Source organism: Eptesicus fuscus, chromosome 15 (assembly GCF_027574615.1).
Source record: "Eptesicus fuscus isolate TK198812 chromosome 15, DD_ASM_mEF_20220401, whole genome shotgun sequence".
NCBI lineage: Eukaryota > Metazoa > Chordata > Mammalia > Chiroptera > Vespertilionidae > Eptesicus > Eptesicus fuscus.
Genome location: NC_072487.1, coordinates 4,708,014 through 4,768,961, shown reverse-complemented (window position 1 = coordinate 4,768,961; position 60,948 = coordinate 4,708,014). Strand labels below are relative to the sequence as shown.

Below are 60,948 nucleotides of genomic sequence, written 5' to 3'. Positions count from 1 at the left end.
AGAACAAAAATTCCCAAGCATTCCCCCAAGCAGACACCCCCACTTAGTGTAATACTAACAGTGTCTCGAGGAACTCAAGGGGGCACAGCTGATACCTCTTTGGTGCTGCCAGTTCGCTAAGGGGTTTATATGCCCTAGGAAGGACACGGTGATGCTCAGGATCCTGGCACATGGATGTGAGGTCTGTGCCAAGTCTGTGGGGCAGTGGGAGTCTGTTTCCTGTCTCTACAGGAAGTCTCTCTGTGAGGTCTCTCTGTGAGGTATCTCTGAGGCCACATGTGGCCCCTGTGTATTGTCTCTGGGTGAGGTCTGTGTTGGAGGGATCTTTGGGAAGTCTCTGAGACATTTGTGTGGGGTTTTAGTATGAGGTCTCTGTGGAGGGTGTCTGAGAGAGGTGTCTGTTGGGAGATATCTCTGTTAGGTCTCTGTGGAGACTATCTGCCAGTCATCTTGTGGGGAGGTCTCTGTTGGGCGGTATCTCTGAGGTCTCTGTGTGTTGCCTTTGGAGAGGTGTCTCTGAGGTCTTTGTTGTTTCTGTTGGGCAGTGTCTCTGAAGAGAATCTCTGTATTATCTTGTGAGAGAGGTCCCTGTGGAGAGAGTCTCTGTGATGACTCTGTCTCTCTCTGTTGGACAGTGTCTCTGAGGTCTCTGTGTGTCTTTCTGTTGGGAGGTGTCTCTGCATGTCATCTCCGTGAGAGAGGTCTCTGTGGAGAGGTCTCTCTGTGAGGTCTCTTTCTCTCTCTGCTGGGAGGTGTCTCTGTGTGAGGGTCCCTGTGTGGGCCTCTTCATAGTTGGCCTCCTGCACCTTATGGAAGACTGAGCAGCAGCAGATGGACAGAGGGACTTGCTCCTTCCTGTTTCTCATTTCACCAGCGTCCCAGTCTGTGGCACTTCTGACAGGAACGTGGGGTCCACGTCCAGCTTCTCCCACCCCAAGAACTCACCTCTCTGTGCTCCTGGGAGCACCCAGCAGCAGCCAGGCTCAAGGTCCTGAGCTCCTGAGGGTGCAAGGCACTCTCTGCCCTGGGTCTCACCCTTCCCACAGGGCCTGGCTGAACTGTCACTGCTGCGCCCATCCTCACAGTCACTGCAGAGAAATTGCTGTCTTCCTGCTTCAGGTATGGTTGGGGGCAGGGAGGGGCAGCTGCACTAGGAGCAGAGCATAAAGGAACCCCACCCCTCCTGGGCTGCAGCCCCCATTCTGGGCAGGTCACTTCCACCTTCCCGTGTGCCAAGTCCTGTCTGATGTCCTCTCTGCCTGGCTCTGGGGTGAGCGAGACTGGAGCCAGGTAAGACTTATGTGATGGCAGTTAGTCTCAGCCTTCTGAGTCCCCATCTCTCACCCGGAGCAGGCTTGGTTCATGTGTTTCTGTGGTTACCATCCTGGGAGTGACATCCGAATTCCCTCGTCCTGGCTTTCCACGTGTCGTTAATCATCCTTTATAGAATTCAGGAGGTGAGGGTGTGTGAGCTTATTAACAATTGTGAGGACATTAACCCTCCGTTTCACTTTTACGAGTTTGGCCCTAGAGGTGGCTTCTTTAGGTCTGCGGTCTGGGAGCTGGAGCAGGTGAAGACCTGGGGTGCAGCCCTTCCCACCCCCCCCCCCCCAGGCTGATAGATGGCGGTGGGACCTCAGGGCTCCTCGGTCACTGCACATTTATGAACCCTCTGCCACTTTGCCTTCTTCCTTGGATCCAACCTTTTCCATTCTTTACCCACATTCTGCCCGAGGTTCCTCGTATCCGACTGTCAGATAGGGACCTCACAGTCACGCTCCATGCCATCCAGCAGAACGCCTTCCCTAGGATTTACATAGAGGGAAGCGGGTGACCTGTGGCCATGGCCATTCCCTCATCTGGGGCAGAGGTGAACTCAGCCCTCAGCAGACGCCCTGCCGCTGCCACCTATCCACACCGAGTGAAGTGTGCCTTCCTCACTGGGCTCTAAGTGTGGGGAAGGCAGGGGTGGGGGAGGGTGAGCTGTATTTTATCCAAGCTAAGAGGGGTTCACAGGGCCATCTCCACGCCAGCCTTCATCAGGGAGAGAAGGGGTCTTAAGGGCAGATGCTATCAATTTCCCACCAGGAGCTTGCTTCTGAACTCAGGGCCCAGCAACCTCCACACCACTACACCCACCCCCCAAACTTCCATCCACTTTGCTCTGACACTTTCTGGAGCCTGAGTGGGGATGTCCAGCCCTGTGATGTCCCTGCAACCCTGTCCCCTACAGCTGCATAAAGTTCAAAGCAGAGCGGAAGCAGGAGAAAGATGGGTTGAACCAGATCCTGGGGTGGGGTCTTCATGGGTTTTACTCTTCTTGTTTTAGAGTTTTTGCTTTGTAATGACATATTGTGAAAACACACGGTGCAATGAAAGAACTTGAGATAAACTTACAATGCCAGTCAGTCTCCCTCTATGCCCCTCCCTTCTAGAAGCCAAAGTGCACCCTGAGCACACCTCAGACAGAAGCCACTGCACCAACTCTTAGGAGGAAACAAACATATATTGAGGAAAATTAAATATTTTGAATGTGCTGAGAAAAGTGACTGATTTTTTTCATGGAGACATGTTTATGGTCAACCAGACAAGACACCCACCCGAAAAAGACAGTGCCTCGGGCAGTGTTGATGGTGGCCTAGGGCACCTGGCCCCTTTGGCCCATGCTGGCAGGATCTGACTGAAGACAAAGACGTCTTGGAGGCCAGGAAGGTGAGGCGACTCAGACTCAAGGGCTCATCATTGAATTTGATGCTTTTCAAGGACTCTGTCTGTCTGACTTGCCCTTCCCTAGTGGAACAACTCTGATTGGAGTTGGCCTGGTGACTGCAGGCTGTATGACTCATCACTCTTCCTTTCTCGGGATAGACAGGAAGCCTGTGGTAGCAAAAATACCCACACACTGGGGTTTGGGGTTCCTGTTTGTGCTCATTTAACGCTGTGGTACGAAGTCCCTGGTGAATTTTCTCCTCTAGAATCTGTCCTACAGTTGTTATGAGTGTCTGAGCCTCAGGGATCTTGCTGCCCATAATTGATATGCCTTTGACTGGTCCTTGGCTCTGGGCAGTGACTGAATTGAGCTTGTAGTCTAGCAGAGCATCCTGACCTTTGAGTTTTTTATTGGGGAAAATCCCCTGAAAAAAGAGCCTCATTCTTTGTCTGAAGAAACTTTCTGGAGGACCCTGTTTCTTCTCAGGCCCCAGATGGGGGTATTGCCTCTCAACAGAGTCTACTGTTTCACTAGCCTTGGCAGAGGGGCTCATTTGAATGGCTTGAGAGGTCCCCAATTTTTCTGGCCCTTCTGCATGCTTTCCTGGAATGTCCTCTCTCTTGTAGGTAGGGACGAACATTTGTCTTTGATTCTTCCATGAGTCCTGCATATATGATATCCTGGGTTCCTGCTTCCCTTGGCTGCTCCTTTGGGGTGTCTTAAGGCCACATAACACATGGGACGCTAGTCTGACTCCAGGAGGCACTCTCTGGGAGTGGTGATGGTGCACCTGAGAAGCCAAGTTGTCTGTAGCAAGGGGCATGTGTGTGGCACAGTCTTGAGGTTGGTTCTCTGACGGTACCTGCACTTCGGACTTAAGTTCATTAATGACCTCTTTGTTAAGGCATGGCTCTCCTGGTTCTTGGAGAAAAGATGTTCTAGGGACTAGGGAGTCGTTATTGGTCCCTGGAGATTCTACACTCTTCAAATGTGCATTGATGTTTTGGGATGTTGTCTGTACATTGGTTCCCAACTCTGGTTGAAGAGCAGGGGACACATTGGCTTCCATTGTCTCCTTGACCTCTTTGGTCCTCAAAGATTGGGATATTAAGTTCATCACCGTCATTGCTACCCCATTGAAGGGCTCTTGTGAGGCTCCACCCCTACCCTTCCCTCTTGGCTCATTCCTGGCCATGGCTGAACTTGGACTGAGATCTAGACTATCCCTCTCAGCCCACTCCGCAGTCTTACTCTTCCAGGTGAGTGTGAGAGACTGAGAAGGTGGCCTACCCTCCTGTCTAGTCAGAGAGGCCTTTGAAGGACCATGGTCAACACCGGGTGGGGTCCCTCCCAGAGCACCCTGCATTTCCTCACACACACGTGAGGGGGCAAGGAGAGACCTTGCCAGGGTGGGAACTGAGTCTTCTGTTTTCACTTTCTCTCCCGGACAGGCCTGAGATGGTTTTCCCGGGAACTCAACAAACTTGACTATCGAGTAGGCCCCAGATACACAGGTGGATGAGGGGGGCAAGGGGAACTGCAGAATGGGTGAGGCTTGAGCCCTTTTCAACTTAATGAGACTCATGGGCTTGAGGACCTTGAGGGGCAGGCCCCACCGGTGCTTCACCCAAAACTTTGTAATATGTGCTTCTAGCACCTTTTGAATGTCAGTATCGAGAAAGAAGACCCTGTGAGAGGCGTTCATGCAGGGTTCCCAATCCTTTAAAATTCCCAGATTTTTGGTTTCCATGTGAGTGTCAGCCTTGGCAGAAGAGTGGCTGACAGCAAGCCAGGGTCCATGCACACTCATCAGGCTCTTGCTCATCTGTCCCAACTTGCTGCCCAAGTGGCCTTTTAGCGTGTTTTCTAGATTTCTGTCTAAGTTCCTCAGTAAATCACTTCCGGAGTCCCTTCTCAAAAGCATCACGTCACTTTCTGACTCTTCAGAGTCTACCCTCTGAAACGTCACTAGGGAGCTTTCTGAGCCCCTGGAGGGATCTTTTGGGACCTTCCCTGTATCGTGGCTTAGCCGGAGCCCCAAATTCTGTGCGTCGTTGCTGCTTTCACCTGTGAGTGAAGAGGGCTGTGAGGGCTCATGCTTGTCCTTTGCCTGACATGGCCCTGGTAATTCGCTCTGATGTTGCCCTAGTTTGGGAGGTTCTTGGATCTTGGGGGACAGCTCCCAGCACTGTTGCATATGCCAGTTTTGGAGATGTGACTCCAGTTGCTTCCGGGGCTCAGGAATGATTGGAAAATTCTCAGGAAGGATGCTGTCCTTGGGAAGGTTGGAAGTGAAGACACTGAAGACTTCCTGAGATCTTCTGACTACAGAGGATAAATCCCACCCACTTTCTACTTGCTTCTGCAACAAGGGCCTTTCTGGATGTTGAATCTCAATTGGGATTAAAAATTGTGGCTCATTCTGGGCTGTCGGGCATGATACTCCACAGCTTCTAATCTGAGGTGGAGAAGAAGGTGGTGGGGTTGGTAGAGAGGATCGGGTCTGGACCTGAGCCAGAGGTGGGGGCTGTAATTGAAGCATGGTTGGAAGCAAGGGTGGAGATGGGAACTCCAGGTGAGACATGGGCTGGGAATGGGAAAGCAGTGGAGGGGCTGTAGCCTGCAGTTGAACTGGGCAGGTATTCGAGATGCCATTGAATAAGAAAGGTGGAGGCTGTAGTGTAGAAGAGCCCTTAGATGTCCTGGCGGTTGCCTCCAGGGATTCGCTGTGCAGCGAGGGGAGACCCCAAAAAAGCTGGCTATAGAGCTGCAGAGGACTATGCAGTTGTTCTTGTTCGTCCTTCATGCTCCAGAGGGGTTGAGGGGTTGTGGTGTCCTGCTCAGCACCCAGTGATTTCCACGTATTCCCCAAAGAGTGCAGGTGGTAGTTTGGATTCATTTGTTTTGGATATAATGCATCTTTTTCATTTTTTTTCAAAATCTTTACATTGATTATCTTTGTGATATGTATCTCCAGGAGATTCTGCTCATCAGCCTCTGCCTGTCTGTCTGTGGGGTCTTCCTGGAACGAGGCCTCTGGTGGGTGGTGGGACAGGTGCTCTTGCTGGGACTTGTACTGTGATGAGGCTGAGAGGCACAAGGTTTTGGTAGCCGCCTGCCACCAAGACAGGGCTGAAATGGGACTTCTTGAGTGGCCAAGGCCTGAGACGGCTGGGGTGGGAGAAGCCGACTGAGGTGTGTGTGGACATGAGCTCTGTGGGATGGGGCCCAGTGTCAGTGCCACTGAGTCACACTGGGGAAGAGTCAGAGTGGAGGCTGGTGGTGGTGAGGCAGAGGAGGCTGTGGGAGGTGGAGGGTGGGCCCCTGAATCAGGGGGAAGTGAGGAGGAACGAGAAAGTGCAAGTGGCTGGGGTGAAAGGTCATCCAGGGGAAGGAAAGGCTCTGGTAGCTGAGAGGCACTCCAAGATGAGTGGGAATGAAGGGAGACCGAGGTGGTGGTTGGTCCTGGTGACAAGGTGGAGGCCAGAGGTAACGGGCACTCAGTCACAGGAGCCAGAGAAGCCAAGGGGGACATGGTGGGAGCAGCATCTTCCACAGGCTCCCCACAGGGCCTGTTGGCTCCAGCAGGCGCTGCTTTGCAGACCTCACCAGAGGGGTCTTGACAGGAGCGCTGACGAAAGCCGCACTGTTCAGGGGGCCTCCCCAGGTGGCTGCAGGAGATGGAGGCACAGGCTGCAGCCAGGAGCAGGTAGGCACCTCCATGGTTCTTCATGGTCCTGACACTGACTTCCTAGTGCTCCTGCTGTCCCTCACCCCAGGGCCATCGCCACACCCTGTCCCATGGCCCCTCCCAGGTCAGTGCCAGGCGGCCTAAGGTGACATCATACGTTCGGGAGGGAAGAGGACCCTGGAGAGAAGGGGAAGATTCTTTACCTTCCAAGAAGATGAATTAGGCCCCGAGCCTTTTCCAGGTCTTGCAGGCACTCTCTGCAGGCTGGAAATCAGGAGACCAAGTCACATGGTGGAGCAGGGCCAGGGGGTCTTACAGGAGGCAGAGTGCCATGGCCCTTTAAGAATGAGACCTGGGAGAGCTGACTCAGGAGCCCAAGCATCAGGGTCAAGGCCACATGACCCCTGACAGCGATGGCAAGGCTCAGGACAGGTAGTGCTTTGACATTTACAAAGTGTTTCCTATCCACTACCCCCTGCGGCCCTCCCTATGTCCCTGTGGGGAGAAAGGACAGGGGCACCTGGGAGGGATCAGAGCAAAGGTAAACAGCACGCCCACAGCTGCACCTGGGGGTCCCAGATCCCAGTCCGGCACTACTGGTCCACAACAGCCCAATGTCCCTCCTGGGACCCCCTGCTAGAGAAGCACCCAATTCCAGGCCCCGAGGCTGCGTTCCCAGCACAGGACCTGGGAAGCATCTGCCTTCTGCCTCCTTCCAGGAGCCTCCCGAGGCTCTGCTTCCTGAGAGACAGCTCTGCTGCTGGCACCCTGGGGATCGCCTGGCCTCAGGGACAGTGCAGATGGAGGCAAAGCCTCAGGCAGGGCTGAGTGAGGGCAGAAGCTCACCTTTCAAAGCTCCATTTTTCTTCCTGCAACTTCTCCTCCTTGGCTCCACTGAGTGCTGAGAGACAAGAAAAAGGAGGGGCTGGGACTCCATTCTTACTCTCCTCTCTATACAAGTGGTGGATGCTCAGGGCTGGTGAACAATATGACTTTCTACATTATCTCTGTTTCTTCCTTTTTTACTTATTATTTTGTAGTATCAGAGTTTCTTTAATACTAAAATATTATGTGGATTCTTAGCTTTATTGTTTCTTCTCCAAAAGTATTCAAAAATTCATGGTACAGTGAGTATTTTATGATAGAAATAAAAACATGTTGATTTAAAAGCTGGTTTTTTACTTATTTTTAAATTGTATTTACAGGGGTGACATTAGACCACATGATCATATAGGTTTCAGGTGTGGGTTTCTATGTTACAAGATCTGTATATTGCACTGTGTGCCACCACCTAGTCAAATCTTCTCCTGTTACTTTATGTTAGGACCCCCTTCTCCCCCAAGCCCCTTCCCTCTGGCAACCACCACACTGCTGTTTGTGTTCACGGGTTTCAGTTTTATCTCCCACATATGAGTGAAATCATACAGTTCTTAGCATTTTATGACTGACTTATTTCACTTAGCATAATATTCTCAAGGCCCATCTATGTTGCTGCAAATTGCTCTATTTCATCCTTTCTTATGGCTGAGTATGTTCCACTGTGTATATGTACCACATCTTCTTTTCCCAGTCTTCTATCGCAGGACACTTTGTTTCCATGGCTTATCTACTATGAATAATGCTGCAATGAACATAGGGGTGTATATATCTTTGCAAATACATGATTTTGAGTTTTTGGGTATATACCCAGGAGTGGGATTGCTGGGTCATATGGTAGCTATATTCTTAATTTTTTGAGGAATTGCCAGACTGCATAGTGGTTATACCAGTCTACATTCCCACCAGCAGTGAATGAGGGTTCCCTTTTTCCCCACAACCTCTCCAACACTTGTTATTGCTTGCCTTATTGCTAATGGCCACTCTAACAGGTGTAAGGTGGTATCTCATTGTAATTTTGATTTGCATTTCCCTAATTGCCAGTGAGGTTGCATATCTTTTCATATATCTATTGGCTGTTTTTAAGTCTTCTTGGGAGAGGTGTATTTTCAGGTCCTCTGCTCACTTTTGATTGTTTGTTTGGTGTTGAGTTCTATGAGTTCTTTTATATATTTTGGAAATTAAACCTTTGTTGGTGCTACTGTTTCCAAAGATCATGTCCGATCTGATTGGCTGCCTCTTTATTTTGTTGTCCATTTCTTTTGCTGTACAGAAGCTTTTTTAAATTTATATTTTATTGATTTTGTACAGAGAGGAAGAGAGAGGGATAGAGAGTTAGAAACATCAATGAGAGAAAATCATCGATCAGCTGCCTCTTGCACACCCCCTACTGGGGATGTGCCGGCAACCAAGGTACATGCCCTCGACCGGAATCGAACCTGGGACCTTTCAGTCCGCAGGCCGACACTCTATCCACCAAGCCAAACCGGTTTCAGCTGTGCAGAAGCTTTTTAGTTTGATATAGTCCCATTCATTTATTTTTGCCTTTACTTCCCCTGCCTTTGGAATGAAGTTAATAAATGTTCTTTACAACCAAGGTCCATAAGTTTGGTGCCTAAATTTTCTTCTAGGTAACTTACTGTTTCAGGTTTATGTTTAGGTCTTTGATCCATTTTTAATTAATTTTTGTACATGGGTACAAACTGTAGTCCAGTTTCATTTGCTTGCATGTGGCTTTCCAGTTTTCCCAGCACCATTTATTGAAGAGACTATCTTTACTCCATTGTGTGTTTATGGTTTCTTTGTAGAAAAACTATCTGTCCATATACATGTGATTTTATAGCTGGGCTCTCTATTCTGTTCCATTGATCTGTGTGTCTATTTCTCTTCCAATACCAAGCTGTTTTGATGATCTGTAGTATAATTTGAAGTCAGGTAGTGTGATACCTCCAGCTTTGTTCTTTTTTCTCAGGATTGCCTTGACTTTTTGGGGTCCTTTTTAGCTCCCTACAAATCTGATGCTTTTTTTGTTCTATTTCTTTGAAAAATGACATTGGGACTTTGAAGGGGATTGCATCACTACTGTATATTGCTTTGGGTAATATAACCATTTTAACTATGTTGATTCTTCTAATCCATGCGATTATTTTTCCATTTTGTAGGAACACAAAACATGCGATATTATTTATTTATTTATTTTTATTTTTTTGGACTTTTTTTAAAATAAATCTTTATTGTTCAGATTATTACAATTGTTTCTCCTTTTCCCCCCCATATCTCCCCATCACCAGGTTCCCTCCCCGCTGTTGTCCTTATCCATAAGTGTATGATTTTTGTCCAGTCTCTTCTCATACCCCCCACACAGACACCCCTTTCCCCCTGAGAATTATCAATCCACTCCCACTCTATGCCTCTGATTCTATTATGTTCACCAGTTTATTCTGTTCCTCAGATTTTGAATTCACTTGATTTTTAGAATCACTTGTTGATAAGATATTTGTTCATACTTTTTATCTTTACCTTTTTCTTCTTTTTCCTCTTTTTAAAGAATACCTTTCAGCATTTCATATAATACTGGTTTGGTGGTGATGAACTCCTTTAGCTTTTTCTTATCTGTGAAGCTCTTTATCTGCCCTTCAATTCTGAATGATAACTTTGCTGGGTAGAGTAGTCTTGGTTGTAGGTTCTTGCTCTTCATCACTTTGAATATTTCTTGCCATTCCCGTCTGGCCTGCATAGTTTCTGTTGAGAAATCAGCTGACAGTCGTATGGGTGCTCCCTTGTAGGTAACTAACTGTTTTTCTCTTGCTGCTTGTAAGATTCTCTCTTTGTCTTTTGCTCCTGGCATTTTAATTATGATGTGTCTTGGTGTGGTCCTCTTTGGATTCCTCTTGTTTGGGGTTCTGTGAGCTTCCTGAACTTGTAAGTCTATTTCTTTCACCAGGTGGGGGAAGTTTTCTGTCATCTCTTCAAATAGGTTTTCAGTATCTTGCTCTCTCTCTTCTGGCACCCCAAAAAATTGGATATTGGTACGCTTAAAGCCATCCAGGAGGCTCCTTATGCTATCCTCACACTTTTGGATTCTTCTTTCTTTCCACCTCTCTGGTTGGGTGTTTTTTTCTTCCTCATATTCCAGATCTTTGGTTTGACTCTTCGGGTGCAGTGGTCTACTCTGTATATTCTTTATTTCAGACAGTGTATGCATAATTTCTGACTGGTCCTTTTCCATTTTTTTGGTATTCTCATTAAGGTCCTTGAAGGTCTCTTCAAGTTTCTCAGCGGTTTTTAGAAGATTCTTGAGTAACCTTATAAATATGGTTCTGAACACTGTGTTGTCCATTAGTTTGCTTTCATCTATCTCTTCTACTTGTGACATACTTCGATGTCTCCACATTTTGGCTGCCTCCCTGTGTTGATGGAGTGGCTTTGTGTGGTCGGTGACCTATAGGGGCTGGTAGTTCAGCTTCCCCAATCACCCTAGGTGGTCGCTCTTGGTACTCCCCTTTGTGGGCTGAGTGGAAAGTCTTGGTGTAGTTAAAAGCCCTGATTGCTGTTGGTACACTGGGAGGAATTGACCTCCGGTCCAATTCGTTGTGAGGGCCTGCTATGTCTATAATGGAAGAATTGCTGTGCTGGAGACACAGTAGGGCTTTGGTGCTCACTGAGTCTGCCTCTTGAATGTGTCCCTTATGAGAATGGTTGAAATCTGGTGTCGTCCACACTGACAGAAAAGTCACTCTCACTCTCCGACTGATGGCCGAGAGTCCCGTAGGCGTCTGGATCCCCCATGTGTCCCTAGAAACTGGAGTTCAGAGTCGTTGGGATTGTTGGTATCACTGGCGGGAATTGATCTCCAAGCCAGTTGGCTGTGAGGATCAGCAGTGTCTCTGCTGGGAGAGCTTCTGTGCTCAGCTTGGACAGGGTGGAGTCTCAGGGTGGTGCAGACAAGCTTTGGTTTCCCGTCTGCTCCGCCCTAAGAGGGGCGGTTTCTCCGTGCCCGAATTAATGGCTGTACGCCTCTGAGAGAAGGCAGCTTTCGAGCCTCTCCCACTGCCTAACAGACCAGTTTCTCCCCAGCTGGGGCTGGATTTCAGTGCAGACCGGAGGTTTTGTTTTTCTCCCGAACGAGAAATCCAGTCACTGGGAGGGCTGTGCTCAGCTTGGATGGGGTGGAGTCTCAGAATGGCGCAGACAAACTTGGTTTCCGTCTGAGCTGCCCTAAGAGGTCGGTTTCTCCGTGCCCTAATCAATGGCTGCGCGCCTCTGAGAGAAGACAGCTTTCGAGCCTCGTCCACTGCCAAACAGACCAGTTTCTCCCTGACCGCAGCTGGATTTCAGTGCAGTCGGGAGGTTTTGTTTTTCTCCCAAACGAGAAAGCTAGCCACGCAGCGTCTGCTGCCCTCCCTCTCCGCACACTGCGAGCAAGCCTGCTGTATATTCAGCCGCCCACCCTTTCCGTGCTCACGGATCTCCGCACCTCCACAGCTCCTGAGGCTCAGCGTCCCCCTTTTTTTCTCTAGTTGTAGGTTTTCCACTCTGCCAGAATTCCGGTGGTTCTGGACGGTGTGCGCTCTGTTTTCCAGTTTTAGTTTCAAAATTGTTGTGGTAGGCAACAGTTAGGTGTTTACCTTATGCCACCATCTTGGTTTCCCTCAAAACATGCGATATTTTTCCGTTTTGTTGGAAAACAAAACATGCGATATTTTTCCATTTTGTTGCGTCTTTTTTCAATCTCTTTTAATAATGCTCTGTAATTTTCAGTATATAGGCCTTTCACATATTTTGTTAAGTTTATTCTTAGGTACTTTATTATTTTGGTTGTATTTGCAAAAGAAATTGTTTCATTTCTTTTCTGAAGTTTTGTTGTTAGTATACAGCAAGGCAATGGATTTTGCACATTGATTTGTATCCTGTAACTTGACTGTATTTGTTTATAGTTTCTAATATTTTTTGGTGGAGTCTTTAGGGTTTTATATATACAGAATGATGTTGTTTACAAAAAGTGACAGTTTTTCTTCCTTCCCTATTTGGATACCTTTTATTTTGTTCTCTTGCCTTTTTGCTTTGGCTGGGACTTCTAGCGCTATGCTGAATAAGAGTAGTAAGAGTGGACATCCTTATCTTGTTCCTGATCTTAGAGGAAAAGCTTTCAGTTTTTCACCATTGAGTGTTTATTAGCTGAGGCCTGGTGCATGGATTCGTGCACTGGTGGGGTCCCTCAACCTGGCCTGTGCCCTCTCGCAATCCAGGACCCCTTAGGTAAGGTGACCAGACATCCCGCATTTTTGGAAAGAATGCACGAGAAGCTAGGGAACGGCAGGAGAACAGGAAGGGAATATACGGTTTTCAGGGGCCACGTGGCTATTTAGCCAGGATATGAGTTTTATATTATTTTTGTTAATTTTATAATGTTAAACTTTAATAATAACAAATAATTGTTGAGAACTGATTATCGAGAACTGCTTATCAAAGTTTGCATTGTTGATCAGTTGTTAGAATTCGACCACCATTGTTTGGACTTAATGAACAATGGCATTTTTTGGGATTGGCAATGATGAAAACATTTTGTAACTGTCTCTCAGATGATACACATTGTACTGCGTGCTAGTAATCTAGTTAAACAAGTGATGTCATTACAAATCAGCTATTCAGATAATTTAGGTAATTTATTTCATAAATACATAAATCTTGAATTTAGCAGACAGTACTCATATTATTTATATTTTATAGTGGCGGCAAAAAGTCTAGCGCCAGCCTTGAAAGTGACACGACTTATGTTACGGCAAATTCATGACCTTTTAAACAACGACAGCGATCTACTAAAAAAAATTCACTCAAATGAGAAATATGCCAAAGAATAAAATAATACTATACATAATTTTTATTTATTATATTTGTAAATTGTACTTATGTTGAAATTTAAAAAAATATATTACAATACTATTTTTGCGTTCTATGAAAATTTTTGTTGGTCCATATAGACCAAATTTTTAATCAAGAACCACCCCCCCCCCCCCCCCCCGGTCAATGGTGTCCCACTTTACCAGTGTTAAAATCTGATCACCTTACCCTTGGGGGATGTAGAACTGCCGGTTTCAGACAAAACCGGCAGTCCCATATCCCCAGAGAGATGTAGTAGTGCACAAAGTGGCAGGTGGCCAGGGAGGAGCCCAAGCCCCAGCTGGTTGCCGTGCTGCTCCCACTCATCCCAGCCCCACTGCGCCTGCCACCACCGCTGGTGCTTGTTAGTGTTGCTGCAGAGGCAGGAGAGGCTCTGGATGAGTGGCGCTCTTGCTGTGGGAGCGCACTGACCACCAGGGGGCAGCTCCTGCATTAAGCATCTGCCCCCTGGTGGTCAGTGCACATCATAGCTACCAGTTGAGTGGTCAAGCAGTCGATCGGTTGCCAGGCTTTCATATATATAGGTGGGCTTTATTATGTTGATGTACTTTCCTTCTATTCCTATTAAATTTTTTTTTATTGATTTCAGAGAGGAAGGGAGAGGGAAAGAGAAATAGAAACATCAATGATAATTGAGAATCATTGATCAGCTCCCTCCTGTATGCCCCACACTAGGGATAGAGCCCACAACCCAGGCTTGTGCCCCAACTGGGAATCAAACAGTTACCTTCTGGTTCATAGGTTGACACTCAACCACTAAGCCACGCCAGCTGGCCTCTATTCCTATTTTATTGAGTGTTTTAATCATAAATGGATGTTGTATCTCATCAAATGCTTTTTTCTGCATCTACTAATAAGATCATGTGATTTTTATCCTTCCTTTTATTAACGTGGTATATTATGTTGATTCATTTTTGTATACTGAAATATCCTTGTGCCCCTGGAATGAACCACTCTTGATCATGTTGGTTTTTTTTAAATGTATTGTAGTATTATGTTTCCTAGTATTTTGTTTAGGATTTTTGCATCTGTATTCATAAGAGGTATTGATCTGTAGTTTACTTTTTTTTTTGTATGACTTTTGTCAGGTTTTGGTATCAGGGTTATATTGGCCTCATAAAATATGTTAGGAAGTATTGCCTCTTCAATTTTTTTCAAGAGTTTGAGGATAAGTTTTAAATCTTCTTTGAATGTTTGGTACAATTCGCTGGTGGAATCATCTGGTCCTGGACTTTTATTTTGGGGGAGGTTTTTGATGGTTGTTCAATTTCAGTCTATTTAGATTTTCTAATGCTTCATGATTTAGTCTAGGAAAGCATACATTTCTAGGAACTTATCCATTTATTGTAGGTTATTAAATTTGGTGGCATGTAGTCTTTCATAATATTCTAGTTTGATACTTTGTATAACTGTTATGTGTGTAGTAACTTCTCTCTCATTTCTGATTTTGTTTATATGAGTCTTTCCCCTTTTTCCTTAGTGAGTCTAGCCAGGGATTTGTCAATTTTATCAATATTTTCAAAGAACTACCTCTTGTTTTATTAATTTTTTGGTATAATCTTTTTGTTTTCTATTTCATTCAATTCTGCTCTAATTTTTATTATTTTCTTCTTCTGACTTTTGCTTTTGTTCTTTTCTTTCTAGTACCTTAAAATGTGATCTCCCAGTCTTGACCTTCACAGCTTTGGTAAGATAGCACAGCCATGCTGCTTGGCAGTGAGGTTTGTTTTGATCTCACCATAATCATAACTCCTGACCTTGGTGTGGTCCCATTCCAAGCACCCTAGCCGAGGATCAGTCACAAGGAAATAGCAGTTCTACTGAAATAGCTCTTAGTTTACAGATAATTTACTTCTTGTCCCAAGGGCAATGGGAAGCAAGTTTTGGGAGTACAAGTAATGGCAGAGTTTTGTGGTTCCATTTCTTTGTCTGAATCACCACTGCCTGACCTGACAGTGGAGAGTCACATAGCAGAACCCTGTGTTCTGTCAGGCATCAGCTGGCTCAGTCACTGTTCGCTCCACTAGCCACTCACCATGCTGAATTGCTCCCTGCTGTTCTCTGTTCCTCCTGGCAGAAGGTAGAGTCTGCTACTGCTGGCTTCCTCCCCTCTCCAGGCAGAACCACGAGGTCCCAGCTGCAGGACTGCTTCTCATCTCCCCATTTATACCTGGTTGCTTACCTTTAGATGTGTCAATGTGCAGGTCTCTCAGGCATATCTATGTATGGAGCAGGGGATTCAGTGATGAGAATCATTGATCAGCTACCTCCTGGGCACCGCCTACCAGGGATCAAGCCTACAACTGAGGCATGTGCCCTGACTCAGAGTCAAACTGTGACCTCCTTATTCATGGGTCATGCTCAACCACTGAGCTACACCAGCCAGGCTGTGATTATGTTTTGATTTGTTTCTCCCTTTAGTCCTGTAATTGTTTTATATATATTGCTGTTCCTTGGTTGGGTGCATATATATTAAGAAGTGTTATGTTTTCTTGATGTAGTGTCCCCTTTATCATTATAAAATGTCCATCTTTGTCCCTTGTTATCTTTACATCTATTTTGTCAGACACCCACTTCTCTGTGGATGTTATTTGCTTGGAGAATCATTTTCCACACTTTTACTTTGAATCTTCCTTTGTCTTTGCAACTTAGATGCGTCTCTTGTAGGCAGAATGTGGTGGTTGTTTTTTTAATCCACTCTGCTACTCTGTGCCTCTTTAATGATAATTAAGACCATTTACATCTTCAGTAATTACTGATGTATGAGGCTTTCCTATAGCCATTTTTATCTTTTGTGCCTCTACTGTTCTGTGCCTCTATTGCTTCTTTTCCTTTGTGTTCCTATTTGTTGTTTTTGTTTGGTGGTACTTCTTGCCTTTGTTACTTCTTTTTTTAACTTATGGTTTGAGGATTTTTGTGTGTGATTACCATTAGGTTTATAAAAAAATAAAGTTGTATATACACAGATTATTTTCTTTTGAGTGCATCTGATCTTCATCCTACTTTGAAGTTCAGAGCTATATCCTCTACCCCTTTATGTTTTGTTGCCACAAATTATCCCTGTTATGCTCTAAGTTTTTTGATGATCTGACTTGTAGTGTTGTGACCTTATGTTCTTTGTGTCAGGTCAAATTACTCCCTTGAGTATTTCCTACAATAGAGGTTTTCTGGTGATAAAATCCCTCAGCTTTTGTATGTCAGGGAATGTCTTTATTTCTCCTTCATTTTTTAAAGGATAATTTGGCTGGATGTATTATTTGTGTCTGGTAATTTCTTTCAGACATTTGAATATCTGGTTCCACTCTCTTTTGGCTTATAGAGTTTCTTTTGAGAAGTCGTTTGAAATTCTGATGGGTTTTCCTTTGTAGGTTACTTCTTTCTTTACCCTGGTTGCTTTGGGAATGTTTTCTTTGTCATTAATTTTTGACAGTTTTAATACAAAGTGCCTTGGAGAGGGCATCTTTGGATTGATGTAACAAGGTGTTCTGTTTGCTTCTTGTATTTAAGGATCTAATTCTTTCCATAGGTTTGGGAAGTTCTCATCCCCTATTTGTTTCAATAGACTCTCCATTCCCTGTTCCCTCTTTTCCTCCTCCACAATGTCTATTATTCTAATATTGCTTTTTCTGATGGAGTCCGATAGTTCTCATAGTCCGGCTGGCATGGCTTGGTGGCTGAATGTCGACCTATGAACCAGGAGATTGGGATTTGATTCCCGGTCAGGGTATATGCCCGGGTCACGGGCTCGATTCCCAGTGGGGAGCATGCAGGAGGCAGCTGACCAATGATTCTCTCTCATTATTGATGTTTCTACTTCTCTCTTCCTCTCTGAAATAAATTAAAAATATATACTTTAAAAAATGATAGTTCTTGTAGAGCTCTTTCATTTTTCTTTATGCCCAGGTCTCTCTCTTCTTCCCTCTGTCATTTCTAGATTCCTAACTTTGATATCACTAATTCTTCCTCTATCTGGTTGGTTCTGTTTTCTATGCTCAGTAGTTTACTCTTAATCTCCTTAATTGCATGCTTCTTTTTCAGGATTTCTGTTGGTTCTTTTTTTTTAAATTTAAATCTACTTGGTAAAGTCCTTGTTTTGTTCATTGATTTGTTTTCTGAATGCATTGGATTGCCTATTTGTATTTTCTCACATTTCACTGAGTATTTCAAAATTGTAATCTTGAAATTTCTTGTCATTTATAGCACATATTTTCATGTGTTCCAGCTCGCTTTCTGGGGATTTTTAAATTTTCTTTCTGATCACCCTCATTATCTTAGTTATTCATGGTTTTTGCTGTTCTCCTTTGCCTAGGCATGCATACCTGTCTATATTAATGGCTGATAGCAGCTTTCTTTGAAGAGGCCTTTCTACTACTTTCCTGTAGATGGTGCTGAATCATAAGACGTTTTACCTCTGTGATCTCCCAGTCTTGAACTTCAAGGCTTCTGTAAGATAGTATAGCCATGCTGCTTGGCGGTGAGGTTTATTTTGACCTCACCATAATCATGACCCTTGACCTTAGTGGGATCCCACCCCAAGCACCCTAGCTTAGGATCAGTCACAGGGAAATAGCAGTTCTACTGCAATAGCTCTTGGTTTACAGATAATTTTGGGAGTACAAGTGATGGCAGAGCTTTGTGGTTCTGTTACTTTGTCTGCATCACCACCACCCAACCTGAGAGTGGTGAGTCACATTGCAGAATCCTGTGCTCTGTCAGACATCTGCTGGCTCAGTCACTGTTCACTCCACTAGCCACTCACCCTGCTGTTCTCTGTTCCTCCTGGCAGAAGGTAGAGTCTGCTACTGCTGGCTTCCTCCCCTCTCCAGGCAGAGCCACGAGGTTCCAGCTGCAGGGCTGCTTCTTCAGGTCACCTGCCCTTTTGTCCCTTCTCATCTCCCCGTTTATTGCTGGTTGCTCACCTTTAGATGTTTCAATGTGCAGGTCTCTCAGGCATGCCTCTGTATTGAGCAGTAAATTCTTTGTTCAGTTATAGATGGTTAACATGTTGAAATTCCAGGGTGAGAGGCTAAGTTGCTCTCTTTTGCCACCATTCCACTAACTAGAATCCTTTTCACTTGTTTTTAAAGTGTATAAAATATTTTGTTTTTCTTCTTTGAAGAAAGCAAAAAAGAATTTTCTGAGTGAGACCCACCATTGATTTCTTCCATCTCTGTTTCTCTGCTCAAGAAACACATCCTCAGATTTGCAGGCCCATCTGAGCTCCCTCAGGTAGGACTCGACTTCTTAAGACCACAGTCTTACCTCAGCCTCTCCCTCAAATTACTGCTCTCAGATCAGTATCAACAGAGGAGAAGCTCGCCTAAGACACTTGCCATGGGAAGTGTTAACTTATCAAGTTAACAGGGCTCTGGGCCTGTCCTTCACAGAGATCCAGCCCTTAGAATCCAGTTCTTAGCCACTGGTCACTGTGTTTAGGGCTGTGCCCTAGAGCCCTCTACCACACCTGGACTCCTGGTCAGAGATCTTTGCATTGAAATCCTTGTGCCTGCTATAAACCCTGCCTCACCCGGCTGGTTCCTAGAGGGATGAAGTTCTATTCTTCCCTGAGAACAGTCATTCTTTTTATGTTTATATATTTTTTATTTAAAATATTACATATAGTAGTACATATATCTTTTTTTCCCCATTGACCTTCTCCCAGCCTCCCCTAACCCCTGTCACATGCCCTCATCGCACCGCCCCAGTGTCTTGTGTCCATTGGTGTGCTTATATACATGCATACAAGTCCTTTTGTGGATCTCTTTCCCTCTGTCCCCAACATTCCCCAGGCTTCCCGCTATAATATGACAGTCTGTTCGGTGCTTTACTGCCTCTGTATCTATTTTTTTGTTCATCAGGTTATAATGTTCTTTATTTTCCATAAATGAGTGAGATCATGTGGTATTTATCTTTCATTGCTGTGCTTATTTCATTCAACATAATGCTCTCCAGGTCCACCCATGCTGCTGCAAATGGTAAGAATTCCTTTTTTATAGCAGTGTAGTATTCCATTGTGTAGATGTACTATAGTTTTCTAATCCACTCATCTGCTGATGGGCATTTAGGCTGTTTCCAAATCTTAGCTATGGTGAATTGTGCTGCTATGAACATAGGGGTGCATATATACTTTCTGATTCGTGTTTCTAGTTTCTTGGGATATATTCCTAGAAGTGGGATTACTGGGTCAAATGGGAGCTCCATTTTTAGCTTTTTGAGGAAACTCCATACTGTTCTCCACAGTGGCTGCACCAGTCTGCATCGCCACCAGCAGTGCACGAGGGTTTCTTTTTCTCCGCATCCTCGCCAGCACTTGTTTGCTGATTTGTTGATGATTGCCATTCTGACAGGTGTGAGATGGTACTGCATTGTCGTTTTGACTTGCATATCTAGGATAATTAGTGACTTTGAGCATGTTTTCATATGTCGCTTGGCCTTCCTTCTGTCTTCTTTCAAAAAGATTCTATTTAGGTCTGTTGCCCATTTTTTTGGGATCATTTATCTTCCTTTTATTAAGTTGTATAAGTTCCCTGTAGATGTTGGAGATTAAACCTTTATCAGTGATAACATTTGCAAATATGTTCTCCCATAGAGTGGACTTTCTTGTTGTTTTGTTGATGGTTTCTTTTGCTGTGAAAAAGCTTTTTATTTTGATGTAGTGCCATTTGTTTATTTTCTGTTTAGTTTCCATTGCCCTCGGAGCGGTATCAGTGAAGAAATTGCTTCGGCATATGTCCGAGATTTTGCTGCCTCTGGATTCCTCTAGTATTTTTATGGTTTCCCATCTTATGTTTAAGTCCTTTATCCATTTTGAGTTTATTTTTGTGTATGGTGTAAGTTGATGGTGTAGTTTCATTTTTTTGCATGTATCTGTCCAATTTTCCCAACATCATTTATTGAAGAGACTGTCTTGACTCCATTGTATGTTCATGCCTCCTTTGTCAAATATTAATTGAGCATAGTGGTTTGAGTTGATATCTGGGTTCTATATTCTATTCCATTGGTCTATATATCTGTTCTTGTGCCAGTACCAGGCTGTTTTGAGAACAGTGGCTTTGTATTACAACTTGAAATCTGGTATTGAGATCCCATCTACTTTGTTTTTCTTTATCAGGATACATGTGGGTATTCGGGGTCTTTTTTTATTCCAGATGAATTTTTGGAGAGTTCTTTCTAGGTCTGTGTAATATGCCGTTGGTATTTTTTAAGAAATATATTTTATGGATTTTTTACAGAGAGGAAGGAAGAGGGATAGAGAGCTAGAAACATCAATCAGCTGCCTCCTGCACACCCCCTACCGGGGATGTGCCCGCAACAAAGATACATGCCCTTGACCGGAATTGAACCTGGGACCCTTCAGTCTACAGGCCGACGCTCTGTCCACTGAGCCAAACAAGTTTGGGCTGCCGTTGGTATTTTAATGGGGAGTGCATTGAATCTATAGATTGCTTTGGGTAGTATGGACATTTTAATGATGATTCTACCAATCCATGAACATGGTATGTTCTTCCATCTGTTTATGTCTTCCACTATCTCATTTATCAGTGTCCTGTAGTTTTCCGCATATAGGTCTTTTACCTCCTTAGTTAAATTTATTCCTAGGTATCTTAATTTTTGGGGGGCGATGGTAAATGGGATTGCTTTTTAGTCTCTCTTTCTGTAAGTTCACTATTGGTGTATAGAAATGCCATAGATTTCTTGGCATTAATTTTGTATCCTGCTACATTGCCGAATTCATTTATTAAGTCTTAATAGTTTTTTTATGGAGTCTTTTGGTTTTTTTATGTACAATATCATGTCATCTGCAAATAAGGACAGCTTTATTTCTTTTCCAATTTGGATGCTTTTTATTTCTTCTTCTTGTCTAATTGCAATGGCTAATACTTCAAGTACTATGTCGAACAGGAGTGGTGAGAGTGGGCATCCCTGTCTTGTACCTGTTATTAGGGGAAATGGTTTTAGTTTTTGCCCATTGAGTATTATGTTGGCTGTGGGTTTATTATATATGGCTTTTATTATGTTGAGGTATGATCCTTCTATTCCCATCTTGCTGAGAGTTTTTATCAAGAAAGGGTGTTGGATTTTGTCAAATGCTTTTTCTAATCAATTGATATGACTATGTGATTTTTATCTCTCAATTTGTTTATGTGATGTATCACGTTTATTGATTTGCGAATATTGTACCATCCTTTCATCCCTGGGATAAATCCTACTTGGTCATGGTGTATAATCTTTCTGATGTATTGCTGGATCCGATTTGCTAGAATTTTGTTGAGGATTTTGTCATCTATGTTCATGAGGGATATTGGCCTGTAATTTTCTTTCATTGTGTTGTCTTTATCTGGTTTTGGTATTAGGGTGATGCTGGCTTCATAGAATGAACTTGGAAGTGTTCCTCTTGAATTTTTTGGAATAGTCTGAGGAGGATAGGTTTTAGTTCTTTAAATGTTTGGTAAAACTCCCCTGTGAAGCCGTCTGGCCCCGGGCTTTTGTTTGCTAGAAGCTTTTTGATGACTGCTTCAACTTCTTCCATAGTTTTTGGCCTATTGAGGTGTTTAGATTCTTCCTGATTGAGTTTTGGAAGGTTGTATTTTTCTAGGAATATGTCCATATCCTCCAGGTGTTCAGTTTGTTGGAACAGAGTTGTTCATAGTATTTTGTAACAATCCTTTGTATTTTGGTGGGGTCTGTTGTTATTTCTCCTCTTTCATTTCTGATTTTGTTCATTTGAGTCCTCTCTCTTTGCTTCTTGGTGAGCCTGGCTAGAGGTTCATCAATCTTGTTTATCCTTTCAGAGAACCAGCTCTTGGTTTTGTTGATCTTTTGTATTGTCTTTTTGGTATCTATGTTGTTTATCTCCACTCTGATCTTTATTATTTCCTTCCTTCTGCTTACGCTGGGACTTTCTTGTTGCTCTCTTTCTAACTCTTTGAGTTGTAGGGTTAGGTAATTACCACTGTTTCTTGTTTTTTGCAGTAGGCTTGTAGAGCTATGAACTTCCCTCTCATGATGCTTTTGCTGTGTCCCATATATTTTGGATTGTTGTGTTTTCATTGTTGTTTGTTGCCATGATGCTTTTTATTTCTTCTTTGATCTCTCTGATAACCCAGTCATTGTTTAATAGCATGCTATTTAGTCTCCATGTGTTTGATATTTTTGGATTGTTTTTATTGTAGTTGATTTCCAGTTTTATGCCACTGTGATCTGAGAAGATGCTTGATATGATTTCTATCTTCTTAAATTTGAAGAGACTTTGCCTGTGACCCAATATATATCATCTATCTTTGAAAATGATCCCACGTGCACTTGAAAAGAATGTATATTCTGTGGCTTTGGGGTGAAATGTTCTGAAGATGTCAATTAATTCCATCTGTTCTAGTGATTCATTTAAGATTGATATTTCTTTGCTGATTTTTTTTTGTTTAGAGGATTTAGCCAATGATGATAGTGGGGTATTAAAGTCTCCTACTATGATTGTATTGCTGTCAATCTCTCCCTTGATATCCTCCAGGAGATTTTTTTGTATTTCGGTGCTCCTGTGTTGGGTGTGTATATGTTTACCAGAGTTATTTCTTCTTGTTGAATTGCTCCCTTTAGTAATATGAAGTGGCCTTTCTTATCTCTTTTTTATGTCCTTCATTTTGAGGTCTAATTTGACAGATAGAAGTATTGCTAACCCAGCTTTTTTTTTTCATTTCCATTCACCTGAAAAACCTTTTATCATCCCTTCACCCTCAGTCTGTGTGCATCTTTTTTTCTGAGGTGGGTTGCCTGTAGACAGCAGATATATGGGTCATGTTTTTTTTTATCCAATCCGTTACCATATGTCTTTTGATTGGGGCATTTAATCCATTTACATTTAAAGTTATTGATAGGTACTTGTTGTTGCCATTTTTTTTTTACCCGTCTTCCTTTGTTGCTTCCTATTTCTGTTTTTTGTTTGTTTGTTTGTTTTGTTTTTACAGCAGACCGTTTAGCATTTCTTGCATTGCTGGTTTGGTGGTAATAAACTCCCTTAGTCCTTTTTTGTCTGTGAAGCTCTTGATTTCACCTTCAATTTTGATCGATAGCCTTGCTGGGTACAGTATTCTTGGATTCAGACCCATCCTTTGCATGACTTTGTATATTTCATTCCATTCCCTTCCTGGCCTGATGTGTTTCTGTTGAGAAATCAGTCGCTAGCCTGATGGGGGATCCTTTGTAGGTAACTTTCTGTCTCTCTCTGGTCACTTTTAATATTCTTACTTTGTCGTTGGTATTTGCCAATTTAATTATAATGTGCCTTGGCATCAGTCTTTTGGGGTTCATTTTGTTTGGGACTCTGTGAGCTTCTTGAGTTTGTGTGGATTTTTTCTTCCCTATAGCAGGGAAGTTTTCTCTCATTATTTTTTCAAACAGGTTTTCTTTTCCTTGCTCAGTTTCCTCTCCTTCTGTCCCCCCTATTATGCAGATGTTGTTTTGTTCCATGTTGTCCGAAAGTTCCCTTCAGCTCTCCTCCTGCTTTTTAATTTTTTTTCTAGATGCTGCTCTGCTTGGGTATTTTTTCCTACCTTGTCTTCTAGCTCACTGATGCAGTCCTCTGCTTCTTCTAGTCTACTCTTGATGCTTTCTATTGAGTTCTTTACAGCAGCGATGTCATTTTCATTTCTTCTTGGTTCTTCATTTCCTCTTGGTTCTTACACATATTGTCGAATTTGTCTCCCATTCTTTTCATCCACCTTATGACCATTTCTCTGAATTCATTCTCTGACAGGTTTCTTGCCTCCATTTTGTTTACTTCCTTTTCTGGTGATGCCTTCTTTTCTTTCATATGCGGGCTGTTTCTTTGTCTCCTCATGATCTCTCTTCTCTGGGTGTCTGGTTATGTAGTTCTCTCTCTCCTTTCCATGGTGGAGTGTAGATCTCCTCTGAATCTGCGTGCTTGCGCCACTCGGGGACCCATGTTCTCGGGTTCGCAGCTGTTCGATGGGTGCTGTGGTTGTAGATTCCCCAGGCTTTTCAGGCTCCTGATAACATCCACTTTTTCTTCAAGATGGCGCGGTCTCCGCGTCTGAGCCAGTCACTCCAAGAAGGAACCCAGCAGCAGTGGGGGCTGCCTGGTCAGGAGAGCCCCATCCAACAGTCCCCCACTGTCTCCTGGAGTATAGCTGTCCCTCAACTCACCAACAAACACTCCCTGTGCGACCACACACTCTCCCTTTGTTTTCTCATTCACACACTATCTTGCAGTCTGCCTTCCGGTCGGCATCCATCTTCTTTCCTGAGAACAGTCATTCTATTCTTTCCCAATTCAAGAGTCTCTCTAGGTGATTCAGAAAGTGGGAATAAGAATAGAAAATGATAATCTCTGTTGGGTCTGGGGCAAGGGATCCTTACCTTCCTGGTGTTTCTATGTTCCCTAGGTAGTGGTAAGGATTGATCTCTATCCAATAACAGGACTAACACAAGGAAGAGCAGTGCTCCACACACGATGCCAAAGATGGTATCAATCACCCAGCGAAGACTGGAGCTCTGCCAGGTAGCAATAGCGCTTTTCAGAGGACAGAGAAAGTCCTCCATGATCTGAATCATACTGCTGCCCTCAGGCACTCGAGCACTGCCAGTTCACTTGGGGGCAGAAACCCAGGCCTGCATCACAGAGCTATGACCTTGTCACAAAGGCTCCTGAGGGTGGGGGAGGGACAATAAGAAGAGGAGGATGCCCATCCCCCACAACCCAGCCCCACATCTCCCTGTACCCTTCTGGACCTTCTAGATCTCTCCTTCCAGCTCTTCTCTCATCCTGCCAGAGAGACCTTAGCCAATTTCCTATTAATTTCATCTGGAACCTAGATGTCACCCAGTTCCCTTTGTCCCTACAAGATCTTGACTTGAGGCCCACCAGTTTAATAAACCTTGGAAATTAGAAGTTAATCCTATAATTGTGGCTATTTCCCAGGGATTTTTTTTTCCCCAGGGATTTTTATTTTATTTCTTCTGTCCTCAACTCCAGCTTCTGCACACAATGTTTTTGTCTTATAAAAACCCAGGCACAGAACTTTTACACTTACTTATTTTTATGTATTTTGAGTAGTTTTGTCACATTTTCAATCAGAGTGACTTACAAAGTTAAAAGAATTTATTATTCAAAAGGTATAAATCTAAGTATAAAAGAATTATATGTATTTAAACCTTTAAATAATAACCTTACAAATTTACAGCGTTTATAATTCTGGAGTTAGTAAAGCTTCAAACTGCACAAAGACGTTTGGGACATGTACACACACACACACACACACACACACACACACACACACACACACAAACTCATCCTTTCACAAACCAATCCATATTTTCAAATCTAAGAATCCATAATTTTCTACTTAAAATTTTTTCAAACGTGTGTTGGCCCAGTCTTCACTCTCTATATGTGTTTTTAAACATGTTGTCCTAGTCCCTTAGGGCTGCTAGAACAAAATATCACAAACTGGATAGATTAAAAACAATAGAAATTTACTTCTCACAGTTCTAGAGGCTGGTAAGTCCAAGGTCAAGGCATGAGGTCACCTTCTGGTGATGGCCCCTTTCCTGGTTCACAGCTATACCCTTCTCGCTGAGTTCTCACATGGTGGAGAGAGGCTAGGGACCTCTGGAGCCTTTTTTATCAAACACCAATCCCATTAATAAGGGCTTATAAGTACCACTCAATGGCCCTATCATCTTTAGGAGTTAGGATTTCAACATATAAATTTGGGGACAATGCATAAACATTCAGACATGTGCATATGTGCTACACCCAGAAACCAGGAATGGGTCACGGTGAGCTGAGGTACTGACCCTTCAGGTTTGTAGGATGGAAGGTGAGATAAGGGGTCAAAGCCTGGGGCTGATTCAGGTCTTAAGCAGCCTCTTCAGATATCACTAGTGTGTTCTGTACATATTCTCTTTTCTGACTGTGCCCTCCCCTCCAGACGTCTGGAGCCTCAAGTCCAACCTGAACCATCTAGAGAGAGCTTATGGTACCATACAGACTTCCCTTATGGTACCCTTCTGCATCCCTTCAGCAGCAGTATTCGGGATCCACATGGAAAATTTGTCTTAACACTCCAGGTGCACTTAAAAGAAATGCGTGTCCCCTCCTCGCTGGTCATATTTTTAGACAGCTTTATGGGAACCAGGGCATTTGAGTTTATTTGGCTGCATTGTCATGAACAAGCACATTTTGCTACATCTACTATTGCTTCTATGGTTCCCAGTCTTTTCCTCCTCTACGCCATTGTTACCTTGAATTCAACCTTTTATCAATATTTGGGCTTAGGTCATCCTTGTATTCATATTTGCTGTCTTTTTTCAATTATTTTCAGTATGTTTAAAATATCTTTAAAATATACTTTTATTGATTTCAGAGAGGGAGAGGGAGAAAGAGACTGAAACATCAATGATGAGAGAGAATCATAGATTGGCTGCCTCCTATACACCCTCTACTGGGGATCAAGCCTACAACCTGAGCATGTGCCCTTGACCGGAATCGAACCTGGGACCCCTCAGTCCGCAGGCCGACCCTCTAGTCACTGAGCCAAACCGGCTAGGGCTATTTAAAATTGTTTTACATTTAAAAATCTTATCTGAACGTCTTTACCTTGATTCATTTAATTATTGTTGTATTATTATTTCTGCCATCTTAGTTTATACTTTATTTTCCATACTTTGTTTCTTTCCCCCCTCCTTTTGCATCTTCCACTTTATAGATCACGTGTGTTTCTTTGTTTTGTTTGGTTTGGTTTACTTGGAATTTGGAAATTTTTTATTTGTAATGGTTTTATGTCATTAATTGTTAATTTCCTCTTCAATTTCTTATGTGTGTCAATATTAATATCATCTCAGCAAAGCACTCTTGCCTCCTCTCATCTTCTCTGATGTTGCTTTCTCCATCATGGCAGTCTTTATTTCAAGGGGACATTTTCTGGAGCTTTAATGCTGGGTTATTTGAATATGCTACACTTTCATCTACATTTTAGGATACAATAAAGGTCATTAGTATCAATCATTTCAAAAATCTAATAGCATGTTTGCAGTTATTTTTCTTCCTACTAGAGTATTTTCTCTAAAAATATTTTCGAACAGATTTGAAATACAACTTTTGAGTCCTTATTTTCTGATAACATATTTTTTTTGTGACTCTGTATTTAAAAGACCTTAGCTGCAAATAATCCAAGGTTTAAATTTATTTCTTTTCAATCCTTTAAAATATTACTCCCCTGTATTCTTGTCTCCAACATTACTGATGTCAATCAAAGTCAATTTTTCTTTAAAGGATGATCTGACTTTCCATCATTTTGACAAGATGTTACAAAACAAAGAGTATAAATCATAAAATGTTAATGCAATATGAAAGAAATTAAAACCTTCTTGGGACATTCAAGTACACAGGAAAATTAACTATCATGCACCAATTCAGGGGGAAAAATGAGAAAGAAACTTGATGAAAGAGACAGCAATTAGATCCAAGAATAGTTGGATGTACTTGAAATGAACAACCAAGAAATAAAAGCTGACACCTGGCAGCAGGCCTAGCAAACAGTAATTTATCAAAGAGAATAATAAGATTAGGTTATCTTGGTGATGTGCTGCAAGAGATGTAATGTTTCTTTCTAGTCTTTCACAATAAAGGTAAATCAAACTCCTGGAAAACAAGAAATAATGATGTACCACAAATGTACAACATTTGAGTAAAATGGCCATATTTTTATGTATTTAAAATAAAATCTATTGTAGATTGCATCTCTTTTCAGAAATTAATTTAGAATTGATGGCATATAATTTTTAAAATTGACATTTCAAACAATGAAGAGAAGATAGTTTATCTTCTTTTAAAAAATGTTTTTTAATGATTTCAGAGAGAGAAAGGGAGGATAGATAGGAACATCAATGACAGAGAATCACTGATCAGCTGCCTCCTGCACACTCCCTACTGGGGATCAAGCCTGCAACCTGGGCATGTGCCCTGACTGCGAATTGAACTGTGACTTCCTGGTTCATGGTCGACACCCAAACACTGAGCAACCCTGGCTGGGCAATAGTTTTACCTTTTTGATTCTTGGAAGCTGGAGGTTTTTGGAGGCTTAGGTGTTCATATAATTTCATTTCCTTCACAAAAAGACTAGTGTAACCATTATGTGAAATAGATTTCTGCCAAGAAATAACTCCCATCATTTTACAAAATGCTAACAAAAATTAATATCCTCTACACAGCTGGACTTGGGTAAGAGTTTAATGAAATCCACTATTAGAAAGGACACAATGAACTGAACAAGCAGGTATCAACACTGTGCAGGTTTGTTGTTGTATGTTGTTAAAAGCCAATTTTCTTATTATTAGAATTTACTTTCAACACACTATTAATGTAGTAAGAAACCTTGAAGGGCCTTAAAGGCCTTGAGACTTGAGTGTTTTTCCAGAGCTATAAAAATAACTTTTATTTTACACATGATTAGATATGTATCATTAGCCTATTACCCTTCTGAATTAGTGGTTCTATCTCAAATGAGGCAATGATTCTTCCAATATCTTACATAGTTTTTAAATATGTTAATATGTACAAATATATACTGTAGACTGTAATGTGCTACGGGGCCATGTCTAAGAATACACCGATGTTCAAGGCTGCTCTAAGCATGGGCCTAATCGGGGTACTCAAGGCCAAGATACTTTTAAGTAGGTGCAAGGCCACAGTGATTTCATGGTATACTGCACATGTGTGCCCTTCTATAGCCAAAATGATTGATGTAACTATTGGCATGAAGCCTTCTTTGTCTCTGGAGTAATATACAAGTTACTGACCAGCTTGTCTGAAGGAGTGTGAAGACGACAAAGACAGAGAGACAGAGCTGAGAGCTAGTACTGCTATGATGTAAGGCTAAAAGCTCATAGCTCAGATACAGTTACCATGTTAACCAGCTAGAGGGTGCTGGGCAGGAGAGACAGGAAAAGCTGCTGAGCCAGGGAAGCTACTGAAGCTGTAGCTCTAAGGGAGAGCTCAGGCTTTCTATGTAAAGCTTTAGGTTTAGAGGCAGCGTGTGGCTGCTCAGATAATAGCTGTGGGTACAGAGATTAATGCTGCTTTGTAGGAAAGATATGTATTTACCAGCCAGTATATGGCTGCCTGCGATTGGGACACTGTTATGAAAGACTGTGTTGTCTGATTACTATAAGGCCACTGGCTTCTGCAATAAAGACTTATACACCCACAACTTTTCATGGCTTCACCCTATAAGATGCGGCATACAAGGAGATCCAGCCCCAGGTAGAGGGGCTTGGACCCAACACCTGTAACTAGTGAGCAGAAGATAAAGGAAGAACTTGGAATAAGTTCCCAATAGTTAGTACAGTCAACAGGGTTCAAGAAGGAACCTGCTCAGGTGTAGTCAGGAAGAATTTTGGAGAATATATGGACTCAGAGCAGCAGTGCTCATGCAGAGCTCGGGTTGTGTTCTGACATGTGCTATACAGACAAAAGCTACAAATCTATACATATAAAGAGGTAATATGCTAATTGCTGTTACAGAGTCCCCATAACGACCAATTTGCATATTGATGTGCAGGCAGCCAGGGGCTGGCAGCTGGAGCCAAGTTCCCAGGGGTTCGAGGAGACTGCCTGACAGGAGCCCGGACTGCAAAGAAGGAAGAGGAAGCGGTCACAGGGAACTCTTCCAATCCCCCTGCACGGACACCCTACCCCAGGCCCTGCACCCCTAGGGGGATGGGGAGAAGACCCAGCCTCGGGGGTAGCTGCAGCCCGAACCTCCAACTCCTGATCTCTTCCCCCACCACCCCTGCCAGGGGCGCCCACAACAATAGCACACTGGTGACCAACCATCAGCGTCCCCAAGGCACCTGGGGTCCACGGCCCACCACTACCAGGCCCCCTCCACTGGGGCTGGGCATGCCTCTCCTCCCTACAACTTCAGATCCAGGTGGAGGCAAGCCTGAGTGGCCTCCCACGGTCAGACCCTTCCCCCCCACCCACCCCCCGACACACACACACACACACACACACACACACACACACACACACACACACACACACAGCAGCAACAGCAGCACTGTCTCTGCAGCGGAAGCGCTAAACCTGCCCTCCTAGCCCGCCTGGCTCCGCCCTGGCCCAGCCCCCACCTGGCTCCAGGAGATTGGAGCCCCGCCCTGAGCAGGTACAGCTGTGAAACAGCCAGGTACAATATAAAGCATGGTGCCAAGCGGGAAGGTTTGACAGTTACTCCCCCTTCGGCTTCGCTGCCCCGCTAGCATCCCCCTAACTCCCTGCTCCCCGCCAGCGCCTCCAGGGAGACCACCACTACAGGGCTGCTGGCCAGAGCCCTCCCCTCCCAGGCCAGTGGAACCCTCTACAAAGCTTCCATAGCTACAGTCCCAGGAAACAATCATGCCCTCCTCTCCTAATCAGCACCTGCTACCTCTGAGGGTACTCTTGGGCTTAAAAACAACAATCCCTTCCCATTTAGACATCACTTACTTGATGAAATATTTCTAGGTTTATTAGCTCAGAACCTCCTCATGACAACCCAGTGAGTTAGGCAGAGAAGAGATTACAATTCCCATGGTATATGCGTATGTATTCAGAAATAAAGCTCAGAGAGGAAAAGTGTCAAGCCCAGTGGTTCCCAAGGTGCAGCACACGCCCCATGGGGGGGGGGGCAATTTGATTTTAAGTGGGGGCAATTCGAGAATGAGTTAACAGTGAATTTTTTTGCATTTCTTATGGTTCTAGGGGGCCTCATCTACAGCGTATCCTACATAATAAAAGGCTAATATGCACATGACCGAATGGTGGAATGACTGGTCACTATGATGCGTGCTGACCACCAGGGGGCAGACATGCAATGCAGGAGCTGCCCCCTGGTGGTCAGTGTGCTCCCACAGGGGGGGCACTACTCAGCCAGAAGCCAGGCTCATGGCTGGTGAGCACAGCAGCAGTGGTGGGAGCCTCTCCCACCTCCGTGGCAATGCTAAGGATGTCCCAGGGCTCCTGGACTACTAGAGGGCGCAGGCCAGGCTGAGGACCTCCTCCCCCGCCACCAAGTGCACAAATTTCATGCACCGGGCCTCTAGTATTTCAATAAAAGTAAACACAATACTATTCCTTAATTGTATGTAAATTCAAGTCACATACGTGGTCCATGAATAGATGATGCCTAGATCACTAATATCCAAACATTAGTGTGAGGATATGATGCCTGGTTGTGGTTTGATAATAATTAATATTTGACAAAGGAGGCAAGAGCATACAATGGAGTCAAAACAGCCTCTTTAATAAATGGTGCTGGGAAATTTGGTCAGATACATGCAAAAAAATGAAACCAGATCACCAATTTACACCATACACAAAAACAAACTCAAAATGGTTAAAGGATTGGAATGTAAAACGGGAAACTATAAAAATCCTACAAGACTCCATAGGCAGCAAAATTACAGATATATGTCGGTCGTAGCAATATCTTTACAGACACAGCTCCTAGGGCAAGAGAGACTAAGGAGAAAAAAAAAAATGGGACTACATCAAAACAAAAAGCTTCTGCACAGCAAAAGAAACCATCAACAAAACAACAAGAAAGCCCACTGCATGGGAAAACATATCTGCCAATGTTATCTCTGATAAGGGTTTAATCTCCAACATTTACAGGGAACTCATACAACTTAACAAAAGGAAGATAACAAATCCAATCAAAAAATGGGCAAAGGATCTAAACAGACACTTTTCGAAATAGGACATTCAGAAAGCCAAGAGACACATGAAAACTTGCTCAAAGTCATTAATCATCCGAGAGATGTAAATCAAAACAACAATGAGGTACCACCTCACACCTGTCGGAATGGCTATCATCAACAAATCAATAAATGACAAGTGCTGGAGAGGATGTGGAGAAAAAGGAATCCTCCTTCATTGCTGGTGGGAATGCAGACTGGTGCAGCCATTGTGGAAAACAGTATGGCGTTTCCTCAAAAATTTAAAAATGGAACTGCCATTGGACCCAGTAATACCACTTCTAAGAATATATCCCAAGAAAACAGAAATACCAATCAGAAAGGATATATGCACCCCTATGTTCATAGAAGCACAATTCACCATAGCTAAAATTTGAAAACAGCCTAAATGCCCATCAGCAGATGAGTGGATTAGAAAACTATGGTATATCTATACAATGGAATACTACACTGCTATAAAAAGAAGGAATTCTTACCATTTGCAGCAGCATGGATGGACCTGGAGAGCATTATGTTAAGTGAAATAAGCCAGGCATTGAAAGAAAAATACCACATGATCTCACTCATTTATGGAAAATAAAGAACATTAAACTTGATGAATAAAAAGATAGATGCAGAGGCAGTAAAGCACCAAACAGACTGTCAAATTACAGCGGGAAGGCTGGAGAGTGTTGGGGAGGGAGGGAAATAGATCAACCAAAGGACTTGCATGCATGCATATAAACACACCAATGGACACAAGACACTGGGGGTGGGGGGTGGGATGAGGGTATGGGACAGGGGATAGGGGAAGCTGGGGGAAGGTCAATGGGGAAAAAAAAGATATATGTACTAATATATGTAATACTTTAAACAATAAAAAAATTTAAAAAATCAGAAAATTTTAAACAAACAAACAAATAAATAAATGAAGGAAGCGGTCATAGGTTTAAGCCTCGGACTGACCTGCTGGCAAAGTCGCAAACAAGTCCCAGCTTGGAGGGCATAGTTCTCTAAGCATAATTAGCTTGATCTTGTAACTACTCCCTAGATCTTTCCTGGGTAGTTAGTGGGCTGTGGGAGGGGCAGCAAGTGCTGCCAAAACAAGTGAAACTTATAAGAACATTGTAAACTACCTTGTTTGTCCCTGACTATAAATAAAGCATCAGCTTTGTAGTCTGGACCTGTTCTATGGCCTCAGCCAGGCCCAGAAGATCCACCTAGATCCAGCTTATTCTCTTGTCTGTCTTTTTTCTCAATCCTTCACTGCCCTCCCGCAGGCTTGCCGAACCCTTGGCTGTGCTGGCGCCCAACACGGTGCTGAGTTCGGCCCAAGTGGCACTCAATGCGGGCCTGAGTGTGAGGGAACTGCAATTGTCAGGTGAAAGGACGCTCCAGTGAAGCACGTGCAGCAAAAAGGAAGGTAAGGAGCGCAATTTAGTACTAGCTAGGTGTAAAACATAGGAAATTCAGGATCACAGGGAAAGAATGTACGCGTATCCATGCTTAAGGCTATGCTCCAAGCTAGGGGCTGTTCTGTGAGGTATGAACAGCTTTTCGATTTTTTGTATTTTGTGAGTAAAACCTGCCCATGGTTTTCTGAGGAAGAAAAGGTAAATATAGAGGCACGGGAGAAGGGAGGAAAACAACTTCGCGATCATTATATAGCTGAAGGTCCAGAGGAAATGCCTGTCTCTACTTTCAGTCTGTGGTCCCTGATTCGGGACTGCCTAGAGCTCACTCCAGAAGGGAAGTGGAGGAATGTGGCAGGTAAATGCAAATCTTGGCCAAATTGGGTGATTAGTTATTACTTTGGAAATCGAAAAAGAAAGAAAAAATTTAAGGACAGTTTTTGCATTTGAATACTTACAGGCTTGCTACTCAATTTCCTCGGGCAAGGAAAAAACATGGTTGGTTTGTTCTTAAAAATGTAAAGTGTTATTCATCTAGGAAATGCAAAATATATTTGTCCTGCCAGCTTTAAAAGTTCAAAGAGCAAATTAAATTGGGAGAAATTATGTAGTTGTGGTAATTAAATGCCTAAAGTAATTTATTTTTGAGAAAATAAAATGTTGTGTTTTCACTAATAATTAGGAATTCAAAATAAATTGCTTATTATTGGTCTAATTAAAAAAGAGGATTAATTCTGTGATCCCAACCAAAATTTTTCTATGCAAAAACTAGTTTAAAATCTAATTGATATCTTAAGATAATTGTAAAAGGTATTATAATATTTAAATCATATATAGATATTTGTTTAAGGTTTTTTTCCATGTTAAAATTTCAAGGCTTTAACAGAGATGATTTTTGGAAAGCTCCAAGGGCCCAGAGTAATACAAGAAATTTATTCTCTCTTCTTAAAGGAATTCTTTTTAAATTTAACAGATCTAATATACTTGAAATTGACCACACCTGGTTAGCACAGTTGGTAGAAGAGCATGAGACTCTTAATATACTTGAAATTGCATGGAAAGCCTTATAAAATAAAAATTAATAAATATACACATACACCCACTGGGGTCATTTAGCAAGCTCCTGGAGTTGTTGAATGGCTATATTTGGCTCATTCTCCAACTAAGGTATTAACTCCCTTCCATGATTCGGTTTCCCAGCTAATAGCTCGAGCCCGCCTTCGAACAGGCCAATGAGTGGGCCAAGACCCTGACCTTATTGTAGTGCCATTTACAGCTATACAGCAAGACCGGCTCTGGCAACGATCAACAAATTGGCAAGTTGCACTTGCTAATTTCTCCGGACAGGTTGGTAACCATTATCTAGCAAATAAGGTTTTACAATTTCTCTCAGTTACTACCTTTACCTTCCCAAAGATAGTGAAGTCACAACCCATACCTCAGGCACTAACCATTTTTACAGATGGATCTAGTTCTGGAAAAGCTGGATACTACTGCAGCAGAGGTGCAAAGGTCCTTCAAACCCCTTATATTTCAGCACAACGGGTAGAAATACAAGCTCTTATCTATGCCTTGACAGATTTTGCTACGGAGCTCATTAACCTATATAGTGATAGTGCCTATGTGGTAAGTATGGCCAAACTAATTGAAACAGCTACTATAGGGCACACTAATTCAGAGGAACTCTTTCATTTATTTTTCAACCTTATCATCAAAATGCTGCTGCCTTACGCAAACAATTCCATATTTCTTGGGAGCAAGCTCGTCAAATTGTTAAGCAGTGCTCTCAGTATGTAATTCATTGCCCTGTACAATCGTTGGGGTTAACCCTAGGGGTCTTAAACCTAATCAAATTTGGCAAATGGATGTCACCCACATACCGGAATTTGGTAAGCATAGATGGGTACATGTTAATGTAAATACCTGCTCCCGCTTTATCTTTGCGACTCCCCAAATGGGAGAGAGTGCCAAGCATGTAATTAATCATTGCCTTTGGGATACTAGGTCCTTCCTCAGAGCTAAAGACAATGGACCCACATACACTAGTTCTGCTTTTCAACATTTTTGTCAGAAATATCAAATTTGTCATAAAACTGGTATCCCTTATAACCCTCAAGGTCAAGCAATAGTGGAAAGAGCAAATCGTACACTTAAAATGCAATTACTAAAACAGAAAGGGGGAGACGGATGTTATGTGTCACCTCAAAACAAACTTAGTCATGATCTTTATACTTTAAATTTTTTGAATTGCGATGCAGAGGGTTGTACAGGAGCCGAAAGGCATCGGGCCTCCTGTACAATAGCATCCGCGGGGTTAGCCCAATGGAAGGATGCACAAACTGGACAATGGTTTGGACCAGATCCAGTAATGATGTGGGGAAGAGGTTGTGTTTGTATCTTTCCAGAAGGAGCCACGCAGCCAATTTGGGTGCCAGAGCATTATGTGCATCACCACCATGGACCCAGAGAAGCTCCTTGTCCCATCGTTCAAACGACTGAAAGCTGCCCCAATGACAGCAAAGCAGAAAAGGGAGATGACGAAGGCTATGCAAGAGACCGAGGTGCCAACATGGGGTCAGCTGAAGAAGTTAACAACTGAGGCCCAGCAGATGATTGAAAAGCAAGATGTGGAAGCTACTCCCTCAAACATATTTCTGGCCATGCAAGCATTGGTTAGCTGCCAGTCTTCTGCAAACTCTTTCGCAGCCAAGTCTGAGGATTCTTGAGTAAATCAGCAAAAGAAACTTTCATTTAGTAGGAAAATGTTACTGTAGTTTGATTTCTTTATTGTTGTGTTGCATTGGCATTATTATGTGTTGCATTGGCATTGTTTTGTTAATAGCCACGTCTGGGTTTTGCATTTGCATTGTTTTTTTATTGGGTTTTGCATTGGCATTGTTTTGTTAATGTTTTAATAGTCAGAACTTTGTTCTTGATGTTTAAGTTTCACTTCCACTATTAGTAGCTTAAATTTAAAAGAAAGGGCGAGATGTAGGAAGCGGTTATAGGGTTAAGCCTTGGACAGACCTGCTGGCAAAGTCGCAAGCAAGTCCCAGCTTGGAGGGCACAGTCCTCTAAGCATAATTAAGCTTGACCTTGTAACTACTTCCTAGATCTTTCCTGGGTAGCTAGTGGGCTGTGGGAGGGGCAGCAAGTGCTGCCAAAACAAGTAAAACTTACAAGAACATTGTAAACTACCTTGTTTGTCCCTGACTATAAATAAAGCATCAGCAAAGCAGTCTGGATCTGTTCTGTGGCCTCAGCAAGGCCCAGAAGATCCACCTAGACCCAGCTTATTCTCTTGTCTGTCTTTTTTCTCCATCCTTCACCGCCCTCCATCAGGCTCGCCGAACCCTTGGCTGTGCTGGCGCGGCATGCATGGATGCATGCATGCATAAATAAATAAATAAATAAATAAATAAAATAAAATTGTACCATCTATACCATCACAGGAAGTTATTAAAAATTGGTTAAAAATGGGGAACCAATACCCATATTTATCCAAAGGCTTTCTCTTTTTTAATTTTATTTAACTGTGGTAAAAACAAATGTAATGTAAAGTCTACCCTCTTAATAAATTTTTCATTGTATAATGAAAAAAAACACAAAAAAACAAAGTGAAGCAAGAATTCATTTTTCACATCTCCATATCAGATCCAACCAGGAGATTCAGAACACAAGACTGATTTTATCCTTACCTTTGGTCATGTATTGGTAAAGTATATTCATTAAAATGCTTTTGTGCAAGAAGATAGATTAAAAAAATAATAAAAACCAATGTATTAAACCTCAAAAGGTACAAATATGAAAAGATTGCCTTAAAATCTTAAATGGTTTTCAAAAACTATTAGCGGACATTAATTGGTTAAGACCTTATCTAAAAATCTCTACAGGAGAAATGACAAATTTATTCAATACACTTAGGGGTGATTCTAATCTTTCCTTGCCCTGAACATTAACAGATGAAGGTAGGAAGGAGTTCCTAAGAATTGAGCAGGTAATCTGTAGAGTGTCTGGGAAGGCACATGAGCATTTCTTTAATTATTATCAGCTGAATCCAGAGGCGTTGGCAGAGCATCCTGGAGATGTACCATGCCAGTGGCAGGTATGTTGTCAGCCTGACCCTTAGCTCAGGTGCCAGGGGGTGGGTTTCATTATCTAAGTTCATCCAGGTGCAATGAACGGACACAATTATCTGGGCTTAGCCAGGTGACTATTACAAAGAAGCCACAAGAATGAAAAATTACAGCTTGATCTTTAACCATGATTTCACATAATTTCCTTTGTTTTAAACTTTAGTTAAACTTCCTGGAATCATGCTGTATATAATAAACACGCTGCACCGGCTCTGGGTCACTGTCTCTCCATCAGAGGGCCAGCTGTCTCACCTGGTCCCAGCTTTTCCCCTGTCTCTTGCTTTCATTTTCTCAATCCCCAGCCACCCCTACTCAAGACTACTGTCTGTTCTATAGCTGCGCTGGATGCGATAAAGAGATATACTTAATAGCAATCTCCTCAACCCAAGTAGCATGGGTACAACCTGAATTGCCTTTATTAGGACAGATTAATCCTACTGCAAATAGTCCCACTGGAGTCATCTTATAAAATAAAAACTCTCCTACTATTATTGAATGGGTAAACTTAGGGCATTAATTCTCTAAAATTATGGTTACATGTATAGAACTCATGGCTCAGTTAATATCTCAACTCAGAAAGCACTGCAGGCAGCTTAGAGGAGAAGAACCCCAATGCATCTATCTTCCCCTCAATGGGAAGCAATTAGAAATGTTATTTCAGACTGATTTGAATTGGCAAATTGGACTAAGTAGATATTCAGGGAAACTTAGTTTTCACCTACAAAAAACAAAACAAAACAAAACAAAACAAAAAAACAACACAAAAAAACCCAACAAATTATTAAAATTTTTATATTACACCCCTACTATTATACCAAAAAAAAAAAAAAATACTAGGCAGGAACCTATTCCTGGAGCAGTAAGCGTTTTTACTGATGGTTCATCTAATGGTAAAGCTGCTTATCATGCAATGAATTCAGACCGAGTCATCCAGGCCAGTCATACTTCTATGCAAATAATTAAATTGGAAGCTATCAAGGCTGCACTACAGAATTTCCAAAAGCCTCTTAATATTATTTCTGATTCTGCCTATGCTTCTGGCCTGGCAAATAGAACTGAGATGAGACTGCTCGATTAAAATGGCTCAGTGACCAAAGTCTATTTATACTATTTAAGCAGCTGTCATTTCCAGCAATTTTGTAAAAAGTGGGAAATTCAGCACATTACGTGAATACCATACACTTCCTAAGGACAGGCAATTATAGAACGCCAATATCAGTGGCTAAATTCCCAACTTGAAAAACAAAAAGGGAAATAGAGGAAAAACCTCCTGTTAATAAACTACACAAAACCTTAATTACTTTAAATTTTTTCACTTGTAAGGCTGATGGTAAGACACCCATGGAATTACAATGGTGTCAGAATAAGCCAAAGGAAAATGGTCTGGTTAAATGGAAAGATCCCGTGTCTGGCTTATGGAAGGGCCCAGACCCCTTGTTAACCTTTGGTCGAGGATATGCTTGTGTATTTCCAGAAAGCTCCTCCAAGCCCATGTGGATTCCTGCAAGGCCTCAACCTGTACCTATGGCTGCAGACAATCGACTACTCCAGCCACAGATAGCAGTAGCCCCAAGCCACACGCTGAAGATAAGGAATGGGAGGAGAACAAGACAGAGGAGAAACAGTCCAGAGATGACCTGGGGGATGGTGAAGAAGCCTTGCCATGCCAGCAGTCATCAGTTGTGCAATGGTGCAGGTTGACCTGGACAAAGCCAAAGAAGGTCGGACCTGCATTGTCATTGCCCATTGTTTGTCCACCATCCAGAACTTGAATATCATTGTTGTCATGTCACAGGGGACAGTGATTGGGAAGGGGAACTCAAAGAACTGATGGCACAGAAAGGAAACTACTACAAACTAATTCCTTAAGTGGCTGACAGCAATTTAAAAGGACATGAAAGAACTCAATCCTTTTCATTGGTACTCCCTACATTTGCTTTTTCATTCTTGTTCTTATATGTTTATTTCTAGTCTGCAGATGCAAATGAAGTCTTAAAAGGACTCAAGCCCTGCAGATGGCATACACTTTCTAGATTTATTAAGAAAAGAAAAAGGGGGAAATGCCTGAGGCTAAAACCAACAGTTAGCATATAATTGTGAAAAGACCCATTGGAAGGCCAATGGACTTTGATATTTAGCAGGCCTGAAAATCAGCATAATATTGCCTGCTGTGGGCTCAATGGCTGAAGGCAATTCCCTAACCTGATAATGCTTTCACTGTTTACCAAACTTTACCTTTGATATGCCTGTATGCATTCCTAAAGGGCAAATGTGTATTCAAGTGAATAAAAGTTGACAGGTCCGGGGTTTCAGTGAGCTTCTCCACTAGAGACAGGTTTCCACCTGGCCCCCCATGCCTTCTAAATTCATATTTCATGTCTAGTGTTTTCCTTTGTGCGTGGCCCCTTCTTCAGATCCTGCACCCTAGACCAGCTCTGTCCAATCTCAGCCATTCTAGTATTTTGCATTAATTGCACCTGGTGGGGGATTTTCAGTGCTGACTTGAGATACCAAGGTACTCCTGTTCCTCACCCATAAAACTCAGAGCTGTGCCTTCCCCTTTCAGAACCAAAGCAAAAAAAGAAAAATTTTCAACAAACAACCCCAAGAACATCTACCTTGTAACTAGTATACATTATACTGCATGTGTATTTAAATACTAGAGACCCAGTGCACTGATTCGTGCACTGGTGGGGTCCCTTTGCCTGTGCCCTCTCGCAATCTGGGATCCCTCAGGGGATGTTGGAGGCCCGGTGCAGGCCAAGCCAATGGACCCCACCGGTGCACGAATCCCCTCCCTCCCTTCCTTCTGAAATTCATCAGTCTGTTCCATGTTTCCATGCCTGTACATTGAGTGTCTGCCCCCTGTGGTCAGTGCATGTCATAGCTACTGGTCCAACAGTCGAACAGTCACTTAGGCTTTTATATGTATAGATATAACATTTTAAAATATAAAACTAAGGCCTGGCTCCTTTCTGGCAACAACCCACAATAGGATCAGTACAAAACACTGTCATTTTATTTGGGCTAGGTTATGAAGAGGGCAGTGAGAGCTACTAGGAATCCGCTTATACTCACACAAGCAGTTATTGGGACATTCAAACAAGTGAGGAGTACATTCTGTTGGCAGGAGGATTCACCATGGGAGAGAAAAGACCAGAAGGAGACTCACCATAAGGAAGGAAGACCCAATAAATTCTTGGGAGGGATTAAGAGAGGTAAGAGGCAGCTGTGGGGTCAGCTGGTGGCTACACTCATCATGTGGTTCCCTCTGGTTGTTTGCAGATCAACATGGAATAGAGAAAAGAGGGTCATGTCATCCTATCTGTGAAACATGAGGCTGAGAAGAGATTCATCTCAGTTCCAGAATCATCCTGGGCCTTCAGAAAACAAAGGAGAGCATGTCTAAAGCGTTTGGAAATATCAGAGTCATATATGTCCTCAGAATGGGACTCCCTGTCTCTCCAGGTGTCAGCCCCTAGCCATCCTCAGGGACAAAGCCTCTCCACCTCCATCCCTGTCATATCACTGAACCCTAAAGTCCTTCTTATTCAAAAGGGTCGAGCTTTCCATGGAGATAAGTGGGTTAAGAACTAGTGACATCACTGACCAGCCTGATACACAACAAAACTCATCACCTGGACCCCATGTGAAAGTTGTCCTTGCCCACCCACCTTAGCCCAGAAGAGTCAGTAACACCAGTACCTGCCCAGCTGACTCTTAGGGAGTTTGCCAACGGTAACACTTCACCATCTGACCTCCTGTCCAGGAAGCCCCCATCCCTGCATCTTTCTGACTGCGGCCTGTCAGGCCAGCAGTACACCTGTGACGGTTCTGTTCTGCATGGCTATCTGTCCACCAGGTCCACCCATCTAGGGCCCCCGATGCCAGGACCATACAAATGCTAAAGAATAAAGAAATGACCACTTGCCTAAAGGACAGACACCCCCAATCCATCTGTAGGAAGAGGGGCCAGAAATCACCAACACCTATAGGGTTCTTTGGCCCTAAAGAATGGACCAACCTGATTAAGAGCAATGCGATGATTCAGAATGACCAGGGTCCATGCACACATAGGAGGGCCCACAGCCCCAGATGCCTCACTTGCATTCACAGAGAGCCTCCAATGCATATGCCCATTGATACATGAATATTCTTGCTCCACACACACATGCATCCAGACAAACACACACAAGTGGGGTGCTGGTGAATGCTGACCACTCTCAGGAGGATGCAGGAAAGACTTTACCCACCTGATGAACAGAGCCCCAGAGAGATATGCACCGTCAACTATCCCAAGCTAGTATGAGCCAGTTCCAGCGCACCCCATCCCGTCATACGATTTTGTGTGTACAACGCACTTACACCCTGAGTAGGAACCTCCACTCCCACCCAGATATATAAACAAAAATTAATTTACATATATGAATACACATGTACATTTCTACCCTCACTCTCCCTGAATATATAGATAGGCCACCTCTTAGTACCTGAATTGTTACCAACGAAACTCTAATCATCCTGAATATTCACATTCTACACCTACAATTATATATACACACACACAACATGGGCCTGTATACAAAAATGGGAAACCAACATACCACCCAGATATACACACTGAATACCTACACACACAGGCCCTCTAAAACCATCATGTACACAATTGTCTCATATGTCACCCAAATAAAGATCCATATGCAATCCCACAGCCGTAAAATGCACACACTCCATGATTCCTGAACACACACACACACACACACACACACACACACACACACACCCTGGACAGTCTCTTTGTTTGTAAACACGCAAAGTGAACTCTCACATTCCCTAGAATATACAGCCCATCCACAAACTCCAGGAACTCAAATACATACACAGTCACAAACTACTACTTATCAAATACATGTAAGTCCACCTCACACACACTGAGAGGACACATACAAGCAACACCACCAAATTCTGCAAGCATTACATTCTGGAACAGATGCAAAGAGGACCCTAAACCTCCGGACACACTCACAAATCCCAAATACACAGACCTCAAACCACTCATGAATATCCACCCCACACGCTCAGATAGATACATGCAAAACACAAAAGCACTGACAATCCCTTAACTCTCACTAATGTGCATACACAATTCTCACACACCTATGGAAACACACACACACACACACACACGCAAATATTCCCAATCCCTGAATATATACACCCCTTAAATACTATACATTATGCCACCTCTCCAGAATATAACCTCATCACCTCTCCTCTGCAATATGTAAAAAAAGCACACTATACACATTTTTTCTCTAGAATCACTCTGAATATACAGACCACTGCTTGCCAACTACTAGCAAATACATGTAGAAACACTTTAGTATTCTCCAAAGAAATACACTTTAAGTACACCTAAGAACCCCTGAACAAACTGATAATTCAAGTACCTGGTGATAGATATAAGCACATACCAGTAAACATGGGCAAGACATGCAGAAATATTTCCAGCAAAACACATATGAAATAACTTCCAAATTACCTCTAGCTAATAAGTCAGCTCTCACATCCACAAATACTAACAAATAACCTTATCACACACCTCCGATACATAGATACAATCCTTCCACTCCCCTGTATAAGCACAGAAACCCCTCTCTCCGTCAAATATACACATACTTGGTACCCAAAATATGTAAGCCTTAGAGCCCCTACTGAAAATACAAACATGTAGCTCCAGCAAATATCCTTCCCAATGGCCATGGCCCTGGAATACACACGTAAACTCCACACACACACTCTCCACAAGCCCCAAATATACCCACAAACACCCAGTACACTGCAAATATGCAAACCCATCTCCCTATACTTATGTCCCAAGTACACTTCATGCCACACTACCTACGTATACATAACCCCACACTCCCAAATTCCCACGCAGAATTAACTCTTCCATCTTTCAGAATACAGCCACACACACACCACACCAAATCATACTAACACTACTGCACACCCCCATATACAAGACCTACCAGTCCTAAAAATAGTCACAGTCCTGCTCTCTGCGCACTGAAACAGGCGTAGATCACAAAAAGAAATACACGCATTACAACATGCCCCGAATACACAATGACCCATCTACATTCCTCAAATACAAAACACAGATCATACATCCAAGAAAATGAATGCCTGCACTTGTCTTAACATTGCCCTATGTGTATGCAGATAATCCTTCCAAATCGGCCTTTAGAAAAAAACCAGAATTCAAAGGGGGAAAAACAAAACGAGTAAATTTCAGCAAACACCAAATGACAAACACATTACTACCAACTGCTTGAGTATCACGCACTACATCTCAACACCCTCCAAATACAGCACTCAACCCTACACACCCACAAAAACAGGCATGACCTCCCCGTGATCACAGACATCCGCAGACAAAGCGAGCGCACACATTTGAATCCACACCTCAGATTCCCGCCACCGAGTGAACAGGCAGAGACCCCAGGCCTGCCCGCCACCCTAGGATTCACAGACCCCAGCCTGCCCGCCACCCCGGGCTTCACAGACCCCAGGCCTGCCCGCCACCCCAGGCTTCACACACCCCAGGCCTGCCCGCCACCCCAGGCTTCACACACCCCAGGCCTGCCCCCCACCCCAGGCTTCACACACCCCAGGCCTGCCCGCCACCCCAGGCCTGCCCACCATCCCAGGCCTGCCCCCCACCCCAGGCTTCACACACCCCAGGCCTGCCCTCCACCCCGGGCTTCACACACCCCAGGCCTGCCCGCCACCCCAGGCTTCACAGACCTCAGGCCTGCCCGCCACCCCAGGCCTCACACACCCCAGGACTGCCCTCCACCCCAGGCTTCACACACCCCAGGTCTGCCCGCCACCCCAGGCTTCACAGACCTCAGGTCTCCCCGCCACCCCAGGCTTCACACACCCCAGGCCTGCCCGCCACCCCAGGCTTCACAGACCTCAGGTCTGCCCGCCACCCCAGGCTTCACACACTCCAGGCCTGCCCGCCACCCCAGGCTTCACACACCCCAGGCCTGCCCGCCACCCGAGGCTTCACACACCCCAGGCCTGCCCGCCACCCCAGGCTTCACACACCCCAGGCCTGCCCGCCACCCCAGGCTTCACAGACCTCAGGTCTCCCCGCCACCCCAGGCTTCACACACCCCAGGCCTGCCCGCCACCCCAGGCTTCACACACCCCAGGCCTGCCCGCCACCCCAGGCCTCACACACCCCAGGCCTGCCCGCCACCCCAGGCCTCACACACCCCAGGCCTGCCCGCCACCCCAGGCTTCGGGGCAGAGGCATTACTGTCGGTCAGCAAGGCCGCTCCCTCAGTGGCGGGTGCGGGTGAAGGAAACCGCGGGCTGAGAGGCTCCATGGGGAAGGCAGGCCTGTGAACTGTGCGGAGGGGGGAGGCTTCGCCCTGTCCTCTCATTTCAATGAGGCGGCGGCTTCCTGCTGAACCGGAGGACGCTTTCCAATTCGGAAGAACTGCCGGGAGCTGCGTGTTCAGAAAGCGGGGGACACGGAAGGGGCCCCGAGGGGACAGCTCACAGGCATTCCTGGACCCAGTGGAGGCCCCGCATCCCTGACCGCCCCGCCCAGCACAGCCAGTTAGAATCCATTCCCAGGGGACACACCACCGGAAGTGAGCGGTGTGGGGGTGAACACAGACCTGGGGGCAAACAGCCCACGTGGTGAACAGCGGAGAAGAGGGGGACCCCTGAGGGGTGAGGAGGCCGCGCGCCCCTTACCTCCCTGTTTACCTAACGGACTCTGGAGGCCGCCATGCCAGGCCCCACGCGCAGCCTGGGCGGCAGTTGGGGACCCTCCCTGCCGTTAGCGCATGCGCGCCTATGGGGGCCAACGGCCGCAACGGACGCTGGGAGCAGTTGCAGGACAGAGCCCCGCCCCCAGTGGGCGTGCTCCTGCGTCCTGGCGCGAGGCCCCCTGGGAAGAGGCCCAGGCTGTCCCTGCAGCAGAGGAAGGAGGTGGAGGGAGGGGGCCCCTGGGAAGCCTCCTGCAGGTCCTCCTCCTCAGAACCTCCCAGCGCGTGTGCAGGGAGCACTTGGGTTTTAAAGCTGCAAACGTGCAGGCCGTGCACTTAGCTGCCCCTGGGACAGAGGTTGGGAGAGGCGGGCCTGAAGCACTTTCCTCGGAGGGGCAATGCCTCCATGCCCTTGGAGTGCATTTCCGTGGTTTCTGAAGAGCAGTCCTTCCTCCTAGAAGTCTGGGCGTTCCATCGCACAATTCTGGCCAAGAATTTTAGACCTCGGACACACCCTAAGAGACACTTGCCCCTGACCCCGTTCCTCCTGTATTTATTTATTACGTGGAGGCTTTTCAATAAATGTTGCTTCACAGATGTTTCTGTTTCAAGGTGGTTGTTCAAACATTGATCAAAACGTGGCTGCCTGGGCCAGTTTCCCTTGACATGGCAGGTAGCATGGGAACAATGTCACCCTGCCCACCCTGCATTTTTTTTTTCAATTATATTGCAGAATTTCACTTGTCAATAAAACATGTATATAGTAACAGAATCAACATACTGACTTGAGTTTGTCATACTTTCCAAAGAAACTGAAATTATACCATCATCTTTCCGGTCATTTGCAAGAGGGGAAAGAGGCAGGAGAAAGACTCCACTACATTTTCCATTTTGCACAATTTGTGAACTATGCAAAGGCATTACTTGTTTAAAACATTACATTAAAATCACTCAAAGGGTAAAAAGTTAGACATTGAACCCAATACTCTGAGAAACAAAATGTGGTGATTTCTGGCCTTGCCCTGTAGGCTGCAGGGCCTTGCCCTGATGGACTGGAGCAAAGGGGATGGTTTGTAAGGCTGGGCCGGCTGCATCTGCTGTGCTTCCAGCATTGGGTGGAACTTGGGGCCACATGACTGCTTCCTAAGGAATGAGGTGCACACAGCCACTGAGCATGCCGCCTCGGCGGGGTCAATCCTAATTTCAAACACTGGGATCCATGAGCCATAAGTTCCCATTATTTCTTCAGGCCGCATGTTCTGAATTTTGTTCAGAAAGTGTAGCCTGCATTGAAGTAAACCAAGACCAGGTAGGAAGCAGGCTGAGGGACCCAGAACTAGGGTGATGGATCAAGAACGGAGATAAAGGGCACATCAATGACTGGGTGCCTACAACTTACCTTGGAGAAGGTCATTACTGCTAGTGTGTCTTTATATTTGTGACTTTAAATTTGAAAGGAACTGCTGGTTCTTGCCTACCTATCAGAGCCCTCCATGGAATGCCCCCCACCCAACCCCAGTCCATGGTCCTCTGCCCCTCCCCCGCTGCAGAATGTCAGGAGTCCTACATTCTACCGTTCAAATCCAAACCTTCCCTCCACTGGATGCTGAGCAGCTGTTGGAGCAGGTCACTCTCTGGATCCTCGACTTGACTTTTCTGGTTGTGGAGGCTACTAGGCAGCGGTGGTCAGTGAATGAGCCTGCGGGGATGGCTTCAGTAGGAGGTAAGCCTATAGATTGGAGGGGGGATGGTTTAAACACTGAGCTGTCCCTCAAAACTTGGGATTGAAATGTGACACTGGGGAAACTCGGTTTGAGTGCAGTAGGGGGGAGAGAGCACTGGACCTCCAAGGACCTGTCCCCCGGGGCGGCTGGGAGCCAGTGGGAACCTGTGACGGCACTGGCCAGGAGGGCTCCTCAGAGGGGGGTCAGGGTGGCTCAGGGACATGCCTGGGTGTGGAGAAAGGACGGCAGCAGGCACGTGGGTTCTTCCCAGAGGGGAGACGAGCCGCTTCCACGTGTGTGGGGGGAGTAGTGGGCGATGTCGTGGGGGTGGCACAGGGTGGTCACGGGAAAGCCCAGTCCTGTGGGCTGTTCTTCGGGCACCTGGAGCTGGCCCCGCAGCATCTTTCTAAGGGATTGAGCTGAGTGCACTAGAGCGAAGGGGGCAGTGGGAGGGTGGCCTCAGCCAGAAAGCTGTCCAGTGGGGCTGTGTGTGGACACGTCCACAATGAAATGTCCGCCCGAGGGCTGGGCTGGAAGGTCCTCCGCCTGCTGCAGCCCAGAGCTTCTCCCCTGCTGCCAGCCCAGAGCTCACTGCTCCTCAGCTTAGGGAGCTGCTTGTTGGCTTGGGATCCACATGGGCAGGGCGGTCCGGAAACTTCCACCAAGATCGGGCCTGGTTCCCTGAGCTGTCCTTGAATTGTTCCCCCCCCCCCCGCCCCCGTGCCACCCAGGTCTTCAGACCCACTCCCTCTTGTCCTGCATCTCATGGCGCACCCTCTGCCCCGCCCTTTACCTTTGAGATGAGGATTTTGCTGAGAGTCCACGTCCCTGCTTCAGGGACAGAAAACAGATGTGGAGCGTGGGTGGTGTTCCGTGGAACGTGTGCGAAGGCGGATTCCTTTTTAAGGGGGAGGGAGCACAGGGGCAGGAAGACCATGGTCTGTGTCAGTAGTAAACGGCCAAGGCCGCCTGTCCTGAGTAATGAGGGGCGCGGTGTGCAGCGTGCTCTCCTGGACGAGGTCTGCTCCAGCTCCTCTGAGCGGGGGTGTGTTCAGACAACTGTGTCCCACTGTCACCGCTCACACCTGCTTCCTACTGTGCCTTCACTTCCCCCTGTTGGGAGCTGGAGGGGGAAGGACCTCACCCAGTCTGCAGTCCCACGACCCATCTAACAGGACAGCAGCTCTGGAAGTTTCTGGAAACCCCTACCACCAGTCCCACTTTGCCCCATTCCGTGGCCCTCCTCTAACGCTCTGCAGCCATTGCTGGCTGTGAAATGACAGAGCTCCTGAGGGTGGCCATCAGTCTGAGCGCTGGGGCCGAGTGGCAGGACCTGGCCCGTGTTAAGTGTTCACTGTTGGTTCCGACACACATGTGCATGCTGGGCGGTGTGTTGAAGGGTTAGATCAGGGCTCCTGTGCCTTCTTGTGGAGAGACATTACTCCAGTGTTTCTGTGTTGTTGTGCAAGCCCGGGACAGAAAGGGGGTGACTTGTACTGAGGAGGAGGAAGACTGAGGAGCAGATGGGCCCTAATATGTTAGACACGGCCTGTTCTCAGAGGCCCTTTGGTGCCTAGAACTCACCTCGGAGATGTAAGTTCCAAGGTCACTACCGCTAGTGGGTCTGCCTAGGGTCGTTGCCCCAGAGCAGACTCCGTCCCAGGGCCATGCCTCTGAGGCTGGCAGGGTCGGTGCCGGGGAATCCTTAGGAAGCTCTCAGGGTCAGCGCTGGCTGGGGCTGTTGCTTCTCGCAGACAGTGGTCAGGGAGCCTTGGTGAACGGGGAGCAAGCTCTCCAGTGGAATAATTCCCAACTGGAGGTCAGAGCGTGACAATGACCTGAGGACATTTGCCACCTCCGCAGTTTGCCCATCCAAATGGCCCTCCCTGGTGAGACTCACGGCCCTGGTTCCCCAGCGGCTGAAGGGGCCCAGAGCGCCTCAGTGCTGTGTGCTGGTTCCCCTCCTCCATCCCCCCTTTCCTTTGTCTCAACAGCATCTGCAGCGCGGGGAGCGGATGTGAGCCTGAAGCCCGGTGCCTCCATGACTCCTTTCATGGCCCAGCCCTGTCCCCCGCCCTCTACTGGCCCCGCACACCGGCCCCCTGGGGAGCAGCACCTGCCGCCCCCCAGGACCCCGTCCTTCCCCCCTGGCCGCCCCCTGGTGCTGCCGGCTTGGCCCAGGACACCTCTGGTGGCAGGAGATGCTGGTCAAGGCCCCGTTGGGACTGGGGCTGACAACATCATGGACCAGGTCAGGTCAGAAGGGAGACGACCACAGCCCTCCCAGACTCAGACCATTGTCCTGACTCAGGCCCCCCTCTACGGGAGTGCTCCAGGTGCCATCTGTGGGGGTGCTGTGTGTCCTGCACCCCTCTTCTTGGAAGCCACTGCTGTGGAGACGATGATGCACGCCTTGGCTTTTGGGGGCACCCAGGCCGGCAATGGAGGCTGGTGTCCCAGTCTTCCTCCTCAAGCTCCACCACCAGCTGCCCAGCTGGCCCCCATCATCCCCCGAGTGGACCCTGGAACACGGCCACACGGGGCTTCCATAGAGGGTGGCCTGGCCGCCTCCCAGTCCAGGGCCTCGCTGGAGGACACCTCTAACCCCAAGAGTGTGTACGAGGACTTCCATCGTTGGCAGCGCTTCAAGGCCCTGGCCCGGGGGCACCTTCCCCAGAGTCCTGATGCGGAAGCTCTTTGCTGCTTCCTCATGTGAGTGCACTGGGCAGGGCAGAGGGTGCGCCCGGAGCTCTCCCATCACAGAGGAGGTGGGAGGGCCTGCAGGCTGGCTGATCCTGGGACGCTGGCGGGAAGGCCTGAGGGTGGGGTCCCAGTTAGGGGTGCGAGTGCGGGGTCACCTCCAGTCCTGGTTCACGGGCTGGTGTGGATGTGAGGCTGTGACAGCAGCAGCTGGAAGGCGTGTCTTTGCACACAGATGCCTCCTCCCTCACCTGTGGGCGCTCAGTCCTGCCGGGTGGGGGTGGGACTGGCTCCACTGAGCTGGGGTGGCCAGGCGGGTGGAGGCCAGGCTGGACCGTGACTGACCCTGAGGCATTACAGGCCAGCGCTCCGGCCCCTGTCCCGCCTGAAGCCCACCATGACGCTGGAGGAGGGAATAGGGCGGGCCATGCAGGAATGGCAGCGCAAGAGCACCTGTGACCGGAGGGTCTATTTCGAGATGGCAGAAAAGTGAGTCAGGGTCCTGGGTCCCCACACCTGGGGGGGGGGGGGAATGAGGGGCTGCCTGCGGGGCAGGGTCCAGCTGTGAGGGCTCATCAGAGAGGAGGGGGTAGGAGGGTGTCAGCACGGGGTCCCCACAGCCCAGAGGCACTTTGTCCTGGAGGAGTCTCTCCCTCAGCTTCAGAGCGTGGGTGCTCCTGTCCCACCTCCCCGGGAGCTCCCCCTCCTCTGACGCTGACCCGTCCTGGGTGGGACATGAAGGCTCAGGACAGGCTGGGGAGGAGGTGCCCGCCCAGTGGGCCAGACTCCAGCCAGAGGGGCTGTGCAGCAATGTGCTCAGCCAGCCTCCTGCCTCCCCAGTGTCCGGGCCCTGGCAGCCCCAAGGCCCTTGCTCTCCATCCCTCCATCCGCTGCTGCCTTTGCGGGGCTCCCAGTGGCCTCCTTCTCAGCACAGCCTGTGCCCCTCACCCCCAGGTTCATGGAGTTTGAGGCGGAGGAGCAGATGCACGTTCAGAAGTTGCAGTTGAAGAAGGGGGCGCAGACCCAGCCTCCTCCTGCCCCACCGAGACCTGATCCTCGGGGGCCCCCAGCCCTAGTGGTGGGCATGCAGCCAGGTAAGCCAGCATGTTCCCATGAGAGCCCATGGCCAAAGGCAACAGGGCCTAGCGCAGGCCACTGTCCTCCCCTTTCGGCCCTTTTCCTTCAGTGGGGCTTTGGTCTTGCAAGGGAAACAGCCCTGAGAGCCGGGCCTCAGCGGCCCTGTGTCCCCATGGGGTCTTGACCAGGTCCACCCTCTCATCCCCTCGCCTGCTCCCTGTCAAGGCCCCACATGAAGTCTGCTGAGAAGCGGGCTGGCTGCGGGGCCCCTTTTAGAGTGGGTGGCTCCACTCGTCTTCACAGCTGACTCTCTTGGGTGCTCCCCTCTGGCCTCCCCTCACACAGTCACAAGGCATCAGTGGCCCTGCCCCAGCCACACCCTTATTAATGCCCCAATACTGCCCTCAGCATCGAATGCCCTGGAGGTGGGAGCTTTATCCCCTCACGCTCCTCCTCTTCCCTCTCTGCCCAGCGCCCACCCCCAGGAAGGCTGTACCCAGCACCCAGTGCGCCCACACACCCCAGCCACCCTGGGAGACTGAGTCACGTGATGGGATCCCCCCTGAGGCCGAGCAAGAGGACATGGACATCATGGATGAGCTGCCCATGGGGGCGCCCGGTGGAGGATGGGAAGATGAAGTGAAGGAGTGGCTGCAGGATGAGGGTCTCCTGAGCTACCTGGACCAGCTGTGCTCCCAGGAAGACTTTGTCACCCAGGTGGGCTGGCTCACAGCTCGGGGCCTACAAGGTCCCAGAGGGTGGCGCTGCTGCACCCAAACCTGGGTTCCCCCAGGCTGATGGGATTGGGCTCTGCTCTTTGCTGCTGAGCTGGGCGCGTGAGAGTGTGTGTGTCTGTGTGCGCATGTGTGGGTGCAATGTGTGTGCTGTGTTCATGTGGGTGTTCCCTTTTGTGTGTATGTGCATGTATGTGTTTCTCTATGTGTGTTTCTGTGCATGTATGTGTTTCTGTGTGTGTGTGCATGTATGTGTTTCTGTGTGTGTGTGTGTGTGTGTGTGTGTGTGACCGTGATGGAGTGAAACACCCACCTGTGCAGGAGGACGGGGTGGGTCTTGGCTTTCCCACTTGTCCTCTAGGCCCCGCTGACTCCCAGTTCACTCCCTGCCAAGGGGCTCATGGCCGCTTCCTTCTGTCCCAGGTGGAGGAGGTCATTGACCCCCAGTTCCTGAAGCAAATGAATTCCCCAGACGCTCAGCAGGACCCCTTGGCCCTGGCTGAGAAGTTGGAGCAGGAAGAAGGGCTCACTGCTGCCCAGGTGAGCCAGGGGAGGGTGGGACCTTAGGGAGATGGGAGGGGGACCCCAAGTGAGCCATAGGACCAGGGACCCCAGGGGAGATAGAGGGACAGGCCCTAGTAAGTCAGGGAGGGAGGGATCCAGGTAGATCGGGGTGGGGGCTGGGGAGGAGGGGCCTCAGGGAGCCAGGGCAGGGAGCAACCTGGAACAGGGCGCACATGCCTGTGTCCACGCCACCCCTGCCTGCAGGCAGCGCATGCCGAGGGGCCGGCCCTGGGTGGGAGCAGCGCGGGACAAGAAGGAGAGGACAACAGAGAGGAGGAGGGGATGGGAGCCCCGAAGGGCAGGGGCACAAAGCTGGGAATATGGCACAGGGGACGGAGCAGAGCCACATGACTGTCATGGATTCGAGTCACGGTGTCCCCTCCTCCGCTCCTCCCCCCAGTGTCACTGTCCCATCACCCACCTCCTCCTCCTCTCACACGTGTGCAGCGCCAGTCACTGTCCCCTTCTTCCTCCAGCTGGCAGAGGAGCGACTCCTGGCCTCCGAGGAGGGGGGCGTGCAGGCACCCCCGAGTCACGGTGCTCCCCTGTGGGACTCCAGTCCTTCTGAGTCTGCGAGCAGCCCAGAGGCCCGGAGGCATGAGTACGGCCCCCAGCTGGAGGTCATTGACACAGCCTGCCCGCCAGAGACTGGCTTCCAGGACCGGCAGAGGCGCGGCCCAGCACACGCCCCCCGCTCCAGGCCCCCGGCTGCTGCTGTCTCTTCGGGGCGTGAGGAGCCCCCACCGCTCCGGGCTCGGTGCCCCCCCGCTGCTCCCCAGGGCCACGGGCCTGCTGACTGTGCACGGGGACCCAGGGGCGCCTGCGTCCCCAGAGAGGCCTCTCTGGTCAGGGAGCCGCTCGGGCCAGCGGACAGGCCCCGTGAGGCCGAGGAGGACCTCGCCAGCCTGGCCTTCCTCTGGGCCTCTCCCGGCCGCCTGCTGCCCTGCGCGCTCTCTCTGAGTCCTGTCCCTGCCTCGGGCCTGGCCCGCCCTGGAGGTCGGGGGCCCCGGGGCGCTGCCCAGTCCGGGTCCCTGCAGAGACGAGGCCTCAGCCATGCTCCCCCTGCAACTGGCCAGTCTGGGAAGCGCGCTCTGGGGGGAGACCCCGCCCATGCGGAGAAGACCCCCGGCCCAGGGGCCGAGCTCGGGGTCTGGGGGAGGCCAGCACTGGCTCCGGGGCTGGTTCCCTCCTCACAGCCTCACAAGAGAAAGGGTGACCCGTCTGACCCAGGGAGCTGGAGGAAGCGGCACTGCAGCCAGTATGGAGCAGAGGGGTGTGTCCCCCACTGCCAGCGCCCCGAGGGGCCCAGACTCCATGGGACCTGGCTGTCCCCCAGAGGAGCCAAGGGCTCCTTCTCATCGCAGGGCTGATCCTGCGGTTCCACTGACATGGGAGGATGGGAGGCAGGGAGGGAGGGCAGGACTGTTATGGCGGGGTGGGCCTGGGTGGGTAGGAGGGAGGGCAGGACCCTTAGGGTGGGGGTGGGCCTGGGGTGGGGTAGGAGGTAGGGCACGACCCTTAGGGCGGGGGTTGGCCTGGAGTGGGGGTAGGAGGGAGGGCAGGACCTTTAGAGTGGGGGTGGGCCTGGGGTGGAGTAGGTGGGAGGGCAGGACCCTTAGGGTGGGGGTGGGCCTGGGGTGGGGTAGGAGGGAGGGCAGGACCCTTAGGGTGGGGGTGGGCCTGGGGTGGGGTAGGTGGGAGGGCAGGACCCTTAGGGTGGGGATGGGCCTGGGGTGGAGTAGGTGGGAGGGCAGGACCCTTAGGGTGGGGATGGGCCTGGGGTGGGGTAGGAGGGAGGGCAGGACCGTTAGGGTGGGGGTGGGCCTGGGGGGTTAGGACTAGCACCTTTGGGGCATTGTGGGTCAGTTATGAATAAAGATAATTTTGTTTGAAAATGCTCTGGGGCTGCTGTGTCCATACTTGGTCTGCGCTGCTCCTTGGAGAGGGGACCTCAGAGGAAGGGAGGAGCGGGAGGTCCTGGGCGCTCTGCATCCACAGTCCCTCCTTCCGACTGACAGGGACCTCTTCCCACTGCTCCTGGGAGCACACAGCTCTCTAATCCCCAGGGACCCCTCACATCACTTCTGCTCCCAAGACCAGACTCTGGGCTGACCCGAGAGGGAAAGGCTGGGCCTCAGGGGCAGGCTGTCCCCTCTGGGCCTCCTGCAGGAGGAGCATCCTCTGTCTCTGTGGGTGACTGAACGTGGAGGGGGGTGGGGGAGAGGCTGGGACAAGGGGGTGACAGGGAGTAATGGCGACAAGCCTGTTAAAGGTGGGTACATGGGGAATGACAGTGGGTCGGGAGGATAAGTCCCTTGCAGGATTTCTGTGTGGGACAATCTTGTCCAGCTGGGGGAGCAGGACCCAGCTGCTGTGGCTGGGGGACTGGGCTCAGGGACAACGGGGTTTCAAGGACACCCACGCCTGCTGTCCCTTCCCTCCAGCCATGGCTGGTCTCTTGTGTGACAGATGCTGACGCAGATTTACATCCGCGTGGGAACAGGTCCTCCTCACACCTGCGGGCCCTTTCACCTGCACCACCAGCAGGGGCGGCAGGGGCCCAGGTGTGTGTGGGTGCAGGGCTGGTGGGAGCTGAGATCCAGGCTGAGGGAGGGGCCCCAGTCACCTGCTGTGGGCACTGCTACAGACCCCACAGACAAAGCGGGGACCCGAACCCCGGATATAAGAGTCAGTTGAGGCAGCAGTGAGGGAAGGAGCAGAGCCAGGAGGAGACCCCTGTCTGCAGAACTGCCTGTCCCAGCTCTGCTCCCACGTGGCCATGCGCTGGCCCTCACCCCCTGCCTCCGGCCAATGCCTCTTGCCCATGTTAAAGTTCTGATTCCTTCCTGGGCTCAGGTTGGGTGGGAAGGCTGAGGCTCCGGAGCAGGGCCCCAGCCCACCCAGCATGCAGAGCTGTGGCCCGGGCGGTGGCCCCGCAGCAGCGATGGGAGGGCTGAGGCCGTGCAGTTCCAAAGGAGGCCTGGGCCTCTGCTGCCCCCACACAGAGCTCGGGTGGGAATGGACTCATGTCAGGGCCTCCCCTCCCACAAAATCGCAGGTCAGCCCTCAGCTCCTCCTCCGCTGCCTTCCCTTGTCCCGTGCGGCGGGCAGCACCCACTCTCCCGGCCTCCTGGGCACTTTGTGAAGGAGACTCCTCACCTGGGCCCGTCTTTCCCGGCCGCTGCCTGTTCCCTGTCCAGCTGGGCCTCAACACAGAGAAACGGGCTCGGCGGTTGTGCCAGACTGTGTGTGTGTCGTGGGCTGGTCCAGAAGCTGCCAGCCCTCCCGGGTCAGCATCCTCCCCATGTGCACCCGATGTGCTGGGGTGGCCGGCCCTGGATGCCAATGTGTGGCTGAGGGACAGAGCCTGGACCCTCGTTCACTGGTGCGAATTAGTCCTGCGACTTCTCTGCTTTCAGGGTCTCGGTGATGAAACAGGTTACACCCCTCCCCCCTCCTCCCTCAGCCCCCAGGGTTGTCAGGAACACTGAGTGTGTTTGAAGGGAACACACTTGCTCCGCCCTGTGTGCCTTCCCCATCATCAGGTTCACACCTGGCCCCGGGTGTCTCTGCGCCCGTCCTCACTCGCCTGCTGTGTCTGCCTTTGAGTCATTGTTTGGATGAACAGGTCCCAGGGGGAGGCAGAGCCTGGGCTGCCCCCACCTCGGAGCCCTGGGAACCCCGAAATCTCCCTGGAACCTGTACAGTGGGGCTGACGGGAGGCCCATCGCTGCTTCAATCGTGGGCGAGGCCAAGTCCAGGGCTACATGGAATCCTGGAGAGATTGGCACATTAGCGTCTGTAAAATACTAAGCTGGGTGCAATGGGAAGAAGAGGGAAGAAGTGTTTCATATTCCCCTGCAGCCAACCCTCTTTATCACCAGAAAATAAACTTGACAGGACACCCTGGAGGGCAGTGCGTCAGGCGGGAAGCAGGACGGGCTCCTAGTGACTGAAGTGGAATCTGTGGGAAGGGCAATGCCCTCCCTTCACTCCTCCAGGGAAATCAAGATGCTCAACCGAAGGGTCTGCCGAAGGGTCTGCTGGTGTCCCTGTGTGCTCAGTGCTCCCTGCTGCTCCACTTCCTTGTAGCTCCTGGGGTGGGGGTGGTGCACAGAGAGCCTGGGAGTGCGTTCCTTTCCCCCGTTTTTCTGTGGGGAAAGTGGGGTTGGGGAGGTCAGGGGACTGAAGGCAGGTCACACTCCAGGAACTGGGACAGCCTGGGAGGCACCAGGCAGGTTTGGCTGCAGAGACTTCCTGCTCCTCCAGGAGGAATAAATCCCCGGGAGGAAGCCCTGGCATCCTGGGGAAATGCCAGTGACATAGGAGCAAGTCCGTTCACCACCCTCTCACTGCAGATGAAGATTGCGTTTCCCTGATGTTGAGCATCTTTTCGTATGCTTCTGGCCATGTGTGCATCTTCTTTGGAGCAATGTGTCCTCACCATTTGCCAATGTTTAGTTGTTTTTGGCTTTTATCATTGAATTGTAAGAGATCTTTATATATTCTAGGTAAAAGTGTCTTTCCAGAGATAAGTTTTCCACAAAATTCTCCCATTTTGTGGGTTGTCCTTTACTTTCTTGAGAGTGTCTTTGGAAAGAAAAAAGTCTTTACTTTTGAGGAAGCCCAATTTATTTATTTTGTTCTTGTGTTGCTTTGGTGTTTGGTGTTATATCTACAAATCTGTTGACAATCTATGTCATGGAAATGTATGCATATGATTCTTCCTTTTTTAAACCATCTTTACCATTTTTATCTGTACCCTTCAGTGGTGTCAACTATATTTGCATTGCTGTGCCACAGATTTCCAGAAAATCGTAATTTTTCAACCCTGGATCTCTATACAGATTAGACACTAATTCTCCCACCTTCTTCCCCAGACCTTGACAACCATCCTTCTATGTTCTACCTTTGACTTTGGCTACTTTCAATATTTAGTATGAGTGGAATCACACAGTATTTGTCCTTTTGTGTCTTGCTTATTTCACTTAACATAATGTCCTAAGGTTCATCCTCCTTGTGACTCACTTTCCTTGTTTTCAATGCTCTTGGTATGTATGGACCACATTTCTTTATCTTTTCATCTGCTGATGGACATTGGGGTTTCTCTTAGCTATTGCAAAAAATGTAGCAATGAATGTGGGTGTGCAAATATCTCATTTTATTTATTTACTTATTTTTAATCCTCACCCAAGGATATTTTACTATTGATTTCTAGAGAGAGTGGAAGGGTGAGGGAAAGACAGAGAAAATATCAATATGAGAGAAACACACAGATTGGTTGCCTCCTTCATGAGCCCTGGACAGGGTCAGGCCAGGGAGAAGCCTGCAACCGAGGTGCATGCCCTTGACCGGAATTGAACCCAGGAAATATCTCTGTTAGATCCTGCTTTGAATTGTTTTGGATACATATCTAGAAGTGGATTGTGGCATCACATGGTAGTTATATTTTTAATTTTTTGAGAAATTTCCAACTTGGTGTATGTCCATCTTATAAAAGTGTTTATGTTGTTATTACAGATGTGGATAATCAAAGTTATACACAGTGATAATTTTGGGAGTTATATATCCTATATAATAAAAGCCCAATATGCTAAATGTCCAGTTGTCCAGTTGTCCAGTCGTCCGTTCAACCAATCAAAGTGTAATATGCTAATGATATGTTAAGGGTGCTCAACTGCTTGCTATGACATGCATTGACCACCAGGGGGCAGATGCTCCAACCAGTAGGTTAGCTTGCTGCTGGGGTCCAGCCAATCAGGACTGAGTGAGACCAGCCAGACATGCCCTGGAGCACTCCTGCAGTTCCTCCCCTGCTGGCCAACCTCCTACATCCCTCCCGGCCCCGATTCTGCAACTGGGGTCCCTCAGCCTGGCCTATGCCCTCTCACAATCTGGGACCCCTCAGGGGATGTCAGAGAGCCGGTTTTAGCCTGATCCCGCAGGCCAGGCCGAGGGATCCCACTGGTGCACGAATTCATGCACTGGGCCTCTAGTAGTGTCATATTGTATATGTTTTTTGTATTGCCTTAGTCTTTCTGACTTCAGGGTAATAAAAGTGATATATTTTAGATGTCATTTAACTTTTGAATTATTCATAATTTTGCATTTTAGGTACACATTCAAAATAATTTATAAGTATCTTATTGTTGAGTTTTTATGAATTATAATGTTACAGGATAATCAGTTCTAGTTGCAAAGGTTTTCCACTTAAAGGCTTTGAAAAATTATTGCATCTAATATGCTTTTTGTAATTGCTATTGAAAATCATGCCATCATTTTAATAATCCTTACTTTGTAGGTGATCATCTTACTTGCTCACTGATTTTAAGATTGTCTTTTGAATTCTACTGTTTTAAGAGGTGTAGCTAGTTTCAGGTTAAAAAATCCTCTATCTGCCTCATGATCTCTTTTGCTTCATTAACTGACAATACACATTCTTCTTCAACTCTAGAACATAGTATCATCTTTTCAATGTTGCATCTCCTCATCTTCTCCTGTCTCTACACTCACAACCCCAAAGATATGTATATTGTACCATCTTATGTATTCTCTATGCCTTCATCGGCTCAGGCTGCTATACTAAATACCACAGACTGAGTGATTTAAACAACAGTATTTATTTATTTTGTTCATTTTTAACTTAAACATTTTTCGATTACAGTTGATATTCGATATATTATTTTCAGGTGTATTACATAGTGGTTAGACATTTCTGTAACCTACAAAGTGATCCTTCTGGGAAGTGCTGCACCCACCTGACAACATATTTAGTTATTAGAATATTATTGACTGTATTCCCTAAGCTGTACTTTACATCCTCATGACTGTTTCATAAATGTAAATTTGTGCTTTTTAATCCATTCACCTTTTTCATCCACTCCATGCAACCCCTCTCCCAACAGGCAGCCATCAGTTTGTTCTCTGTATTTATGAGTTAGGGTTATTGATAGGTATGTAGTTATTGCCATTTTATTATTCATATTTTTATCTCTTTTTTTTTTCTTCTTCTTATTAAAGAAGCCCCTTTATCATTTCTCATAATATTGGTTTGGTGGTGATGAACTCGTTCAGCTTTTTCTTGTCTGGGAAGCTCTATATCTTTCCTTTGATTCTAAATGATAGCCTTGCTGGGTAATCTTGACTGTAGGTCCTTGATATTTGTCACTTTGAATATTTGTGTCAACCCCTTCTGGCCTGCAAAGTTTCTGTTGAGAAATCAGCTGACGGTCTTATGGGAGCTCTGTTTTACATAACTAACTGCTTTTCTCTCAATGTGCTTTTCAGATTCTCTGTCTTTAACATTTGGCATGCTAATTATATGATGTGTCTTGGGGTGGGCTTCATTTGGTTCATTTTTTTTGGCGGGGGGGGGGAACTCTGCATTTCCTGGATTTGTATGTCTATTTCCTTCACCAGGTTAGGGAAGTTTTCCATCATTATTTCTGCAAGTAGGTTTTTAATCTGTTGACTCTCTTCTCCTTCTTTTACCCTTGTGGTGTCAATGTTGTTACACTTGATGTTGCCCCAGAGGTTCCTGAAACCACCCACATTTTAGGGGGGAGTTCTTTTTTCCTTTTCTCTTTGGGTGTGTTCTGTTATTTTGACTTCCATATCATTGATTCAGTCCTCAGGTTTCATCTAATCTGTTGTTGATTGATTCCTATGTATTCTTCATTTCAGTCATCGTACCCTTTATTTCTGACTGGTTCTCATTTATGTTTTCTGTCTCCTTTTTACATTTCCTATCTCTTTGTTAAAGTTCTCACTGAGATCATCTATTTTTTCCCTAAGTTTGCTGAGCATCCTTATGAGCAGTGTTTTGAAATCTGCATCTGGTAGATTGCTTGTCCCCATTGTTGAGTTCTCTTTCTGGAGTTTTGTCCTTTTCTTTCATTCGGGACATATATCTTTTTCTCTTCATTTTGGTTGCCACCCTGTGTTTCTTTCTATGTATTGGGTAGATCTGCTATGTTTCCCATCTTGGCAGAGTAGCCGTATGTAGTAGGTGTCCTGTGAGGCCCCGTGGCACAGGCTTCCTGATTTCCTAAGCAAATCCCCAGGGGTGTCCCATGTGTGGATTTTGTGTGCTCTCCTGTTGTAGTTGAGCCCTGATTGCTGTTGGCACATGAGTCGGTGGAATTGACCCTCAGGGTTACTGCTTGTGAAGACTTGTCATCACTATAAGCTGTTGTGTGGAATGTGAGTAGGATTCATTTGAGCATGGCTGGTGCCTGCCATGTTCACCTTTTGGTGTTTCTTTTTTCCTTTCAGTGTGGTCTGAAGACAGCCACCAGGCATATTGATATTAAAGCCTCTTGGGAGGGGTTCTGGTGCAGACTCAGGTCAGCCCCTATTTGTGTTTGGCCTGGGGCCACGTGGTTGGCAATGCAACATGATCTGTGGTTGGTTGCTGCCTGTGCTGGGTTTAGCGGCACCTGGGAGTGGTTGTGCTGTGAACCGAGGCTGGCTACTACTAGGGCTGCTTAGTAAAAGGTACAGGGCCTGCTGCTGTCTGCTGTTACTTGTTTGGGATTTATGAACTTGTGATAGATTTTAGAAAACTTCATAGTGTGGGCCCAGGTTGTGTGGGTTAACTTCTGAAAGAGATTCTGGCAGGCCTACGAATTGGGTGGGGCAAGAGAATCACCAGTGTGGGATGAGAGCTGCATTATGCAGTTTAATGGAGACTCACATTTGACACCGGCCTTCAACTGCAGGTTGTGTATATGTTGGGGGGCAGGGGGGAGGGAATGGGCCTACAAAGGAACAATGGCTCCTGCCATCACTTTAGTCCACCAACCCTTTCCCTGAAGCCAGACCATTCAGTCCCTCCCCACATGTCCCAGGTACCTTTCAAGCTCCTGACCCTTTGCTGGAATTTGGACGAATTTTGGTGAG

The 60,948-nt window shown here is 46.8% G+C and overlaps 2 protein-coding genes across 5 annotated transcripts; one reads left to right on the top strand and one right to left on the bottom strand.

The window, feature by feature from the left end:
* Nucleotides 1-2,487: 2,487 nt before the first annotated feature.
* On the bottom strand, nucleotides 2,488-45,293 carry LOC129151658 (putative spermatogenesis-associated protein 31C1). Of its 4 annotated transcripts, none has more exons than XM_054727351.1 (5): nucleotides 45,235-45,293; nucleotides 40,631-40,729; nucleotides 7,248-7,302; nucleotides 6,605-6,665; nucleotides 2,488-6,381 (listed from the first exon to the last, which is right to left on the bottom strand). In XM_054727351.1, the coding sequence occupies exons 2-5, from the start codon at nucleotides 40,631-40,633 to the stop codon at nucleotides 2,580-2,582; spliced, it is 3,921 nt and encodes a 1,306-aa protein (XP_054583326.1). In that variant the 5' UTR covers nucleotides 40,634-40,729; nucleotides 45,235-45,293; the 3' UTR covers nucleotides 2,488-2,579. The 4 variants fall into 4 exon arrangements, with proteins under 4 accessions (XP_054583326.1, XP_054583325.1, XP_054583324.1 ...); XM_054727350.1 differs by lacking the exon at nucleotides 45,235-45,293 and adding an exon at nucleotides 45,156-45,231; XM_054727349.1 differs by lacking the exon at nucleotides 45,235-45,293 and adding an exon at nucleotides 44,789-45,093.
* Nucleotides 45,294-46,955: 1,662 nt separating this feature from the next.
* Nucleotides 46,956-53,436, top strand: LOC129151725 (NUT family member 2G-like). The gene is made up of 7 exons (XM_054727618.1): nucleotides 46,956-46,971; nucleotides 48,967-49,684; nucleotides 50,033-50,161; nucleotides 50,627-50,766; nucleotides 51,222-51,466; nucleotides 51,907-52,023; nucleotides 52,524-53,436. The coding sequence occupies exons 1-7, from the start codon at nucleotides 46,956-46,958 to the stop codon at nucleotides 53,415-53,417; spliced, it is 2,259 nt and encodes a 752-aa protein (XP_054583593.1). The 3' UTR covers nucleotides 53,418-53,436.
* Nucleotides 53,437-60,948: the final 7,512 nt, after the last annotated feature.

Excerpts from the sequence above, each read along its gene's own strand:
- LOC129151658 (XM_054727348.1), bottom strand. The coding sequence starts at position 24,746 with ATGATTCAGATCATGGAGGACTTTCTCTGTCCTCTGAAAAGCGCTATT. Across the intron at positions 6,666-7,247 it reads GAAAAATGGAGCTTTGAAAG|CCTGCAGAGAGTGCCTGCAA; the intron begins GTGAGCTTCTGC and ends CCTGATTTCCAG. Across the intron at positions 6,382-6,604 it reads CTAATTCATCTTCTTGGAAG|CCACCTGGGGAGGCCCCCTG; the intron begins GTAAAGAATCTT and ends CATCTCCTGCAG.
- LOC129151725 (XM_054727618.1), top strand. Across the intron at positions 50,162-50,626 it reads TATTTCGAGATGGCAGAAAA|GTTCATGGAGTTTGAGGCGG; the intron begins GTGAGTCAGGGT and ends CCTCACCCCCAG. Across the intron at positions 50,767-51,221 it reads AGTGGTGGGCATGCAGCCAG|CGCCCACCCCCAGGAAGGCT; the intron begins GTAAGCCAGCAT and ends CTCTCTGCCCAG.